The sequence below is a fragment of the Neomonachus schauinslandi genome, chromosome 6, assembly GCF_002201575.2.
Source record: "Neomonachus schauinslandi chromosome 6, ASM220157v2, whole genome shotgun sequence".
NCBI lineage: Eukaryota > Metazoa > Chordata > Mammalia > Carnivora > Phocidae > Neomonachus > Neomonachus schauinslandi.
The window spans coordinates 138,832,682-138,899,533 of record NC_058408.1 but is presented as its reverse complement, the minus strand read 5'-3'; the positions used below and the strand labels follow the sequence as shown (position 1 = coordinate 138,899,533).

Sequence of the window (66,852 nt, the reverse complement as noted above, 5' to 3'; positions counted from 1 at the left end):
GCATTGTGGAAATCGTGAGAGCGTTGGCTGTCTGGGTTCAAGTTCTGGTCTACCTTTCATAAATGTCACCTTCTCCCTCTTGGCCTGTAGCTTTGGAATATTGGTGTTCTGCTCATAGAATGATCCTGAAGAGTAAATGATATAATAAATGCATAAAACATGGCACAAAATATCTGCTCAGTAAAAAGTAGCAAATATTACTGTTATTTAACTTCTCATTTCATACACGTTATGTTTCTTTATTTGGATTTTAAGCTCCTTTGTGCAAAGTCCTTTGATTCCTGCATAGTTCCTATAATAGTTTTTTATGAGCAGAAGCCGAGAGAGTCAAGGAGGAGGGACAGGTTATAGAGGACACCCATGGGCCGCTTGCCCAGGCTCTCCTTTCCTAAGGGTTATCCTGGCGCCACCATCCATCTATAAAGTTTCCTTCCTGGGGTTCCTGGGTGGTTCAGTTGGTTAAGCGTCCAACTCTTGATTTCGGCTCAGGTCATGATCTCAGGATCAGGGGATGGAGTGCCGGCATCGACTCTGTGCTCAGCACAGAGTCCGCTTGAGTTTCTTTCTCCCTCTCCCTCTGCCCCTCCCACCTGCGCTCTCGCTCTCTCTCAAATAAATAAGCCTTAAAAGAAGAAGAAGAAGAAGAAGAAGAAGAAGAAGAAGAAGAAGAAGTGGGCTTCCAGCAGCTCCCATAACAGTGTGATCTTACCCTCACCCCCCTACCCAGGCATAATTGGTTGGACTAAGCAAGGACACCCAATCCAAGCTTGGCCAATGAGTCCCTGTCCTGGGAATTTGTAACTGGGGCCAAGGGATTCCAGCCAGTGTCTCCAGGACTCTGGGGAAGAGAATATGTAAACCTACAAGAGAGTGCAGCTATTTCCTACTAGAAGCATAAAAACAAGGTACGGGTATAAAACAGACACTCTCGTCTCCCACTGTAGCCGCATGGGGATTTGACCCGTATTCATACAGTGTGATTTTAGGCGACTATTCACAATGCTTCTAAAGAATTTTTTTATTTATTTTTATTTGTTAAAGAATGAGAAAATGTTTTTATTATATTACTGAGGTAAAAAGGATAAGACAAAATTATGTAGTCCTCATAGGTTAAAAAAAATAATACATTTGCATAAAATACTGGAAATACATAAAAATGTCAATAGTGAGAGAGGGGTTCTGAATGATTTTATTATTTTTTAATACTTTCTGACTTTTCAGGTTAAGTCTATATAATGGAGGGCAAAAGCCAATGTAAATTTTCTTCCCCCTTTTCTTTAAAAGATTAAGCTCTTCTGGCCTCATTTCTATCAGAATCCTAGCTTTTTTGATATCTGATAAGCTAATTTGCACATAAGTGTTAATAACTTGTTAGCTCTTTAACGGTGTTATTGAAAATGGGCTTCCAGAGGCAAGATGACTTCATACAGCCGTTCTCAACCATTGATTCCTTCCAGAACTAGGCTAATCAGTTCTACCTCCAAAGTCAAATATCTATAGTGATTTCCCAATTTGTAGGAGAAAACATAATAGAATTTTCTAAAATTAAATTTTTCTCCCATAAAGTTTCCCTTGATGTCTGCTACCAATCTCTCAACTAGAATCTTGTAGAGTGAACATTAGAATTACTGAGGAGCTTTACAATATGCAAATACCATTGCTCCATCTTTCAGAGATTCTGATTTAATTGGTCTTTTGTGGGATCCAGATAGCTATAGCTTTAAAACCTTTTAGGTGATGCTAATCTTCAGGCAGGATTGGGAACTGCTAATTGAATACCTAGTTGAATACAAAATTCTATATTCAATTATTTCGTTGTCTAAAGCTTAATATATCCATATTTGTTAGGATTTCAGAAGGAGCTTCATGATTTTCAAATGCCCTACTAATTGAATGAATGGAACCCACCCCCTGAGCCGTGCCTTTCCTGGTGGTGAGAGACTGTTTGGAGACATCGCCCTCCAGTGGCAGTACTTGGTAATTGTTTAGCCAGGCCTGGGTTCACCCTTCTTCCGGTTGATGGTTTCTCGGTGAACAGACCCAAAGGCTTCTCCTGAACCTTTCTTGCTTGGCAGAGCCTCCAATCGGGTCTGCATTCCTTTCAACCAATGACTGGCTGGGCACGGGCCTTCCCTTTGAAAGCTCCCTCGAGTTAGTAATATGTTTGCCCCTTCCTGACAGGTCAGCAACAGACTTGGAACCATAAAACCTGGGACAGTTTCCAGACTGGTCCTTAATTTTAAGGATTAGCAGTTGCAGAGGAAAGTTGCAGGGTTGCTTTCTGCTGAGCTGAGCTAGAATTATTCCTGTAACTTTATAGAAAAAAAAAAAATCACATCAACCGTTGTAGGGTACGGGAAGGAGGAAAAATGTAAATATTTAGCAAACAGAACTCTTAAGAATATTCAGTTTAGTTCTTTCCCTAGTGCAGGCTGGAAATTAGAGGTAGGTGGGGTACACTGCAGGGAGGGGACAGCTGAGGAGAGGAAGTGTCACCAGGATGGACAGGGACAATGGGCCAGACTACACACCTAGGTCCTGGAGCTGACATGTGGGGGAAGACTAATCTGTGTGAAGAAAACTTTATTGCACCTCAGAACCACTTGGGAAGCTTGTCCAGAAGGCTTCTGTGAAGGCCTATTCCACCAGTTATGACTCAATTGGCTTAGGGATCTCAGGGGATTTTGAGACGCAGTAGAGGGTTCCAGACGTGGTGCTAAAATATTACTCCCTCACTGAGTCCTTACAACAATCCTCTGAGCTAGATGGTACCACTCCCATTTTACAGATGAGGACACTGAGGCTCAGGGAGGCGGCATTAGGTGCCTGAAGCTTCATAGCTGGGCAGGGATGAAACCAGGACTGGACTACCAGGTTGGGGGTGGGAGGGACCAGATCACAGGAACAAGTCACAAGAACAAGTCAAAGCCTTAACTACTACACCCAGTGCCTAAAGTCAGAGCAAGACCAACAGTAGGACAGACCTGCACGCCAAGTCTACAGAACTCGGACCTTCTGTTCTCCTTGAGGAAAGGCCCCAGACTCTGGGATGATGCCAAACCTATGCTGGTGGGAAAGGAAAGGCTGGGGGTAAGGTGGAGACGGGGGTAGGGAGGAACAGAAGGTGGAGCTTCAGAAGACAAGGCAGGGCCCAGAAACCAGGCAGTCACTGCAGAAAGCACAGGCCAGGCCGAGCGCTGGTGAGCTGGGAGGATGGGGGACCGGGGTCTCCTCCGTGTCCTCCTGCAGTCCTGTCCCCTTGAGCTCCCTTCTTTCTTCTGGGTCTTTTCATGTTCCTTTCTTCTCCCACATCCTTTCTTCCTGTTTCCTCTCTTCCCCGCACCCCACAGAGGAGGAGTTTTATCTTCCCTCACAGATCCAAGGCATGTCCGCACAGCATGTCACACTCCCTCACAGGATGTAAAGGAGAACAATCAATCGTTTAAGTAAGGAAAAACATCAAAATCAGCTCTGTCTGCAGTCAAAACCCACACCTTTCTTCTTCCCGTGGTACGCACAGCCTCAACCCCAAGCCTCCTCAGCCAGCGCCCTCCCCACAGAGCTGAGATCATCCCCGGGCCGCCAAGAGCGACCTGTAATTCCTGTGACAACAGCACTTATCAGCGTCTCATGTTTAATGCAAGCGAGCTTCTGAGACAGAAAAGCTTTCAATATACAGCTTAAGATACATAAATGCTGCCCTTTACAGAGCAAACACAAATATACAAAGCTGATGTGCGTTTTCCTATTTTACAATAATTGTGTTCTCATCTGCACAGATTGAAACAAACCAGTTTTGTCAGAAGAACGGAAAAATCTATATACACAGGCCTCCATGGCCTAGAGAGGCCGAGGTTGTCTCCCAGAAGTTGTAAAATGAAGAAATGAAGAAATAAAGTCATAAAAGTTTAGTTGATTGTGAATGATTTTCATTAGCAATTTAATATTTTTAACACAAAAGGTATCAGGCAATGTAATTGTTCTAGTTACAAACTTATTACAGGATTTGTAGAAAGTAATAATTCACACCGTCAGTATATGACTCTTTTGGAAACAACGTAAGTCTAAAATTGAAATCTTCTGTGTGGCCATGTTCCAGCTAATAATATTGGTGACCGTGGAGGTCTCTGTGCTGTGAACGTGGACACTCTTAAACTCTGCTGCTCATCCCACTGTGTCACCCATTTGAAACAGTTCTGATAGTATATCAATGTCCTCTAGCCTGTCTTAAGAATTCTCAGGTTGGAAGGGTTTTACAAATACCCTGCATCTAGCCCAATAGCCTTTCTTAGGCTATTTGGACCCAAAGCCCCATGCCGAGTCAATGTATTGCTGCAGAACTCAATTTTTTAAATGGCCTTGGTGCTCCTTGAAGAAACTGTTGATTTCAGGATTGGGGCAGGAAATGGGTGAGATGAGCTTGGAGCATTTTGCAGTGCCAGTAAGTAAGGACATGTTCAAAAACAGACAGAAGCCCTTTCCTGGATAGGGGATGTCAAAGGGGCATAAGAGCCAATTGAAAGAGTTCCCAATGGCCAGACCAGGATAATTTGAGCAAGAAACCAATGAAGCAGTTTTGGATAACCCAAACTATAAAATAAATATCCGTGAGTCAATATTGATATAAATGAACAAATAGGGGTGCCTGGGTGGCTCAGTTGGTTAAGTGTCTGACTCTTGATTTTGGCTCAGGTCATGATCTCAGGGTCCTGAGATTGAGCCCCACTTCGGGCTCCGCACTAGGTGGAGCGTCTGCTTGGGATTCTCTGCCTCCCCCCTCTGCGCCTCCCCCACACTTGTGTGCATGCAGGCACTCTCTCTCTCTCTCAAAAATAAATAAATAAAGTCTTTTCTAAATAAATTGAACAAATGATTGAACAAATAAATGGGAGGGGGGATGCAAATTTTCCTTAGAGAATTCCAAATAATTTATGTAGCCTCTCCAGCCTCAAGAAGATAGAATATAGCTCCCCATTTTTTTAAAAAGATTTATTTATTTATTAGAAAGAATGAGAGAGAGAGCATGAGAGGGTTGAGGGTCAGAGGGAGAAGCAGACTCCCTGCTGAGCAGGGAGCCCGATGCGGGACTCGATCCCGGGACTCCAGGATCATGACCTGAGCCGAAGGCAATCGCTTAACCAACTGAGCCACCCACGTGCCCTACCTCCCCATTTCTTAAGTGTGGGTTATAAGAGCACCTGGCTGGCTCAGTCAGAGGAGCATGTGACTCTTGATCTCAGGGTTGTAGAGTCGGGTGTAGAGTTTACTTAAAAAAAAAGTGTGGGCTATGCACTTGCTTCCGAAGAGGACAGTATGGAAAGAGGTGGGGCATGGCTTTGTTGGGAACAGAGTCAAACAAAGATAAAATAGAACTTTCAGTCAGGTCAAATGTATGGACTTGGATGTACTTACCTGAATTTGGATTGAGTGTGTTAGTTCACCCAGCCACAAGTGGCCCGAAGGGTTTTCTCAGTTGATTCAATGAAATGTATTCTCATTAGTGGCCTACATTCAACGAGTTGAGATGCCATAGTTTCCTGGTGTCATGTAGAAAACTAATCCAAAGACTTAGGGGAGATAGGGATGTGGATTTATGTGGGGCACGAATACCCAACCATAGCTCCTGATGGGGTCCAGGTGGCAAGGTCTTCATTAAACTATTAAGAAAGATTATTAATGAGGGAAGCATCAGGATCCTTGAAAAGCTCTGTGCAGACTATCATCCCTAGGCTGGGGTTGATAATGGAAGATACTGAGATGGGTCCTGTCAGGAAGATAGAAACTATGTCATAAGCATTTCAGTAGAGGGAATTTAATATGGGAATTAGTGGTGGTAAGGTTAGGAGGGCTGAACGAGGAAAAAGCGTTATTCACTGAGTTCACCCATTAATACTAACCCAGGAAACAGGAACCCGGGGCTGAGACAGCAAATGGAAGAGGCAGGGGTTACACACCTGGTAGCGTGGAGGAAGGCTCTGGAAAGAAAGCTGAGAATCGGGCCTCTGAGGGAAGCGCTGCCGTGCTGTCTCCAGGGGAGCTTAAAGAATACAGAGGCTGAACCCAGTGCTGAGGTGACAGGTCAGGAACAGCAAGCAAACTCAAAGTTCTTCCCCCGCTCCTCCTATTTCCCCTTCTTCCTGTAGAAACCCTTATCGACAAAACTGAGTAGAAAGCCAGCTGGTAAAGGAGAAATCTAGTTTGTGGGATCCTAGCACAGCATCATAAAAAGGATTAGAAGAGTAGATTTGGAACTGAGGGACAACAGCTTGATAACCTGCACAGAACTTGCCTTATCAACCTCTACTTTGAAAAGCAAACCTCTCAAAGACAGGCACTTTCTTGAAATTCCTTGTCATAGCCAGGCAGGATTTTAGTAAACACTGGTTGACTCCATGGATGATGTTACTATAGTCCTGGGACAAACAATCTCTTTTGGACCTCAGACCTCAACATTTACAAACATAGCACTTGATTATAGTGTTTTATGTATCTAGCTAGAAAGTTTTTTCCATGCCAAGCAGGATCATTCTGGAAAGTTCTATCAGGAAGGCAGAGCTCTGCCTTTGTCTAGATGGAGTAGCCTCTTGCCGTCAGTGGTCTGATGAATAGAAGTAATGAGGGCAGCTTACCTACCCCTGCGAAATACTTTCTCCTTTTTTAATCATGGTAAGAGGCAGGGATCAGCTTCCGTGGTGATGTGGGGATTTCTGAAGTGTTTGCAGATAAAAAAATATATACATATAATGCAGAGTCTGAGAAACGTGCAAGGTCTTTCCAAATATAATCCGGACACCAGTAGAAAAACTCAGCATTTACATCTGTCCAACATCTTTCTTAACCAAAATAGGCCACTAGTGAGGATCTCTGTTCTAAGGAGTTAACGGCATTAGCTGAATGCGTGATCACATAATTTACTGGAGGAAAGACCAAAATACAATGTGCTCGTATCATAAAGTATAGCAGTGGCATACTGTATGAGGACAAAGAACTTTTCATAATGGCCTCAGAATGGTGTTGATAGTGAAATGCTCAGCCCAGAATTATCTATGTCAAATTAATTACACTTCCCTCGTCTTTTCCTTTCTATTGAAATAAAAATGATAATAAATGAGCAACACTACTTGGCAAGATATATATCAACTTTTTCTTTGAAATACCCAACTCAATGACTATCAATTGTATTATACGCTATGCATGAAAACACTCCAACCATTAAGAATCATGCAAAATTATTTTTATTTCAAGGTCAAATTCCAAAGAAAAACACTCAGAAATTGCTATGCACATTTGCATTTATGGCTCTTATTATTTTTAGGATGTGGTTTTGAACCCAACTTCCAATGAGTCATGTGCTCTTGCCAACAATATTTTCAGGGAAAACTTTACTTGTAGCTGCATCACATTGGATCATTTTAGGGAGAATGCAAGTCTTTATAAAATGGAACCTGTTTATTGTCAAGGAGTCCAAAGGTACATGAACTATTGGGTTAATATTTATATCTTAAAAGTACATGTCTTCTCCTCAATTTCCATTTGTGTGGGAGCCCACCACCAATTCAACTTAAGAAAAAGATGATCTATTGTCTAATAATTTTTTAAAAAATTTTTTATTGTTATGTTAATTCCCATACATTACATCATTAGTTTTAGATGTAGTGTTCCATGATTCATTGTCTGTGAATAACACCCAGTGCTCCATGCAGAACGTGCCCTCCTCAATACCCATCACCAGGCTAACCCATCCTCCCACCCCCCTCCCCTCTAGAACCCTCAGTTTGTTTTTCAGAGTCCATCGTCTCTCATGGTTCGTCTACCCCTCCGATTTCCCCCCATTCATTCTTGCCCTCCTGCTATCTTTTTTTTTTTTTTAACATATATTGCATTATTTGTTTCAGAGGTACAGATCTGAGATTCAACAGTCTTGCACAATTCACAGCGCTTACCAGAGCACATACCCTCCCCAGTGTCTATCACCCAGTCACCCCATCCCTCCCACCCCACCCTCCACTCCAGCAACCCTCAGTTTGTTTCCTGAGATTAAGAATTCCTCATATCAGCGAGGTCGTATGATACATGTCTTCCTCTGATTGACTTATTTCATTCAGCATAACACCCTCCAGTTCCATCCACGTCATTGCAAATGGCAAGATCTCATTCCTTTTGATGGCTGCATAATATTCCATTGTGTATATATACCACATCTTCTTTATCCATTCATCTGTCGATGGACATCTTGGCTCTTTCCACAGTTTGGCTATTGTGGACATTGCTGCTATAAACATCGGGGTGCATGTACCCTTTCGGATCCCTACTTTTGTATCTTTAAATACCCAGTAGTGCAATTGCTGGATCATATGGTAGCTCTATTTTCAACTTTTTGAGGAACCTCCATACTGTTTTGCAGAGTGGCTGCACCAGCTTGCATTCCCACCAACAGCGTAGGAGGGTTCCCCTTTCTCCACATCCCCACCAACATCTGTCATTTCCTGACTTGTTAATTTTAGCCATTCTGACTGGTGTGAGGTGGTATCTCATTGAGTGTCTAATATTTCTAAAACAGAATGGAAATAAAGATTGCAGGACACTAATAATTGAAGCAGACAACAAAGATTTGAGAGCCATCAAATGCTCTGGGACTTGCTACATTGTTGATAAGAGCAACAGGATAAAGAGATTTAAGAAAGAAAGCATGTTTTAAACATGGAAGAATAATGTTTAAGGAATGGCTAATTTGTTTCCCTCTAGAAATCTTCAGTAGTACATGGTTCTCTGGGGAAGTCTAATCAATTAAAACCCAACATGCTATTCCATTTGTGAGTGGCATGAGAAATACATTTCTCGTGTTATTACATAAATGAGTCTCATCCTCAGGGCTTTGAAATATAACTTCATCCAGACTATAGTGAATTTGTATGCCATCTCATCTGTCTGCATTATCGTGAAATTGATTTTATGATTCCTTACTCATAAATGACAGGCCTGAGGCAGTAACAGACTTGGAGATGCCTTTGCTTTGTCTTCCCTACTCTCACAGGCTGGGCGGGTCACCTGCTTTTTTTCTGAACCACATCTAGCTCTTCACGCTTTGCAATTCTGGTTATAGTTCTCAACCTAAAAAATGTGTTTTGAAAAACAGAGGTCTATTAGACCCAGGATGTGTTCTTGGCTTGTTTGGATTCTCTAACCTGAATATTATCCCTGAAGCCCTTGGCACACTATTGGAATTAACATTTTGTTAAGAGTTAATAGAATGATCACCATGCAAATGAATGTACCTAACAACATGAGTACCATTAGGAAACAACTACAAACGTCAATGGATGTCTTCTTTCTTTCCCCGCCCTCACCTCCTCAAATGAGAGCAAAGTAACTATGGTAGTGCTTGAGTTTCTGGCAGTCCTACTGGGTCCTCCTTTCATGTCAGGATTTGGTTAGTCATCAAGAGTCAAGAGAATTTGGGGCGCCTGGGTGGCTCAGTAGGTTGACATCTGATTCTTGAGTTCGGCTCAGGTCATGATCTCAGGGTTGTGGGACTGAGCCCTGCGTCGGGCTCTGCGCTCAGCGTGGAGTCTGCTTGTCCCTCCCCTTCTGCTCCTCCCCCACTCATGCTCGCTCGCTCTCTCTCTCAAATAAATAAAATCTTAAAAAAAAAAGTCAGGAGAATTATTACCTAAATGTCCCCTCCTCTACCCTTCTAAAAAGAAAATTTCTATTGGTTGATATACTGACTAGTCTAATTAGAGCGAAGAGTTAAGACCAAAATATAAAACTGAATTTCCTTCAATTCCTCAGACTCACCCTTGGGAGACCAGCTAATTCCTTGGGGCTACCTCCAGATGACTGAGGGTAGGAAGGGAAACATGTCGGGTCTCTTCATTTTGCTCCCTGGCAGGTATGACCCTTAGGTTGTCCTGCCTTGTAGCCTGACCTCAGCCTTATATTTCAGGAGTGGGAGTTATGAAATGAGAACCAGTGGAGGTTTAGACATTTCATCCATCTCCCGTCTCCAGCCTGTGGCTTCTGAACTCACCTCTCCTGTCTCTGTCAACCCCAGCTGGTTCTCAACCGGATATGCAGCCATCCTGTGCCCCAATAAAGAATGGTGGTCAAGGAAGCATTGAGTTAAAGCAAGGAGAAACATTTGGTTCTACAACTATTTTACTAAACCAAATTTTATGCCTAATGTTCAGGTCATTTTTTAAGCCTACTTAAATCTTTTGGTTTTAAGATTTCAGTTGACTTTTTGCCTTCTCTCTATGTAATAGTTCTAGAAAGAGATCATTTAAATCAGAACAGTTTATTACTATTCACCAACTGAGAAAATATGGGCCCCAAAGCACAATTGTTTGGGCTGGTGCTTTATACCAATCTCAGAATGAAGAAGGTCAAACAAAACAGTTAACTGTGATAAACGTAACAGGACAGAGAACCGTGTTCCATTTCTCGCTGACTTGACTTTATGGTTATGACTTCCCGCAATATCCAGCATATCTCTAGTTCCGAGTAAGAACATAATTTAGTCAAGACTTGAGTTTTAGTTCTGTTTAGGTGATCTCCAACACTAGTAAACCCTTGAACAACACGGGCTTAAACAGCACACATCCACTTACGAATTTTTTGGCTGTAGTACGGTATTGAAAATATACTTTCTCTTCCTTATGATTTTCTTAGTAACATTTCCTTTTCTCTAGCTTACTTTATATACTGAATACAGTATATAATACACATAACATAGAAAATATCTGTTGACAATTTTTGTGACATTATATGCAGATTTTACTTCATGATGGTGGGGAGGAGGGATCAACATCCCTAACACCCTGGCGTTGTTCAAGGGTTAACACTACTTCTTTCCCCCTGTGCTCTCACAACACTTTGGCACAGCATTCACCAATGGGGGCTTGAATTCACCAGAATTCCTTCACCTGTGACTGTGACTTCTTGAGGACAGAAATTGCTTGTGTTTCTAGCACCTTAAAACCTGGCTCATCCCAAGTTCTCAATAAGTTATTTGTTGAATAACCAAATTACTGTTTTGTTTTCGACAGCGTATTTTTGACATGTTTAGAGATGCTATTATAACACAGAAAAACCTCTGAGGCACACAACAAACCGTGAGCAGTGAGTGTACATGAAACAGGCTTTGATGGATCTCCCTGATAGGCAGTCAGGTATAGATCAAGTAAAATTAAAAGCCAGTCTCCTAAGAGCTGGGCCCATGAGCAACAACTTTCCTAACTGGCTTAAGACCAACTGAAACCGATTCCACTTCTTCCATCCATGGATCCTGTGGCATCAAACTGTCATACAGTGCTTCTGCTGGCTCGTTTTTTATTTGCTTTGAGAAAGAGGTGTAACTTTTACTTGAGAGTTACTCTCCCAAAATTCTGACTTTAACAATTTTATGTCAATTCTTTAAATTCCCTTGAGATAACAAGTTTTCCAGATGAAATACTGCAAATTTCTTAATGAATAGCAGCCTGAACTAGGTTTTTGGACTCGGGATCTGATTATACATCCCTAAAATGCAGTTTTCTTTGATAGCAGCTCAAGGCAAGAAGGGTAATTTCAACTCCTCAATGTCTAAACCTACCTCCCTACATCCTTTCAACCTGTTCTCCTCTTTTAAGTCCTTCTAAAACTATTCTGAAAAACAGTGGCTGAAAGATCCTGGGTAGGTGGGATTAATAATTACGCTTTTTCTCTCCCTGGCTATGCTATGTATTACGTATTTCTTTCAGTTTCCAATCAGGGCACTTTGGCAAATACTCAAATGAATGGAATAAGCCTAGAGTCTAATTGTCTTAGGTGTCAGTTAAAGAAAACAGTTTTTATATGCGTTACAAATATATTAAGAAATAATATTTATAATGAATTGTTTTTCTAAGACTTGTATAAACACTCCTTCCTTTAAGGATGTGGTTATTAAGGAATGGGGTGGAGGGTATATAATGAGGCTCACTCAGGGGGATTTTTCAAGCTATACATTCCCCTGCCACAAATATTCTGATTCTGTTCCTTCTTGTTCTCTCCCTGGAATCAGTGCTATAGTGACCCATGAACTGTTTTGTGTCACACTTTTTTTTTTTTTTTTTTTTTTTAAAGTGAGCTGTATACACAATGTGGGGGCTTGAACTCACGACCTTTAGATCAAGAGTCTCATGCTCCACCCACGGAGCCAGCCAGGCGCCCCAATGTGTACCATACCCTGCTGTGCACGATGAATTACTGTTTTAGGCTTATCGGTGAATAAAATGTTTTCAATTAGAATTCTATAAAAATATAAGACACTTTGCTTAAATTACATTATTTATTTTTAGATTATCCCTCTTAGTCCTGCATGCATCATTAGCACAAAAAGTTGAACTTAATCACAACCTCCTTTTGAAGAGATAGTAGGTACACAATCACCATCTGAAGAGTTCTTCTTCACAGATGGCCCAAGAATTCCGGCCTTGGTAATACTGTCAGTAACCTACACAATGTTCAATAGAAAAATTTACCAAATATCCTTTGTTTAATATAAACAAGGCAGGAGGCCAGAGTATTATAGTAACACTATTTTACAGGGCCCAGAAATATGATTATCTATCATGTTTTAACATATCAAGTGTCACAATGACATGCATATTTTGATTAATTATACAACCCAAAATATAACTGCCATATAATTTGTGGTTTTAGCACTTGACTGCAACTTCTGTCAATACCTGTGAACTTCATAATTAAATGGGAATTGTATATTAATGTGATAATTTATGGAAATATGTCACCATGACTTATGAAGTAATTCCATAATCTGTGCCCCATAAAATTAAGTGTAACAATCTTTACACTAGCAACAGTGTAAGCAAGCTAAGGATTTTGGTCCTTTTGTGTGTGGGTGTGTGTGTATATACACACACACCCACACACACAGACACACACATATATATACACATGTACACACACATAATAATGTACAATTAAACCAAAGGGCTATGAATCCTCTCATAGCTTCCATATTGCACAGATAGATACATTATGAGAACATTACATAGTTAGAATGTGAGTACTACAATGATAATTGGCTGAGGACAAATCTGAGTTCTAGCAAGTGAAGAATGTGGCTCATTACTAAAAATAAAGTCAAAGACTATACTGTTAGAAAGTTAAAAAAAATGTGCATACCTATTTATACTGATGTGAAGCAGGGCTAACATTCAGCTTGGAACTTGCTATGGCAATCGGTTGTTAAGGTGCTACTTTCCACCCAACACAGTGCATTTGAGTCACTGTTTTGCAAGTACTGAGTAACAGAAATATTCAGCTTTCACAAGACAGTACGAAACAGACTAGTAGCACATTGTTTCACTGACAAATCCAACTCACTGTGAGAACTTGTGCTGGCTCTTGGTCTGTCTGAACTAAACAGAGAGAAGAAAGAAAGAGAAGCTGAGAAGAGAAACAACTTAGACCTTAAGCTTTAGCTGACTACAGATCAGAATCATTACAATAACTTAGGAAAATTAAGAAGCAGCATACACACACACAAATATAAAAGTTAAAGCTTTTCTGAGCTTGGTGTCATGTATTAGCTATAAGGTCCCACTGCGAAATCAAGGATAAAATAGTATTTGGCTTGAGAGGTAATTGCTAATACACCCATTGAGCACTACGAAAACATTAAGAAGTATCTACTATCTCTTAATGCCTTATTTTAAATAAACCTACATCAAAGTAGACTACAGCTATGTCTAAAAATGGAAATGTTGCAGTGTTTCTTGCCTGGGCTGGTCAATAAATACAGAGCACTGAACAATGCTTTCCCATCATTAAAAATCATTTGAAGAAAATCACGCACAAAGTAACCATCTCCCACTTTTGTTTTTTTCCTTGTTCCGCTTAATAAATGTGCTTAGACTGAGCTAACAAAGATTTGCATTAAATTAGAAACGTAGTCTCAACATTGATAAGCATTCTAGAGCCAAGATTATTCATAATCTTTTGCTATTTTGCTCTTAATAAATAGCCAAAACTAACTATAAATCAGAAAAATACAACAAAATTAGCAGAAGGTGTAAAACGCGCTTCTATGCACATGCCACATGATGTACATAACGCAAACATGCTACATAAAACAACTTCTTACAAGGAGCAGCAACACCTCCTTCCAAGCTGGAAATTTTGATAGTCCGCTCCCGGCAAATTTCAGTAAATGGAGAGGTAAAGCACAAAGCGCTGCTGCTTAACATTTCAACGGGAAGAGGAGGAGGAGAGGAAGAAGAAAGCTTAAAAGCAACATTTGAGTGACAAGCATCACTTAAAGGAGGAGTAGAAAGTGGATCAGCAAACAGCATTCTGTAAATCTAGGAGAAGCACGCCGTGCACAGCGCAGCTCTGCTGAACTACCACACACAGTCCTTCATATAGACCCAATTTACCCAAATTCCTTAACACGTAAACAGGACAGACTGGTTTTCTTTTTAAATCTCCTTAGAATCATTTAAAACAAAAGACTGAACAAAATGGAAAAAAAACAAAAAACAAACAACTGTAAACACTGAGGAGGCCCACTGGCATTTTGATTGCTGCCAAAGGGTTATCCGTTCCCGCCTAGACACTACCATGCATTTCAGTAAGAAATCAAATTATAAAGCAATTTTTATAAAGCAACTTTCAGAGAGGGACAGAAGAAAAAAAAAGGTTCTCAACCCAATATATGTTCATTAGCTTAAAAAAATACTATTTCAGCAAACATTACCAATGGTGAGCACAAATTCAACATTGTTGCAAAAATGACAGTTTAAATATACTGGGACCCATACGTGAAAATCAATCACTAACATGGCTATGTGCACCAAGAGTAAAAGAACGTTTTTTAAAAAATATATATTATATTAATCAAGAACTTCTTTATCATATTAAATTGTTATTCTTAGAAAAGCTGAAGAAAGTTAATGGTGCTCTACACATTTTTATCTCCTGTTAATTCATTTGATGGTTTCTGAATTGTATTTTTTCTCATTTACAGTTTTTTAGTTTTTTACCATATTTTGTTTGATAAGAATTGACCTTAAAAAGTTATAAAATTAGTTTGTTTTTTTCTTTGCTACTTATTAATCCAAAAGAATATAAGCATTTGAGTCCCAGAGAATGTCAAAATGCCTTGCTACCTAAAAGGATATTAAAATAACAGAAATATCATCAAAGTCATGACATCAGAAATTTTGCAGCTTTTCACACAGGCATTAGAAATGCTTCTTTCCTGAAGTTCCTTTGATTGTATCCTGGATTCAAGGACGTGCAATCTTACATATAGAACCATTACGGTAAAGCCAATGAAAACAACATCATACAACATTTTACTGAGAATGTCCGCTCAATGGGTTCTTAATGGTCCTGTCCAGTTTACAGCGGTACTTCATTTAAAAAGGCTTTTTATCCTCTCGGCTGGGTGAAGCGGAGTCTTTTTTGATGAAATGTACACTACAGTTCTGCTCCCTTAGTTCCTTGCAGGACGCTATCACGGTGTGGAGGAAGCGTGGTATTTCACAAACGCGATTGCCGCCAGTTCCTTACAGAACTCTTCCAACACGATCACACCCTCTAGCAAAGTGATGTGGTCAATGCTGGTAAAAGGAAAGCAAGCAGTAAGTCAATTCAAGATACTACCACTTCATCAAGTTTTGGTGACTTGTTTAGATCAAAAACATGTAAAACACTGGCTTACATAGGGCCTTCAGGTTCCAAGCCAAGCAATCGCTTTCTGACTAACAGAAGCTTGGGAGTAAAGTCTGGAATACGCTGGATTCGGACCATCAGGTCTCCGACAACCTGCATCAGAGACAAAAGGAACTGCGTTCCTGAAACCAACTACACAGGGATTTCCAGGATTAAAAAAAGACACTCAACTTCCTATTACTAAATGAAGAATGTCACCCTTCACTATTCACATAACGATCTTTGGCAGAGGACTCACACCTGTTCCTTAAAATATAAACGTTACCATTTAAAAGAATGGATTTTTCTTTTTTTCTCCACATGCTAGAGTAAAATAATGACTTCTTGACAGTATACAAGTAGTATTTCCCATTATGTGGCACTAAGCACATACAATGGTGAGGAATGTTAATGGACATGTGTGTCACAGGTTTCATCAATCCTAGAGAACAGAAACAGAACTAAGAACTCACCCTGACGATGACAGAGAAGAGGGATCTACAGCCAGAAGCAAGGTTCACATAAGGATCCAAAAGGTACTCATGTATGTGTGGATGAGGGAAGAGGGAAAGTCTAGATAACACGGAGGTGACTTGTAAATTTACGTCATATGGCTATGAAGAGGTAAAAAACAAAAAGACATTTGACATTATTTATCATGTATATACCTGAGCACTTCATTTACCATTTCAATGTGTCTTTTCAGAAAGGAAAATATTCCATCTTATTCCTCCCTCCACATGCTCTTCTACAACGAAAACATTGATGACTAAGTTGGCTCCCACCGTCTTAGTCAAAGTACATATATCACAGTGCTAAAACTTAGGAGGAAAAAAAAGCATGCATATAGATATGTGAAAAATACTAATATATAACATAGTCATAATGCTTCTGTTTTACACAGGTTGTTCTAATTAATGAGTGTTCAAGAGGTCATCAAAACTCACTGAAGTGTCATATGTAACATTAATAACAGCAACATAGGACACACTGAATAGAAGACCAAAGACAGAAAGGGAACTATTAAGATCTTTCAAAATATGGTAGTCTAATTTTCGAAATGATATTTTTCATCTTTTAGATTATTCAACTACTGCCAATTACCAAGAGCATGTATACAATAAAATAAAGTCAGATACACCACAGAACCTTCTCGGCAGAAGGAGAGTACCTGGGGATAGAAATGACCACCACATGCCTCACAGTGAATGAAAAGGTTCAAAATGGTGATTACAGACAAGGATCATTTCATTTACACAAGAGCATTAATTCTCCCAAAACACTTATACATCTGGGTACAATTCCTCATACATTTTTTTGTACGCTGTATCACATTTCACTTGAATTCTAGTTTTTTTTATTTTTAATCTGTTTACTCCACATAGAAAACAGCTTGGAGATGCTTTACAGACTATATCAAAATCAAAGCAAAAGGCACACTGTACAAAAACAGTTGCTGTCATCGTGCCTAGAACTTTCCACAGAAATCTCATTCCTTCCAGCTTTCTTCTAAGCAGCCAAAGGAAACCGAGTGGCTGCGACAAAACTGACTTCCATGGGAGGGCTGGGGGCAAGGTAGGAACCCGCGCTGAGGCTGGGGAAGAGAAAAGGGATTCGGGACAAGTGAATGTTAACCACAGACTCTGCCTGCTTCACTCCATTCACTGAGCAGCTGCTAAACCCTTGATATATGGGGGGCCTGGGCAGCTCAGTTGGTTGAGGGTCTGCCTTCGACTCAGGTCATGATCCTGGGGTCCTGGGATGGAGCCCCGAGTCGGGCTCCCTGCTCAGCAGGGAGTCTGCTTCTCCCTCTCCCTCTGCCCCTCTGCCCGGCTCATGCTCTCTCTCTTGCTCTTTCTCAAATAAATGAAGAAAATCGTTAAAAAAATAAAAATAAGCCCTTGATACAATGAACACCAATTAAGAAGTGAACATTGGCATTTGGAAGACAACAAATGCTAGGGCATGTGCCAAAAGATAGCAAAAGTGCTGTTACATGGAGAAACCACAAGTCCTGTGTTAGAAGTCCAAGTGTAGCGGGTTGGTTTGTTTTTTGGGTTTTTTTTACCATGAGATTCGTGAACATGGATTTTCTGAACAAAGAAAAACGATCCCTAAGTCACTCTTATTCACAATCAAGCCTCAAGCAAGACAAATGAAAGGAGATACTATTCCTACGGAAGGATAATTTGAAGAGCGTATTTTCCAACTTGATAATATGTGCAACAGAATATAGCCTCCAGGACTCACTTCATAAACAACAACGAATTCACATGAAGTTGTATTTTAGGCACAGAGGAAACATTTTTAAAAATCTTTAAGAAGAATGCATTTGGTAAAGCATGTGAACAAAATCACTTAAAATACAACTTTAGTACAGTTTTGTATGTGACTTGATTTCTGATAGTTCAGATATTTAGGTCACTAAATTCGCCATTTATAGGAGCTTCAATAAGTCAACAGAATTTGGCTTTCAGCAGGGATATAAGTTGCCCCTTAAACTTTGTATTTTCCTTATAGGGTGTTACTTCGGTTTTTAGCTTTATCTGCAAGAATCTATGGCCTTGGTTGTTTAAGAAGTTTAAGGCTGACTCAGATTATATTTTAATGTGAAAATGAAAACAAATCTCAGCTACGCAGAAATTGTTCTCTCTCTGAAATGGCCTCTACTTCATAATGGTAATAACTTTAAAACAAGTTGGCCTTTTTTCTTTAATATGAATAACCCTTTCTTGGGTTAACAGGAAGTGCTTATATCTATTATTTTGGATTTATTTTCTACTTTTACATACAGTGTTCACCTGAAACAAAACCTAACCAGATTTTTCTGACATATCAAATGGACTTGGCCCATCTTTGAGCTCACACTAAATATAAGGCCTGAATTTCAGGACAATAAACTTTGACTTAAAAGCATACTAATGACCAAAAAAACAAACAAACCCCAAAACAAACAAACAAAAAAACATACATACTGATGTCACCAGCAAACTCAGTCTCAACCCTTCTCCTAAAAGGCTAAATTTACAGAGAGCCAAAGTAATATGATTTAGTGATATTAAGTCAAAATTATGATAGCCTCTGAAATTTCTAAAAACTCCTGTACTTAACAAGATTTTGTATTTTTTAAAGTATTTTAAATCATTTTCTTCATTTAATTCTTACAAGCAAATCTAAGTAGGAGGTTACGGCAAGTAACACCAGCTTCACCTTAACAAGAAGAAAATGTGACAAGGGGCACAGTTGCCCAAGATCATACTCTTCCCTGTTGGGGCAGAGAGAAGCTGGACCTACCTCCCTACATTTTTCATGGTGTTCTTTACATTCTGCCTATGGACCTCAGCACTTTACTGTCTTTATAAAATCATCACAAATACTACTAAATGTTTGTGTTATAAGGTATTTTCAGAAAATTAACATTGTGACAACACAATAGTATTATGAATGATTTCTCATTTATAATAATGCATATAATATATAACACATATATATTATATATAATAATTTCATAATTTCTCAATTATACATGCAGGAGACTAGCTACTTCACTAAATTATCTGCAGTAAATGTTTAATCCCAGGTTGGTTACCCTGACGCTATTTCTATACTAAGAGAACACAGGCAAACATGATCCTCAACAAAACACATTTAGAAAAGAGAGAAAATGAAACTAAACCAAGCACGCTTAGCACACCAGGACTCATGACTGTCTTTGAGATCTGACTACATAATGTTCTTACCAAAAAAGGCTTGGAAAATCAAGGGTTTTAAGACCAAAGGTTTGAGGCTGGGGCCTATAGTGAACCAGCTGTAAGTCACATTAACTGCAACTAGGGATCCTCCCTGACAAAGTATGACCAGAAGTCAGTCTTGCCCAGCACTGAGGGTTACAGAAGAATGGTTGAGACAGCGTGCATGAATCAGCTCTGCAGTGTGACGTGCTAGCTGGTGAAATAAAAAGAACTTTAAAGCATTTCAGGATATTCTGCCTCCAAGGATCCTTTTATGTCAGCACTCCACAAACTAAAGGGAAAAATACCCACGATCCAAATGAAGCTTAGCAAACCAGCACAAAGAACACAGTGAACTGATGAACCCCGCTACCCAGGGGGCTTCCACAGCCAAGATGTGTACGATGTATATACAGCATAATGCCTACAAGAGCTGGATTTACCAACCAACCAACCAAACACGAGAAATACAGCACTTGCTATTAAGAGGTTAAAAGAAAAAAGGACTTACTCTATCTCTTTACTGATTACTACCAGAAACAGCAGTGACTGAAGTCTAACCCTGTGAAATACTTCTTAAATTATAATTTCTTTATTTGGTTTTCTGGGAATTGAAGACAGCCTGCTTAGGGAGTAAATTTCTTTTACAACTCCCTATGCTCACATAAATATTTAACTAAAATGCTAAAAAAGAACAAGTACTTTAATAAACAATTTTAAATTAATTCCGAATTGGTTAAGTCAAATTTCTATGTTGAGGCAAGTATTACCCCAGGTGGTTTTATTTCAAGTGTATATCCCAGGGTGTAAAGCATTTCAAAGCTCTATCCTCACTCTGTTCATCTGTCAAGGAGAGAGGGAGGGAGGGAGGGGTTCTGTAATCCCAAATTCATTTCTCCTGACAGCCACACATACATACACGGCAACATACCAGCTGATGGTGCTTTTTATCTACCTTGGAATAAGTAAGTTTACCTTTTTCATTTCATCTCCCCCTTATGAAAATGAGTATCTTTCATAAGTTCTTTATCTGAAGAAGCAGATTCCTCTAATATTGTTCTGTCATTTTAATGAGACCAGAGTGCTCAGGATTCAATTTGAAATGACATTTAAGGTCATCTGAATTGAACTTTACAAGGTTGACTCGATTTGTATCTGTACTAACTGTACTAATAAAAGAAAAGGCTTTCTACGTCATACAAGGAAAGCATTCTAATCACCTCCAAAATGTGTGAAGGTTATTAAGAGAATGGTCTATAATGAGAAGCAAAATATATGATTATGTAACAGCCATCAGGCCGAATAAAGGTTTCGAACATAACAAACGCATCAGAAACGCACCACTCGCTGGCAATCAAGCTTTACGAAAAAGTCATCTAGTGGAAAAACTAAAAAAACAAAACTATTAAAGATCTAAACTAAAACTTGAGATGAACCCATGGTGAATGGTAACAAAATAATGTGAAAATTAGTATTTTAAAGCTTATTACCTGATCAAGAATTCTTCCCATTCTGTCAAATAAAACTTTCAAAAAATGACCTTCAAAGAAAGTAGCTTCTAAATTGCACTTTTCCAATGCTTTTGGAGACCCAGGCCACTCCCATCTTAAGCAGATAGCACAGTAGTCCCGGAACTAGGGAAAAGCATTTGCATCATTAAAGAACAAACCAGAACAAATTGAGATCAAACAGAAATGATTTCCTCCAACAGGCATATAAGAACGCACATGAGTGCCAAGTGTCTGTTCCATGGGAGGCGCCCGTGGGAGAGGAAGGGCTCAGGGAACAGGCTAAGGAGAGGGACAGGTAAGCTTATGATCACCAGTGCCAATGTATGTTGATGAAAACATAGGCATGTGTTTTCCTTTAGAGGAATTTAACTCTACTCATTTTTATCACAGATTCAGAGAAAACTTAAAAAGCAAAGTAAGCCCTAGCCACATTATCAAATCTATCTGAAAACGTTACATGCAAATAGATGAACAGATGCATGTTGTCGGGAAGGCGGGCTTGGCTCTTCGCCGCCGCACTTCCACCACGGCCCCAGCGCGGGAGAAATTCGTGCTGCGTGGGGCGTGCTCCGCAGAAGGTTTGCTTCCCTCTCAGTGAGAGGAGCGCAAAACTGAGAGTCAGCATTAGAACCCTGACTGCATTTAACTGAGCAAATTTTATGTCTGCTGAATCTAATAAAATAATCAGGGGTGGTATTTTTTTTTCATCTTTCTAGTAATTCATTTTTATTATATTTTACCCAAGTGTAATCTGTCTGGGACAGACTGGAAATAATAAGAAACTGGTCCTTCACTACACAGTTTACCGCTGGGATAAACAACATGGGTTTTGGTAAGTGCAAGACCTCACGTAACAAAAATAAATTTGAAACGTCTTCCCCAACACATAATTTACCTGAGTTTAAACAAAAGAAATTTGGAATACAGTTTTCTTCCCCATTCTTTCCCTTTTCAGATTCCCCTTATTCAATAAAGCGACATTACTCTGACCTTTCTAGTTTGGAAATTACCTGAAATTAAATCATATTCTCACCATGAAGCACTAACTTCAACTTTTAAAAGAAAAACATATTTAAAACAATCAAAAAGCCAGCTTCTTCAGTACTTTGTGAGTTTTAACTAATTTGGCTTTCAGTAGTTTTCTATCCTAAACCACACCCCAATATTTAATAAAGCATTTTCCCATTAACATGTCTGAAATTCTCACCTAGAAACTAAACATTTTTTATCCCTCTTGTCTGTCTTCTAATATTTCTGAAACAATCCATAACAACTGCATTTGTAGAAAATGGAAATGGAACTTTACAGAAAGAATAAACGAAAAATCCAGTTGATACTCCTGAGATCGGTACCACTTGTCTTGCCTTCACTCTCTCGTCCCTGAAGGCGCCAGCTACACAGTTACTCTAGTCACTCGTGCAGTCATCTGGACTTGCGCATTCATGCTACAGGCCCATGCAAATTAATTATACAGAACTGTACACTTCAATCTCAAGGATTTAAATGAAAATTAAATGTGCATTTTTCTGACTTGAGACATTTTAAAATTAGGACTTCTGTAAAATGCTAGGGAGAGGAAAGAAGACCTTGAGAAGGCCATTTAGGTTACTGCTTCGGAGAAGACCTTTCAGAGAGTCCTATCAGGGAGGTAGCAAGCTGCGGGGGAAGGGAGTAGTGAGCGCACGGAGTGAGGGAGCGAGGCACTTGTACGTAACTGTTCAGGTGAGAAAAGAGGTGGAGAAGGGTACAGGGCAATGCCTGTGGACTAGGAGTAAGGGTGGGTGGTGGGTAGAATCATTTAGAAGTTATGTTTTGGATCAGTAGGGAAAAGGATAGGGGGGTAGATAGAATTTAAAGTATAGAAAGAAAGGGAAGAAGGAGACAGAGAGGGACAGAGGGAGACAGAAGAGAAGGGGAGTGGTGGGGAGGGAGACACAGGGGAAGGGGAGAGGTGGGGAGGGAGACATAGGGGAAGGAGACATAGGGGAAGGAGAAAAAGGAAGGGGAGAAGCATAAAGAAATTTTGAGACAGAGAGAGTCAGTAAAAGGCAAAGTAAGGTCACCTGCCTGAAGTTAAAGTAACAAGAGGGAGTTCGGGTCTCGTTGAGGGAAACCTTTGGAGAAATGACTGTGGGCAATGGGACAAAGTGTGTATGTGCACTCATTAGATTTCATTTCCAAAAATTAACTACTGCACTTACCTGCCTATGAGCATCTCGGAGGTAGGTGTCATATCCAGTGCCCTCGACATGGTAGGACGATTTTGCTTCATCGGGTACCAGACAGAGAAAACTTAAATGAGAAAGCCATAGTCAATAACAGAAATACTCCCACAATTCAGTATCTTTATACCTTTAACTATTGAATGATATCTTCAGTTTAGCCAAGTGTTGATGCAAATGGAAACTTGAAAAATGAAATGATACATTCTTAAGTCCTTAATCTTGAATCAGTTTTACTGACTGATTACTCTTTCATATCTTTCAAAGGTTTTATTTAATAACCACTCATTCCACTTAAAGTAGAAGTAAGCCTAAAACGATCTTTTACATTCCAGCACAATGACAGACTGCCATGATATCTGTTAACGTCAGGAAACTGGCTTTTAAGTAATTGAAGATTTTTATGCACCCTAATTTTGCATCTTGAGCCACATGCAATTTCTCTAAAGTCACCTGCCAGAACCAGGCACATCAGTGACAGCGCTGTGAAGGAAGAAAGAGAATATCGCCAGAGAAAGGGCACTTAAAAAAAAGAAAAAGAAAAAAGTAAAACCACAAGTATCAAAAGGGAATGGCCCCATGCTTAGCATACGTGAGTACACAACTAAGAAGTGCAATTTGTCAAACTGGACATTCTCCATGTTGTTCCAACTGAGAATGACTTAAAATTATTTATGTTAAAAAAAGCAGGGCCGGGCGCCTGGGTGGCTCAGTTGGTTAAGCGACTGCCTTCAGCTCAGGTCATGATCCCAGGGTCCTGGGATCGAGTCCCGCATCGGGCTCCCTGCTCTGCGGGGAGCCTGCTTCTCCCTCTCCCACTCCCCCTGCTTGTGTTCCCTCTCTCGCTGTGTCTCTCTCTGTCAAATAAATAAATAAAATCTTTAAAAAAAAAAAAAAAAAAGGCAAGGCCATCTGAAGGTTCATCTAACCACTATGACCCATTTTTGTTTCTATGTTAAGTAGAGCTTTCCCCCTTTGCTATCGATTGTTGCCCCAAGGCTGTCACTTACTATATAAACATGACAAAAAGCAGATATGATTTAGATTAAAGAAGGGAAGATTGAATTTACAATATATCTTTGTAACAATCTAAGGACAGAACTATGATGGGTTATAAAAACAGCAAAAGAAATGTAAGTCAAATTTATATGGCAACTTACCTATTTACAATTTTATGGACTTCAGTTTTCCCATCATTTTTGGGGTGGTCTGGAGTAGCAGGGGGTGAAGAGCTAAGCCACTCCTGATTTGACAGAGTGTTATCTGGCGAAATGTCAGTAAATAATGGGTCTTCTTCCAGATCTCTATGTTTAATTTAATGATGTATAAAAAAAACAACATTTTATTACATTTCTCTAAACCAATGAGATTCTCTGTCATGTTCTTAGAAAACATTACATGGTTTTGCTAATAAAAGAATTAAAGAATTACATTTTATAGGGAAATTAACATTTTATACGAACATCAAACTCCAGAATATATTGATTTTGTTCCGTTTAATGAATACCACTTGTGATTTAAAGGTATGGTGATATCATGGCATCTAAATTTTATTTTCAAAAATCTTGTAAACTGTTAGAGGCATTTTTTTTTTTTTTTATGAATAAGGGACAGAAGTAGGAGGAGAGAGAAGATGACAGTTCTGTAGGAAATGCTAAGCTTGCACGGCTGGGTGGGGACTTACACGGCTCCTGCTATCAATCCATTCTCCACCACATCTTTATCTTCTGGACACACAGGCTTATACTCGGTATAATTTCTTTCTTCGAGATTCCTTAGGACCAAGTTGTAAAGAATGTGCTCGTTGGGTTTTTGTAAAAGATGTTCAAACATTCTTAACGTCATTATGCTTATCTGAAACCAAAATGATAAAGGCTAACTGAAAAACATCTCTGAATAAATGATTCTTCTTGCCATCCTGTAAGTCATGCTTTTGATTTTAAAGCCACATCAAGAAAGAAGCTATATTCAAAACATCACAAGTACATTAAAATTACGCTTCAAAGCCGCATTCTAAATCTGTCATAGCTTACCTCATCAGATATGTGATCACAATGCTCTATTAACCTATGTCTTAAAGGGTGTCTGCTAACGTCTGCCAGAGTTTCCGGTTCCCTCTGTTCTCCAAGGATAAAAAACACCATTTCTTGAAGCAAAACATCAGAGGTTACTTGCCGAACAATGCGATGGAGCAGAGCAGTTGATGTTAGAATACCCATCTCAGAACTGGGCACAACAAACAGGTCATTAGTGGGGAAAATGACATGAAATAGCAACTTTTTGTTTTTTAAAGGAAAAGGCCACTCACGTTTGCATCAACTGAGGTTCCATAACTCCGATAAAAAACCTTTCATGGACAGCTTTGGCAAGAGTAATAGCAGCAGTCTAGAATACGGAAAGAGCATCGCTATCTTTTTCTTTTTTTAACGGAAAAGAGAAATTAATTTGTAACATCAATAAGTCAGTTTGCATTCTCCATTTGAATTAATGTGGAAAAACAAACTTGCCTATTGAGACTGTCGATGGCATATAAACCTAGATTAGATGCCAGCTACTGGGTCCTTTATATTTTATCTACATTTCCAAGAACAAGGTGAACAGGACAAAAACATTATCCCAATCCCATATAGTATTAACATCTCCCCAAAGAGGAGAAATGGAGGGAGGCCAATGTCACCTTATAGAGCTTTCTGTTGTAATATTGTAAATACAACTTTCTATTTCAGAACTTGAACTGTGATTTATTCCAGAGTTGTACTACACACACACACACACGCGCGCGCACGTTTTCTTGTCTTACTTGGTTGTATTTATTTTACTGACTGTGCTATCCTAAGATAATTAAGACATATTCAGGGATATAAACTGAGAAAATTTTACTTAATAGAGATTTACATTTTAAAATTATCAATAAGTAACAAAAAAAAAAATCAAACCTTTTGTGCTTCCTTTATAAGTTGATCACAATAATCAAACCAGGAAAGAAATGAAATTAAGGCTCGTTTTCCTGGAAATGCTGAAGCATCTTCTTTATGACTATATGAGTCCAAGCTGTAGGACGCAGAAGAAATGCTTAGTCCAAAGTAATCCCAAAGCGTTAATCCAATTCAGCGCATATGGAACAATGAAGGCCCGTGAATGAACTTATGCAGTAAGATACATGTGTACAGGCAGTGCTGGATGACCACCAGAAGCAGATTTTATAAGAGTAAGCCAAGGATTAGAGAAAACCTTTCAAATTAAAGCTGTAAATAACTTTCACTCATTAAGTGGGAAGAGGGAGACTAACACAGAATGGAACTGCAGCGGAAAAACCACACAGACAGCTCCTGATGCTCCCGTCGTAAATTTGACCAAGTGGCAGGAATGAAGCGTGGGAGGTTCTCAGCTGCTGGGGTGGAAGAAAGGGTAAAGGAGGGCGTGCAGAAAGAAACAAGTGGCCTGCTTCTCTTCCTGCCTTAAAACATCGGACAGCAGTAAAGTTAACCTGTGGCTCTGCCCTACCGATGTTGGCAGGATATCGGGTGGAAAAAGACTAGTAAAAACCAAGGAAGAGTTAAAAATACACAGAAAAGTTATAACGGGTTATAAAACATTAGGCAGCTTATAGATGATAGGATTTGGGGTACTTTTCCTCATGCTGCTTATAAACTTATAAATGTTCTGCGATAATCACATTTTCCTATGAGAATCAGGGGACCCCCAAAAGATGGGTAGGAGGGGAGAGTCCATACACGCGGGCCACAAAACTGAGACTGCCCAAGAGGCATATTTATAAAAGGATGTTCCTTCTTTCAGGCATCAAAAAAAAAAAAAAATCAAAGTTACTGGTTTTAATGTAATTAAGGTCTTAATTATTCATTACAATGGAAAAACAGCTTAACTATGTAACAGCTGGATTGTTCCCACACCAGTTCACTCCTGACTGGCCACACATTTAAAACAAGCCTCAGAAAAGAATCCCATTTAATGATCACAAGTAATGTCACATTTTCCAAAACTGAAGATTTATATCCCTGCAAAACAGAAGCGAATTTACAGGTATAGGTGTTAAGAAGTCGCTTCTGTGGGAAAACACAAGTAATGGTCCTTACCCCCAGTTAATCGCTTCCACTGTTTCAATATCTAACGGGTCCACGGACTGAGGAAGGGCCTTATACAGGGAGGCGAGTCTGTCTGTCAGCAGTTCGCACAAGCACGTGCTCTGCGTGAGGCACCTGGCAGCCGCGGGCTCCGGCAAACTGACTAACAGCATCAAGCCCTCGCAGGCTTTCACAGCTATCCGGCCATCCTGAGGGAAAACACACGGACCCCTTCAATTCTTGAATTAGATGTATGTCAAGTTTTGTGGAAAAAATGCAACTTAAAAAGATGTGATGTTTTACACTAAAAGAAGAATAGACTTTCTTTTTTTGTTGTTGCTCTATTTCAAATGCACACAACTGTGATCAGGTAAGCGGGGAAGAGTGAGGAAGACTCACAGGACTCCTAGTGAGATTTAACAAGGAATTCACTAAGTTGTAATCCTGGTTTGGACGAACAGCCATGGCCTCAGGCAGCGGGCTGACGGCGAGGTTCTCCAAGCTGGCGGACAGCTCATCCATCTGCTGAGGAGGCTCATCTTCCGTCTCTGCGTGCTCCAGCCCCAGGGCACCAGACAGTTCCTCTGGCTGACAGAACTGGCCCGTGTCCGTGGACAAGGAATGCTGACCTTTCAGTGAGTCTTCTGAAATTACATCTGGTGTGCCTCTGGAAGCCAATGACTTCAACTTATTCTGAAAAAGAACACATGTTCTGTAAGATGCGTATCAAACGGCTTATAAAATAGAAATCATGTTTTTATCGGTTTTCCTATAACTCACGTTCAGTGTCTAGCCAATGTGGCAATAGATAAAAGTGTTAGGACCAATGAAAATACTCAGACGTCAACAAGCTGTGTTTTAGATATTTTAAAATTGCCCAGGCATTTATAACACTCTTTACACTAAGTACAAAACGGTTTACCATGACCAAAAGCAATGAACAATATTAGTGATAACTATATGACTACTGCTAAAAACAACTGATGTTAGTTAGTGGGGAAAAAAGATTCAGGAGGTTTCAATTGGAATTAATCGTCTTCTCATCACTGGGCTACTGAAAATACAGAACCTCGATGTTGATTCTTCTAAGATCAGTTTTCTAAGATGATTTTTGTTTCCCCTGTACCTCTGCTTTATAAAAAGAACTCAATACTCTCAGGACCTCTTTATTAGTGTTCTTGATGAGAAAAGATTTACTTGAAATGTCTGTCCCACCTCCCCAATACACACACACAAACACAAAGAGAATCTTAACCGAAGCAGGGCGCCTGGGTGGCTCAGTTGGTTAAGCGTCTGCCTTCGGCTCAGATCATGATTCCAGGGTCCTGGGATCAAGTCCCACGTCAGGCTCCCTGCTCAGTGGGGAGTCTGCTTCTCCCTCTCCCTCCCCCCGGCTCGTGTGTGCTCTCTCCCTCAAATAAATAAATAAAGTCTTAAAAAAAAAAAAAAAGGAATTGTAACCAAAGCAAATCATTTGTTTCAGGGGAGAAGTGTTTTGCTTTCCATTTGAACCTAAGAGCAAAAATCAAATCACACACACAGGTTAGAAGTCATCATCAACCAGCTTCTCCTCAGGGGCCTCTCACCGTGCTTCACCCACCACAGAGGTGCATTCAGTACTGAATGATTCAGAGTTCTATTTCCAAAGTTATATTATAGTTACTATAAATCACTTTTATTACAGTTAAAGATATAGTTTGGACCAATCTTCTTGAGAAATTGAGGCCACAGCACATGTTAAAAGAAAGCAACTACTCCAAACAACTTCCCAGTTTCCTATAAAATCAGTTGCATATCACAGTCCTTACGAATGTGAACACTCGATTCCATCTAAAATACTAGTAATATTGTTGGAAATGGTACCTCAGATAAGAACGGCAAGGGAAGAATAACCTTGGACTAGCATTCACTTCTCAGACGAGTGTTTCTCAAAGTGTGACTCAAGACAAATGAGTCACGGTTGTCTCTGGATATTGATTTCAGGTGTACAATGTCGTGATGGAATCTGCATTTTTAAAAAGCTCCCAGGTGATGAGGAACTGCTTCCTTGTCTTACACTTTGGTTCTTACCGAAACTGTTCCCTTTCTACTTCAGGGGTTTTAATGATAGCCACAGCACATTTATATACATAACCCCCAAATCTCTTGAACCCAGACTTCCCTCGCAAATCATAGATTTGCAAGATCCATGCCTGCCAATTATCTCCATCAGGATACCAGGAGGACTCAAAACATCCAGAACTGTAACTACCATCTTTCCCTCATTCCCTCAACATAAGCTCCCTCGGGGCTCCCTTCTTTCTGTTAGCGACAACCTTCCTGGTTCAGAAACTCAAGCACTCATCATCCTTTCTCTTACTTCCTGCACAAGACCACACAGAATCTACCTCTGGCCTCTCTGGAATATATTCACTTCGTTCCATCTCACTGCCTCCAACTTATAGTCCTTGCCCCTTCTCGTCGGGGTTACTCCCTCAGCTTCCAAGTTGGTTTCCTCTGCTTTTCTTTTTCCTTTCGAAGGAATCCACTGTACAAGATGCTGCCATCAATCTGACTTAAGGTACAGACATCATCATGTAATAACATCCCTGCTCAAAAACCTTCGGTGGCTCCCCAGTGACTTCAAGTATGTTCAAATTCTTCATCCTGCCATTCAAAGGTTTTGATCCTAGTCCATCTCTCCAGGCCCTTTTCTTATCACATATCCTAATTTTATACTGTTTCATGAACACACCACAAACTTCTGTATCTTCATTCCCTACGTATGTTCACCCATTCTTATCTGAAAATCTGTCAGGGCTCAAATAAAAGATAACCTCTTCTATGAAGCCTTTCCCAATGACCTAGAGCAGATGTAATCCCTTCATCCTAGGAAGACTTAAGGCACATTAACTTTGTACCCTTCTTAGGATACTCACCTTACTCCACCTCAGATTATAGCCTGAATATTAGTCTTACCCTTGTCACCAGACTATGAACTCCTTTAGGGCAAAGACTGTTCCTAACTCACTTATCATAGGCACTTAAACCATAGTAGATGCACAGAGTAGCTGCTTTACATGAAAAGAGAGATTAGATTTCAGGGGATACACGCCTGAGAACTGCAAAGTACTTTTATTACTCTCTGTACTTACAAGTAATATAGCTGCATTTCTCTGAAGATTCATTCAGTAAGTGTTAATTAAGTAGTTATTATACATTATACTGGATACTAGAGAAGTTGCGGAAGCCCAAAGATTCATGAAACAGTCCTTGCCCTCAAGGAGCTTATTGACCAGCAGGAGAAAATAAAATACATTTAAATAACTCTAATGACAGGGAGACTGTAACAACCACATTAAAAGCTTATGAATAGTCTTGAGAAAACGGAGATGCCTACTACCTCAGGCTGTGGAGAAGTATGCGCTTTAAAACTGGGCGTTCTTTGTAGTGAGGTCTAAATGTAACTGTCTCTGTGAAGACAGGGAAACAGAGGACACCTATCTCTCCATCAGCATATGTATGCCCATAAATTTTCTCTGCTTCTGATCGATGGCTGTGTCCTTCTGAACGAGTTTCAGGGATTCTGAGAAAAAGTCCTTAAAGCTCAAGCGTGGGCAAAAATCCATGCATCGAAAGTAACTAGGTATCTAAGAAAACTTTAAGTAACTAACGTGAACTTTGAGAGGAAAAATCTCAGACTTAGCCAGATTGATATATTTGATATATTTATATCAAAACCTAAAAAAACCTGTAATAAACCCTTAAAATCTGAAATCATAAGTGTATTCCAGCCATTTTGAAACAAACCTTCAAAATATGATGCCCATCATGAAAAACTGGCATTCAGCATCTTTATCACTACCTAAAAAGTTAAATGCATGCAATTTTGCAGCTTGGCTGCTCACCTATCTTCAGTAAGAGTGTAGAAGAGGATCTTGGGTGACTTAGTCAATAGAGTGAAACGGAAAACAAACCCACCTACTAGAATGGCTAAAATTTTTAAAAACAAGACCCTGACAACACTCACTGTGACAGGATGGGGAACAACAGGAACTCTCATACGCTGTTGATGGGATGCAAAATGATAAGGGGTAAAACAGTTTGGCAGGTTCTTATGAAAATAAATATATACTTGCCACAGGATCCAGCAATCCTACTCTTAGGTATTTACCCAAGTGAAGTGAAAACCTAAATCCACAGAAAAAAACCACGTGTGAATGTATATAGTGGCTTTATTCATAATTGCCCAAACTGGAAACAACCCCACGTCCCTCAACGGAGGGATGAATAAACAACTGCAATACATCCACGCCACGGGATATTACTCAACAGTATCAGGGACCAAACTCATCTTTGAATCTCAAATGCATTATGCTAAGGAAAAAAAAAAAAGGCAGACCTGAAAGCTGATCCCATTTTTGTGACTTTCTGTAAAAGAGGAAACCTAGGACAGAAGCACATCAGTGACTGCTGGGGACAGGGGTGGAGTGAGAAGGGCTACAAGGAACCCGCCGGAGGGTGGCAGACCTGCTGGGTCGCTTGATGGTGGTGGTGGCTACATGACTGTGGGTTTGTTAAACTCAGAGAACTACAGACCAAAGAGAGCAAATTGCACTGGACCTCACTTGTACCTAATCTAGGGAAAGAAAAACAAAAAGAAAACCAAAAAGATTTTTTTAAAAACCTAGCAAAATTAATTTCTTTTCTTTTTTTTTTTAAAGAATTTATTTATTTGAGAGAGAGAGAGCATAAGTGGGCAAAGGGGAAGAGGGAGAGGGAGAAGCAGACTCCCCGCTGAGCAGGGAGCCCGATGCAGGACTCGATCCCAGGACCCTGGGATCATGACCTGAGCTGAAGGCAGACACTTAACCAACTGAGCCAGCCAGGCGCCCCCACAAACTAATTTTTCTACTATATTCCTAAATGACTTCACTGCAGAAAAAAAAAGAAGTGAATGACAGAAGAAAGTACACAAAGTATTTTCTAATTTAAAACTGGGAGTAAAACCCAAAATATCAATTGATGGAATACGTAAAGTATGATCCAGTGACTATGGCTAAGAAAAGACAGGGCGGAATACTAGAGCGACTGCGATTGCTGTACCAGGCTGGAGAGGTCACTCGGGATTGTGCGCATCCTGTCCCAGTCCGCACACACCATCCCTACGGACCCCAGGCCAGATTACCCGCGCCCCATGCTAGAGCAGACTTGGCTGATAACATGATAGTTTATAAGCTCCTGTGACTCGCTCTCCCTGATTTTCCCCTTCAAGCTGCATCCCTGCTAAGCCTTGACTCTGTTATTTGTCCAGGCCCTGTACTGCCCTGTAGATCGGCTCAAGTACTTTCTCTGAAAACTGGCCTCCTCAAAATATTTCAGGTTAAAACAAAACAGTGATCGTCAATGAAAAATAATTCTGGGGAGTGAAACAAGCTATATGATACCCACAAAATGTAATTCCTTCTAATATTATTTACAGAATTCAATTCTCAAAATAATTTTAATATAAGCATGCTTTGAAGGTTGACAAGAAGTACCATACCTCCAGAAAAAAATTAACCAAGTAGGGATTTTGTTTCAGCTTTGCACATACAATACAGAGAAACTGGATTTCCTCATTTTCCGTTGGTGTTGCAAGTACTTCACCACATAGTCGAATTAATTTCTGTTAAAAAAAAATTTTTTAAATGTTTCAAACTTGGGTTACTTTTTACAGGTATGTAAATAGCCATCTGTTTGCCTTAAGAGTATTTACAATTTTCATATAATGCAAATACCTTGCATTCTGCAGACAGAACACTATTTACCATCACCTCTAACAAAAGAGATTTACTAGTAAGTTTTTCAAATATATTACCCTAGAAAATTCGTAAGCACACAATAAACCCCTTGAGATGTCACAGAGATAAGTTAAAGGAAAAACTAATGTATAAAACTTTAAGAGAAAAATAGAGCATATAATAACCAGAAGCTCAAGTATTTGCTAATTTACACGTTATTTTCGGAGTAATTTCCTTTATTATTTTTCATCTTAGAACAATCACATTAAATTACTTATACACGAAAAGAAACGGAACCCAATGCTGTTTGGAGAAGGAGAAGAAAATACCTGCACTGGCCTGTGGACGTTAATGTGTGGGAGCAGCGGCTGCTGGATCCTCCCCAGGAGTTTAGTGTAGAACACCAGCACCTGCTGCTTCATCCCTGGGGGACACTGGGCGCAAAGAACAGAAAAGCAAACAAGGGAGAACAGATGATACAAACACACTCAAAAAGCTTAAAGAATAGGAATGTGAATGTATTTCACCCTCAAAAGTCAATGCAACCAGCCAATTAATGAGTCTTTCAATATAAAATTCTCCATCAAATGTTAATGACTGGTATTCTAGAAATAAAATTACATCTGGGACTATATAATACAGCCAATGGAACCGCAGGCCGATGTAATGACAGACAGCATGGTAACGACACGCTGTTGAAATCAGAGTTTGGTTTGGGCAACATCAACCTGTTTGTATTCTAAATGCTAGGATAACCCTGAACTATTATGGTTAACTCCATGGCTGTTCTGCATTAGTTGCAAAATTATTTACATTATGATTATTATAAACAATGAATATTCAATAAAGAAGTTTTTATAACATGCCATGCTTTAAATCTTTGCTGAAAACTAGGTAAACCTGATGACTGCTTACACTGTGGGTTAAGAGAGCACAAACTAACAAGGTTATATGTTCTATCACTAACCTGCTTATACTGTTTGCAATTAAAATACAGTCACAAAATGAGCATTTCCACAGCATCCTCATAGACATGCTATCTGGAAATGGTATAAATGATAATCTTATGCACAGTATTTTTTTTAGATAGCAAATACTTTGCATTATTCAGATAAACCCATAATATTTACAGTCACCAATATAAAAATTAATTTGCCGGTGCTACAATTATTGACCTTCACTCAAAAATAATCTGTATTCAACTTAGTGTTGTACCGTCCCTCTCTCCACACGATAGGGGAGCAGATACCCTGCCTCAAAAATATAAATTGCATGAATTTAACTTAAAATGAATTGGGAGTACTACAGACTTAGTTAAAAGGAAACTTTCCGTAATACCACTATTCATAACTCTATTTGGTGTTCAAACGTGGTTTTTTTCCAGGTTGATTTTCACATACATTATAGAAATTCACAGAACAAAAGCACAGATTTTGAGACTTGGGGGAGGCCCTTCATGATCACCTGTTCGATTGTTAAAAAGAGAAGGATTAACCAAAGGGACGTTCAAGGTCACAGTGTGTTAGTGGCAAAACCAGGCCTCCCAACCGCACTCCAAAGTTCTTCCCTTTCCCTCGCACCCCCACCGGCTTTGAAACTTGCCTTTTTATGTAGTTTTAAAGTTTCCTGGTACAGAATATTATTTATATCATAAATACCAGTTTTGCAAAGATTTCTCAGGATTCATGAGGCCTAAAAACTTAACGTGGCCCCACTCATCGGTAGAAGTAACGTCAGAATAATCCGTGACATTTTCTTTCTAGATTATGAAAAATAAGCCCTATTTTCCTAACCCAGTTTACACTGGGTTCCTTCTCACGTCCTCTGATTCTGAGTACATGCCCTTGAGCGTATTTTCATAAATGTTTACACTAATTCTCAGCAGCCTGAGGACCAGTTGTCACCTAGAGCATCTGGGGGCTTTGCTGGCTCTCTGGACAGTCACACTTGTGCAGGCTGCACGTTTTCTGTTTTTCACAGTCCTGACGTGGATCCCACCATGCTTAACACATACCTCTATAATTAAATTTAGTACTTGCAGCTTCTTTACCTCTAAGACATTAATGCATGTATTACATGCCCAAGAACATGTGCATAGGAACTTACATCAGCTTTTCCTAAGGTATATAACGTTTCCAAGATCTTGTGATGAAGCAAATATTCCATACACGGCCCTGTCACTCCGAACTCTCTCTCCCGTTCTTCCTGTAGCAAAATACCTAACATCTGGTCCAGATGAGAGGGAATATTTGTATCTGTCACTGGGGCTTTATCATCTAAATAATAATAAAAAAAAATTCATCAAACATTCAAACAATTTAAAACTGCCTATTTGTACCTAAAATGCCCTTGATATTTCTCTATTCCAATTCAAAATGAGAGAAAAATCTGAACTACACACTAAAGTGGTATATAATTGGTATGTAATTATCTTTGGTATATAATTATCTTTGCCAGGATGTAGGTGATTCTTTTTGCCATGTTCTTATTCAAAAATGGAATCAATATTCTGAAATATATTCTATTAACTAATGTCTATGTATAATTCAAAATAAGAGCCATTTATACAGAAATGGGGACATGATCAAGAAAAATAGACATAACATCAAAATTTTGTATACACTTACAATTAAAAACAATTTTTTTTTCAAACAGCTAGTTCAGAAGTTCTGAACTTTTAGATCTGAATTTTAAGTCTCTTTATATAGAAACAGGTTGGCCTTAAACATCAAGCTGAATTAGGTAGGATACATAGAAAGGGCAGGTTCTGTTTTTGTTTGCTACTGAATCTCACGTCATAACACTGGGAAGTCAGACACTTACAGCCCCTAATTCATCTCCATCTGTGAAAACAGGAGGAGCCCAAAGAACAATTTCTGGCATCTCTCATGAACAGACAACTATTCCCAAAGCCAAAACTTCTTCTCAGGAGAATTCTTATTAAGCACTATTGATTTTTTAAGATAAAAATCCATTGATACTTTTTCGAGTTCACAGTTGGGACTTAAAAATCACATGGTTTTATCAACTTACCCTTACTGTACGAGGGCTAAATTGCTCTTAATAGAATGTTTAAATACAAAATATACTTGGAAATGCCAAGTTCCTATTTATGTCTCTACTATAATTTCCTTAGTACTCCATACTATGTGCAACACAATCCTAGTATGCTATATATTTGATGATGTTGCTTTGCCTGTATGTGTGCACATGTATGTACGTACACACACACACACACACACATGCACAGTGTAAACCGTAACACTAAGCCCTATAGAGAAAACAGTGGAAAGACAGGGGTCACCCTTGTTTCCAAGGATGGCATATGTACCAAATTTGATATACAATGTGGCAGGTACTAAAAGCATGGGGCCTGGAGTTAGACAACTTGCATTCAAATCTTGGCTCTGTCGCTTGTAGCTGGATGACCTTGGCAAACTATTTAAGCCTCCGTCACCACCACCTGTAAAATGGGGGTAATCAACACTAGGAAGTGTTGTCATATGATTTCAATGAAACCATGTGTGTAAAGCTCAATGCCTTCGCACACAGTAAGAATTCAAGAAATGTTAACTTTTGATGTTTCATTTTGTATTCTTCTAAAACGAGTGGCCAGCCACTAACAGAAGATAATTTGTAAATTTATTTGAAATTTGGGGGTTTTTTTATGTTTTTTCCTCTTTAATTGCAGACTTTATATAAACACTCCAGGAAAGAATGAATGTTCAAGTATGGTTTGATTACAGTTATCAATGGAGAAAAATGACCAGAAAGGCTTTGTAAATTGAGAGACAAATGAATTGTAAATGTGACTTGACAGGATTAAAATCCTACCTACCTAGAAGGCAAGACGTAGTTTTTGCCCTCTACCCCCTTCACTCCTAAGCTGCATGTAGGTCTCTGTGCCTCCATATGCTATTCCTTCTACCTGAAATGCCTTTTTCCTCCTCCTGGATCTTGCACCTAATCATCCTTTAAACCCCATGTTATGGACTCTGCCTTCTTCTATTTCTCCCTTCTTTGTTCTCTCTGTGCCTGACACATATACACACATTCGTCCCATACTTTATTATAATGTACATACTTGTTTCTACTAAACTGCAAAAAAAAAATCATTTAAAGCAAGAACTTAAAGCCTTTCCCTTAAAGTATTTCCTTAAAGCTATGGAGGAGGGAAAAATTCACCTGGGCTAAGGAATAGTCATTTGAAAAGGCAGCTCCTCTCAAAAAACTTTCCTACAGATCTGCTGTCTAAATATCCAAATTAAGGTAGAAATTATATTTTATGTGGAAAGGTATACATATATTTTGTGTCTAATTTTTACTTATTATACAACTATAAAGGATTTTTTGTTTTAAGGAATTATCACCTATGACCCCATCAGCTTCCCCAATCAGACTGCCTGAATACTCTTATTTCAGGAGGTGCCAGACTTTGGCCTATGGGGCAAATCCAGCCTTACTACAGGTTTCTGTTGGATTCGAACAAAGAAACACTATTCTTTTACATACTGTGGATGGCGGCTTTTGCACAACAGAACCGAGCAGTTGCAAGAGAGGCCACAGGACCCACAAAGCCTAAAATATTTACTATCTGGCCCTTTACAGAAAGTTTGTCAACCTTTGACCTATGTATTTCACATTCCCCTTACTCTCCACACTTCTTATTCACTGAGAAAGATAGAAGCAACCAGAAAAAGAACTCTTGAAGACTTTGTAGACCACTCCCACCCTCCTTCTTCATCTATACTTATATGCTCTGCTTTCCACACCTTATTTTGACAGATGGACTGTCCACATGCCTATTAAGGCTCAGCCCTCACTAGTGTACTAGACCCCACTCCCCTTGCCTATTTAAGGGTACTGCTCAGAAATGATTGCATCTTACTCTTGTCCACCGCTCCCTCTCTACTAGATCATTCCATCAAAGTACAAACTAAAATATCTTCCATCTTGGGGAAAAAAAAAAAAAGTAAAACCCTCTCTTGAGGGGCACCTGACTGGCTCAGGCATAAGAGCATATGACTCTTGATCTCAGGGTTGTGAATTCAAGCCCCACACTGGGTATAGAGAGTAAATAGATAAATAGATACTTAAAATAAAACCCTCTCTTGAAACCACATCTCCCCTTGGCTAATGCTCCATTTCTCAGCTCCCCTTCCCACTGACCTGAGAGAGCAGTCCATACACATTGTCTATAAAGGTTTTGTGCCCTTTTCTCTTAAACATAATCCAATCAGGTCTCCTCTCTCTTCCTTGCCATTAAAAGGGCTCTTATCAAGTCCACTAATGAGCTCCTTGCGGCTAAGTCCAAAGATCCTTTCTTAGTCTTCATTAACCTGACATCAGCGTCATTTGACACAATTAATCCCTGTCTCCTCTCCTAGCCTCTAGGACACCATTCTCTCTTGGCTGTCTTCTACCCCACTAGCAAAAGTGGTTTTCTTTGCTATTGTTTTCATCATCCCAATGTCTGAGCATTGGGCCCGAGGGCTCCATTTCTGAACATCTTCTCTCTTCCATCTATCCTTACTCCCTACAACATCTCATCCAGTCTCATGGCTTTAAATCCTACTTACATGTGATGACTTCAATGTCAATCTCTGCTTTAGAACTCCACCTTAAGTTCCAGATTCCTATTTCCAACTGTCTACTTGACATATCCAATTGGACATATAGTTGGCATCTCAAATTTAACATGTCCAGAATACTCTTACAAACCTGCTCCTCCTGCAGTCTCCCTGTCCTGGTAAGTGGCCTTTCTATTTTCCAACTGCCTAAGCCCAAAACTTTGGAGTTTCCTTGACTCAGTCTCTCATACCCAACATCCAATCTGTCAACAAAGCTTTCTGCAAAATACACCTAGAATACAATCTCATCTTACCAGCTCCCTGGTTTAAGCCACCATCATTGCTCAGACCACTGCAATAGTCCCCTAACGGTCCATAGCTTCACCTCTGCGTCTTTCCAATCTAATTTTTTCTCACAGAAGCTAAAACAGATTATGTTACATGCCGCCCAAAACCCTCTGATGGCTTCCCACCTTGGAGTAAGAGTGAAAGCCCTTATAATAGCTTACAAGGCCCTTTGTGACTGCATCTGGCTCCCATCTGATGTCACCTCCTCACACTTTTCTCCCTGTTCACATTACTCTAGCCAAACTGGCTTCCTTGCAGTTCCTGGAGTATGCCAAGCATGCTGTATGCTCCAGCCGCAGGGTTTCTACACTAGGTCTTCTTCCTGAAACCAACCCCCCAGGCTTGCTTCCTCTTTCCTTCAGATTCCAACTGAGAAGTCTGCTCAGGCAATGAGGCTTTCTCTAACCTACAAAAGCCAACTGCCCCCCTTCCCCCATGTATACACTTCTATCCCCTCAGCCTGCCTCATTTCGCCCTCAGCCCTTGCCATCTGACACACTATGTGCATTTGTCTATTTTGTGCTCGCGTCTCCGTCGTCAATATATAAGCTCTATTAGGACAGGGATTTTGTCTGTTTGATTTACTGTCCTATTTGCTCAGTGCCTAGAACAATGCCTACACATAGTAGGTGCTCAACAGATACATTTTTAAAGTGAATCTAAAAGAGGAATTAAAAGTAAAATAACTTGTTTATAAATTTAAATATAAAATAACTTTGAAAACTAATCTGAAATATATTTTAGTATTTCATAAATTTTGTTTAATTAACATTAGCTTTATTTCTTACCCGAAGTCTCTATGTAGTAATGGGTAATTGCCTTCCAGTGATAAACAAAATCTTCTTGTAAAGGAAGAGAAGGTGCAAGCTACACAAACACACACACACACAAAAAGACCACAACAATTAAGAAAATGGCATTAAACGTTTCCCATAAAGTACAACTCTGTATTTGTCTACTAATAATACAAAAGCAGCATAAAAATAAGGGATGAGCTTTAATTTGATTCTATATGTCAGAATATCAAAGAAAAACAAAAGGAGTCAAAATCAAGAAAGTAAAAATGATTTATTAAGAAAGAGAAAAAACGTATTTATCAATATTATTATTAAACTACAAGGACTAGGACTTTTTTTTTCCTCCCCAAAACCGGTTAACTACACATGATTTCAAAAGTAATGGTGTTAAGTGAAAAGATGCAAAATCCTATTTAAATTATCAGTAAAATGAAATTATCAGTAACCAGGGATCTTTGTACCTAGGACTTTGAAATGCAAAACAGTAAAAAGCTGCTATGTAATTAGTTACACGTCACCATTACAAAAAACATATACCAAAGTCAACCATGTAATCTGATTAAAACTGTTCCCTACTTTCAGTGACATACAGATGTAAACCTTTTCTTTTTAAGCCTGGATTAGGCAGTGCATATTTTTAGCAAAATACCTACGTGAACAAGACACTACCAATTTAAATTCCACAAGGCCAAAAATGTTTCACTTCAAAGTATTCAAAATTTACTTCAAAAATTTTAAGACCAAAATTATATGCCTTCAGCCATCTCATAGCCAACCTGCCAAGTATTTCAAATGTGTGTTAAACAGATAAATGACCTAGATGCACCTTCCACAACACTGTCTTTTCCTTAAACAGAGAGAGAGAGAGAGAATGCTCTCCCAGTCCTACTCTTCCCATAAATACTGGTCAGAAAGTTCACAGTGGATCCAGCTTACTTAAAAACAACCAGGTTTCTATTCTGGCAACCTAAAGCCTGGCACAGTCATCTTTCATTCCCAGATACTTCATCTAAACTATGACCTCGGGAATCATGTTACTCCTGTCGTTCTACGTGTTCCATTTTGATTTTTTGTGTCCTCAAGCAGAGACCTCAAAGTCTGAAATCCTAATAAACCAATCTCAAAACTATTGGACAAATTATAAACACTGGTCATAGACACATTACGCCCTTCAATCCTAATGAAATGTCCTTAGGGAAGAAGTGGACCTCAACATTTCATGGCAATCGCCAATGTTTTAAGGCTCGCTCTCGTGCTTGCCTGTGTGCACTGCTCTGAATCACACTGGGTTAAGAGATCTAAGTATCCACCTCATTTCCAAATAGAGTGCTAGGAAATTTTCAAAAAGGCTTTAAGATCTTTAAAAGTAGTTAAAGCCTTTGGGATTACTATCCTTCAAGAAGAACATGGCAGAGAAATTATTTGGGAGACACTGAGGAAAAAAATTAAAAAGAAAATTAGAAAGTGTTACCTTGGGAAGATGGATTATCTTCCCAAAACTTTCAGATTAAAAAAATGTTTTAATCCGCTACTTGTTTTTAGGATCGTCTTCAAAATATGTCAAAATTCTCTTGTTTTTTTTGGACCTGTTTTTTTATACACCATCTTTCTATAGTTAAATGTATTAACAATTGGGATAAACTCAAATGAAATTTGGCATTTCAAAAAAAACTACCTAATTTCTTAAGTGTAAATATTGCAATTTGTTAAATTTTTCTGAGGGCATCTCCTTGGTCTGTGAGGAATTACAGCATCCTTGCTCCAGATTATTTTACCTGTGGGACTTAACTCCATTTCCAAGTTAAGTCACTAGATCAGAGGTCGTACAGGATTTGTGTTAGGACCTTTGCTGTTCTAGTCCAACTCAAAGCAGGATGGTGTTGCTTACCTGTGAATACCTCTCTTCCAGGAGTTTGATTTAAGTAAGAAATCTATTTAAGTAGACAGGGAGACAGTTCCAAATTGCTAACAACTTAACAATCTCGTTCAAACATGAGTAAGTTTCCTTATTTATATAAAACTTCCTACTAAAATTGTCTTTCATTACTAATTCTAACATGCAAATTACCTGTTTTATCATTGCATAAAATAAACACTCATGTGATGGGTAAAAATAAAAAAAGGAAGAAGTGTGTGAGTCAGCATGAGGGGATTCTCACTTGAGTTCACTTTTTGCAAAACAGAGATTAAATTTTTGAAAATTCATGCAATCACACTCTCAACCAAAACTGGACCTGAGTGCCTACCTTGGGCATGGCTTTCTCTGAGAAGCCTTGCCAGACTTCCTGCCGAGGATCCAGTCCTTTCCACAAACTCTGTGGCACCCTCTCCCAGCCTGCTCGTTCTCTTAGCCCTTATCCCACATTTGTCATTGCTGATCTCTTCCACTCGATCCCGAACTCAACAAGGGGCTGGGATCGTATCGTCTCTTTCATCACTGACTTCCCGGTTGGTTTTCAACTCAGTCATGGCACAGAGTAAGCATTCGGTGACAGTCACCGAGTGATTAATCCAATGACACAGCAGTTGCTGTCATTTAATGAGTACTTATGTGCCAGGCACAGTGCTGCAAAGTTGACAATTCCTGTATGGTCTTAAATGATCTTACAATAAACTCCGATTTTCCCCAAACTCCTATTAAGAGCCAAAGCCAGTTAACTGCCTCACCCAAGGGGAAACACTGCTTGTAACTAGAAACCCAGACTGTCTTTCTCCAGAAGGCCTACCACACAGAAGAACCTACGAAGCAACTCAGAGGAGAGCCAGACATCTGCCACATAAGCCCCATCTGCTCACTCTCTCATGTGTCTCATGAACAGTCCACACCCTGATCTTCGAATGTGCTTCTTCCTTCCAACTTCCCTAAGCCCCCCCCCATCTCCCCACCCTCTTCCAAGTCCAACTCAAGCCTCCCTTCCTCCAGGGAGCCTGCTCCAAGCCCTCCAATCCTAACTGCTTGCCCCCACAGAACTCACTGGCTGAACAATCATCCAAAAATTAATAGCAATGGTTCACATTAATGAAGCACTTACTATGTACCAGGCACTGCACTAGGTACTTCATATATATTATCTCATTTTAATTTTCACAATAATCCTATAAGATTGGTATAATTATTTCCATTTTACAATGAGGAAACTGAAATGTACAAAGATTAAGTAATTTTCCCGTGTAGAAGGGAGGGACGGCTGCAGGACTGAAACCTTATTCTGGATGGCTCTGGGGGCTAGGGCTCACTCTTGTGCACTGTTTAATTTTTAGCTTGTGTATTTGTTTCGTCTCCCAAATTAGACTGTAAGCATTGTGAGCAAGGACGCAGGTATACCGTTTCCTCTGCGCTGTGCCACGCTTTCATGGCGGGCTCATAAAACATTAGCTGAATGACTAAAGGATGAAAAGTTTGAGATCCCATCAGAAAAGAATACACTCAAGAAGACACTACATATGTATGATTTGAGGTTTTAATTCCCAGGACAGAAGAGCTTTTAAAAAACTGCCGGTCCCAACAATCATCAACTCTTAACTGTAATTTGAAAAGAAAAGATTCAAATTCTGAAGGATGACTTCCACTGAATTAACCCGTTAAAGTAGATAAAACTTTCTTCCTTATCCTCTTGGGATAAATCTGCCCTCAAAGGGTGAAACTGGCGGAAATTTAGGAAGAACCAGCTCCTGGCAGATTACCTAGGACAGACTAGGCCCTCAACAAATATTTAATTGTACTAAATGGAAAGTGTTTTACTCGTACTTTGGAGAAACTGTGCTAACATGATCTAGTCCAACCTAGGAACTAACTACAAGATTTCACTCTTATGACATGTGGCAACAGGCTAACAAAATGGATTCACTGCAAACTTACTGGTCAATCATTTTTATTCTGAGGGAAGACTCACTTCTGAAAAGGGAAGCAAGAGTTACGTTACAGTTTTTGTTTTTGATCAAGGTATGAATTTCTCTTCTAAACTCAAAATGTAATCGGTCAGCTCAACAACACATTTTCAAGTACTAATCTTGAAAATCTTATGTATTTTTTCCTTTTACTAGTTAACAGGAAGTAAGAAGAAACTATTAATTAAACAATAAGGAAAACTCTACATGTAAACCTCATTTAAATGAATATGTTTATCTGGTCAACCCTAAAGAAAACATTTGAAGATTTGAAGGCTGAACCACAATTGTACAAAGAAACCTATAAAGTAATAATATCAAAGTGGCTGAAAACAGTGACACTTCAGGTCATGTCAGCACCTGCACATAGGATAAAGTCCCACCTCTGAAAAATCCAGATAATTATGTTAATTGCAATACTGTATCAGAAAATGCTAATTGGGCATACAAATTAAAAGGAGAGAAAAGCTAATGAAATGAACTGATGAATGATAAAAGTAGTTTACAGAAGAAAATGCAAGGCAAATAAATAGAACTGAAAAAATGGAAACCAGTCTTGGGCTAGGCAAAAACATTTTTCAAATACCACAAGAATGGCTTATTTATCGTTATGTATGAGTTCATTCCCAAGAGAGAATGTAAAAAGGAAAAAGTTTGCCAAATTTTTTCTGATTTAACCTATCAAGGTAAACTGGAAGGTATCACAGCTGAAAACATTAACTCTAATCAAATAAAAACATTAGTTTTCTAAATGCTATTGATCAGTTACTAGGACTAGATGAACATAATCCACTCTTAATTTTTTCTCACCTCAGCAAAGTAAAGAAGCTGGATATTACAGAGCCAGAGTGAGACAATTTACACGGGTAATTTGGTAGATGCTAGCATATACAGTTATAAAAAAATAATGAGGACAGAAAACACAAGCCTCAGGATAAAAATTAGTCTTTACTGGGAGAGTATGAAAGCTATCTTTCTTTTTCTAAGTACTTACACTTTAGTAAAATATCAACCTGATAGGTAAAGGATGTAAATAATGTAATATATTTTTTATTCCCAATTATCTCAGTATTAACCTGTACTCAATGTTAAAATTAAGGGATTTTAAGTTAAAGAATAATATAAAATGTAAATGCCGCTGTTTTTATAAATTTCGATTAAATTCTTTTAACATAAAGTTGCTGTAGATTGTGTATAAGAAGGGAAAATTAAAAATTGTCCTAAAGTCTAAAACTGTCATCTCCATGTGTAGTACTGCTCTTTATTCATGAAAACCCTCTCTTTGATTTGATACACGTTTTCCCAAGAACTTGTGGTAGTGCTTAAATGATTTTTAAGCATTTCCCACGTATCACTTAAAATAACAATTGTACTAAAGTTTTTTCATATTTAATTTTAAAAATCCATTTTATTTTTATCTGACCATAAAAATGGTTCTATTGCAGCTGGCTTTTTTTTTTTTTTTAAGTTGTGTGGATTTCAAGGTGCTATATCACACAGTCTAAACATAGAAAATGACATTTTTTAAATTAGCAAAGTACTGGTTTCTTCCACAGGATCTGTTTTCCAATTTGGGCAACTCTCCCTGAGTAAAGAGAAACAACCAAAGTAAAGCAAACTAGACCTCTTATGAAAACAGAGCAAGGCATTTTCTTTTACTTCTCTTCTGTTAGTCTGTTTGGGTATTTGAACGTCTCTCTGTGCTGGTGTCTAAAACCCTCAAAGGAGAGTGTCCAGAAAGAGAAGACAAGAAAGGAAACAGATGGTCTCGCTGCTCTGCCGGGGGCTTGGAAGGGTCTAGACCATACTCGACCAGACCCCTCCAAACTCCCATTTCACAACAATCAATACAGTGTAGCTGAGTTTGGCCGTGAGGCCTGCGGAGGCAAAGCCAGCAGGATTACGAAACGGGGTCTAGAGGGCTGCCTCCTCCCAGAGTCGCCCCCACCCCCCACCCCCAGCAGGGGCACACCTTCCTGCCCACCCCACCTTCCAAAGTCAACACACCACCAAGCCAAACCCAAGCCCCAGCCAAGTCTGGCCATTTCTTTTGTCCTGCTCCACGCTGACCACCTTTTATCCGGAGCAGCTTAACGGTCCGGGAGTCCGGGGGTGCGCCCTGCGGCCCCGCCAGGTGCTCCCGACCCACCGTCCCCATCCAGGAGTCAGGCGACCCCCGCGCCGGCCCGGAGCGCCTGTCCTGCCGGGGCACCCCCGCCCACCCTCCCGCGGACGCACAGGGACCCGCGCCGGCCCGGGGCAGGACGGCGAGGAGGGGGCCTGCTCCGAGCCAGGCCCGAGGCTCCGGAGGCCCCGCCGCGCCCCGGAGCGCCCGCCCCGGCCTCGCCCCTCCGCGGGAACCGGGCCGCCGAGGCCCAGGCCCAGGCCGCAGGGAACGTAGGCCGCCGCCATCCCCGGCCTGTCGTGAGCCCGCTGCCCGCGGCCTTACCGCCTCCACGGCGTGCTGCAGGATGGAGGTGAACTTGGAGAACATCTTGTCCCGGGACTGCAGCAGCCTCTCCCGGGACGACCTGGAGAGCTCCTCGATCCGCCGCCGCCGCCCCTGCTGCGGCTGCCGGGGCGGCTCCAGAGTGAAGGCCGGTGCGGGGCGGGGAGGACGAGCAGAGGGCCGAGGCGGGCTCGGGCCCGGCCGCTTCGGGGGTGCGCGGGCGGCGCGGCGGGTCCGGCGGGCGCTGGGACGCGGCGGGCGGCGAGGAGGGCGTTCGGCTCGGACTCGGGACCCCGCGACGCTCCGGCGGCGGCTGAGGCTCCGGTTCGGACACGGTGGCAGCCCGGCTCGGGTTCCTTCCGCCCGCTCTGCCCGCCGCGGCCTGCAGGGGGCGCCGCCGCGGCCCGGGGAGGCCCCGACCTGGCCTGCCCAGCGGCGGGGCGGCTGGACGCCGCGGGGGCGGGAGAAGCGGCGCGGAGAGGCCGCAGCCGGCGGGGGGCGGGAACCCGAGGGGTGCGGGCGCCGCCCTCTCCCTGCTCCCGCGCGCCTCGCGCACTGTCGTCTCACGTTTGAAAAATTCAGCCAGCTTCCCAGTTTTGTTTCTGCGGGGGCAGTAACAGGCCGATTTTGTAGGGAAACGTAGCCGTATCTGTACATAATATTCCGAGGTTCGTCTTTTAAGGGCAGATTTGGGAGACTCGTAAGAAACAGTACAGTATTCCTAAGGCAAAAATGGTCCGTGCATTTAAATGCTAAGAATTAGAACAAATCAATTAATGTTGGTGAAATGGCTTTGCTAACTGGAAAATATATTATTAATTGTTAATTATTCACCATTAAAACAGGAAGCCCCAAATGGACAAATAGTAAGATGGTTCAGTCAATAGTTTGTAACTTGTTTGATAGGTGCAGGGCATTCAGTATTGTATTTTCTATTCTGTTTATCAGATGATACTGGAAAACAGTGAGGGAAAGAATCTGGAGGGATTCTGCTAAATGCATACGACAGGTGAGTGGGGCTACATTGTAAGTCCTTGGGCGGAGGCTTCTTAAAAACACTATGCAACAGTATATTCGCCAAACTTTGAAGAAGCACAGGGCACCGTGGTAAATTTTAGGTTGGGTTGATACAAGTTATGAAAATGTTCATATCCTGGAGAACTTTGTGTTTGTTTTTGCTAGTATTGGTATTTTATCAAAAGGACCGTTAAGTTCTTGATAAGGTGAGCGTGGAGTAAGTTTTGCATAACTGGTGATGAAAATACGGATTTGTTGGGGCGCCTGGGTGGCTCAGATGGTTAAGCGTCTGCCTTCGGCTCAGGTCATGATCCCAGCATCCTGGGATCGAGTCCCGCATCGGGTTCCCTGCTAGGCGGGGAGCCTGCTTCTCTCCCTCTCCCTCTGCCTCTGCCTCTCTCTCTCTCTCTGACTTTCATGAATAAATAAATTTAAAAAAAATTTAAAAAAAAAAAGAAAATACGGATTTGTAATTGAGTTTGTTGAACAGAAAAAAAGCAGAAAAGTAGCAGCGGTGTGGAGTGGTAAGAGCTAGTCTCTGGAGGTGGGTAGTCTGAATTTAAATCCCTCTGCCCCTCACCGTGGCAAGTTTTTTAATCTCTTTGTGCTTTAGTTTTTTCATCTGTGAAATTGGGGAGAATAGCACCTACCGTGAGAGGTTGTGTGGAAATGTATTAACATATGTAAAATACTTTAACCATGTCCAGTCCATAGTAAGCAGTACATTGGCATTTGTTATTACCATTATTATTAGTAGTAATACTAGTATTTAACAAAATGGTAGAGCCAGAAGTCAAGGTTTAAGGAGGACACTTAAAAAAAAAAAAAAAGGATTGTATTTATTTATTTATTAGAGAGCAGGAGCAGGGGTAAAAGGAGAGGGAGAAGCAGACTCCCTGCTGAGCAGAGAGCCGGGTGCGGGGCTCCATCCCAGGACCCTGGGTTCAGGACCTGAGCTGAAGGCAGATGCTCAACCAACTGAGCCACCCAGGAGCCCCAAGGAGGACACTTTAACTATAGATCTCCCCTGACCTTCAGTGGGGTTATGTCCCCATACCTCCACCATAAGTTGAAAATATCTTAAGTCGAAATGCATTTAATACACTTAACCTACAGAACATCATAGCTTAGTCTACCTGTCTACCTAAATGTGCTCAGGACAAATGCTTAGCATTAACGTACAGATGGTCAGAATCATCTAACACAAAGCCTGTTACATAGTGGTGCTGAATACCTCATGTACTTTATTGAAAACTGTACTGAAAGTGACAGACAATGAGTTTAAGTGCATCAGTTGTTTACCCTAGCGGCCCACGGGGAGCCGTGGAAGCTGCTGCCGCAGGGCATCGCAAGAGCACCCTTCGGCGTATCACTAGCCTGGGACAGTGTCTACTCAATGCCTGTCGCTCTCACACCAGCATAAAGTCAAAAAAATCTTAAGTCAGACCATTGTAAACTGGGAACTGTCTGTAGTTTTGTCTTCTTTTCTCCTCTGTTTCTGTTGCTTATATCCTCGCAATGCAGGTAAATAAATGTGACTTTAATTTTCTGTGTACTAGTCTCCAGAATGCTGGAGGCACCCTCTGTTGTTTGCTTAAAAATTGAAATGTGCCCTACCAAATTCTGGCTAATTGTGTCTGCTTCAACCAAGAGGACATATTTTTTATCATGCACACAGCTTGAGGTGGTTAGTCATATTATTAACCATAATTATTTTCCTGACCTAATAAATACATTTATGTGGCATTTTGTATTTTCATAATGCCTTACAACCACTAATTGTAAAAGAGGGTCTGTTTAACACAGGCTTATTGAGAGTTGTTTGCATTTGATGATGCCTGTCTTTGTATACTTATTATGAACATCATAAAAAATGTTTTGCTCAAGATTAATATCAATATTTAGAGGAAGATGATTCATCTCCCTGATATCTAGGTTCCAAGACATACAAGTTGGGCTAGAATTATAATTGAGCAGATACTCTTCTCATCCTAGAAAGTTTGTAGTGACACATGGGCAGGGTTGGACCTCCCACAACAAAGTGTGATTTGAGAAAGCATAATACAGGCTTCCCTGGCCTCCAAGCCACTTAGATATGAGAACCTGAAATTCCTCAATTAGCACTTTATTTTTTTATTTTGTTGACTTAAGTCAAATAAGAAATTTAGTCCCCACTAAAAATTAAAATACCCTTGAGAGAGAGAATACATCAAATTCTATCATTCATTACACTTCAGAGTGAATGAGTTTGCTAAATCCTTTACTGAATGAAGTTTAATCAGCAAGGTCACAGAAAAATCCATAAAACTGAAACTCAGTTTGGATGAGGACAGAGAGTTAGATGATACCTACTTCCAAAGTTTGGCAGACTTCTGGTTAAATAGATAAGATTGAATTTAGCAACATTTCCTCCCTAAATGCTACTACAATTACAGTAAAGGGATTTCTCAGAGTATAAGCCCAAAGGACAAACAAATTAAGAGAGGAAATGGCAACAAAATTTTGAGAATTGGAAAGTAGTGGTAAAGGGAATAACTGATATGGTGCCTTAGGAAAGCTGAATCCTAAGGCAACAATTAAGAAAACTAAGATCCAAAGTGATATATTAATACATTTACAGAACCTTCTCAATGACTTTGAAGTCAGTAGCAATAAGTACCTCTGGAAATAGAGGTAAAAGTGGGACTGAAAATAGCAGGATGGATTGAAAGCTTGTTTAGAAGTAGATAGATCATCCCCGAGGTACAAGATTGGCTGACTTCCCCTTCTCCACCCTGGTTTCAGATTAGAGACTAATTCCAGGAAAGATCTGAGGCTTCATATTGTCAGGAAGGAAGAGGAGGATAAAGTTGATGTGGGAATCAAAGGCAAAAGAAAAAATTAAATTTCCTTACTGCCTACAGCCCATTGGCAAGCCCTTGAAACCCATAGAGTGACCTTTCTCTGGGAGCTCAACTGCCTCGATGTTGACACTTTGCTAAGGGCAAAAGGCAACCTTAGCCTGACCTGGAGGATCCTGTAAGTCTTCTTTAAAATACAAAAATTCCTTTGGAGACTTCCTTTATCTCTACCCCCAAGTTACAGCCATCATCCTCCAAGCATGTGGCCCACTGATACACATCTGAAGGGTCTCATGACTGAGGGTTTACTAAACAGTAATAAATGACCTTTTCCTAACAATAGGTAGACCTCCAGGATCCTGTGAGTCTCCTTTAGTATATGAAAGTCCTTTTGGAAACCTCCCTTTGTCTTTACTTCCCCCACCTCCAAAGCCCCACCTCACAACCCCAGTGTAGCTCTTTTCTGCCCACAGGTCCTGTCCCTGTGCTTTAATAAAACCATCTTTTTGCACTGAAGACATCTCAAGAATTCTTTCTTGGCCATTGGCTCTCAATCCCAACCTTCAAATCACATCAAAGTGAAGGTAGATAATTGTGTATACTGAACACATCCCCAACCCTCATCCTCTTCTTGGCCCCCAGAATGAAAGCATCAGGCTGACCACCACCCTCCCTCCCCCCACAAGAAGATAGGTAGGGTCCTCTCTGGAGAATCTGATTAGTCTAAGAGAAAAGACCTAAAGGTACTGAAGAGGGAACCCATACAACACTACAGTGCAGCCTGTAGTTGACAAGCTTGTACGCATGCTTGGAGCGTCCACTGAGTTTTTTCATGCACCTCTCTTAAATGGGATCAGAGAGTCTGGGTCATCAACAATTTGAAAAAAGTTAATGATAGAGACCAAAAGAAAAGTCAGGACAAAAAAGAAAAGAAGGAACAATTAATTGCAGTTGATAGGAAGAGGTGGAGAAGAAAACTTAAAAACAATCATTAATATTCTCAGATAAAAGATATAGCATCTTTTAAAACAAGAATGGTATGCTATTTTAAAAAGCATTTAGGGTACAAAAAGGAAATCTTAGAAATCAAGAATATGATAACAGAAATGAAAAACAACGTAAAAAGGATAGAAAATAAATTTGAAATATTTTCTCTGAGACTAGGACAAAAATGATATAGGGATGAAAAATGGGTAAGTTTTTCAAAAATTAGAGTGCTGATCCAGGATCCAACATCTGAATAATTGGAGTGAACAGAGAGAGGAAATCATTGAACTAAAAATTCAATATAATTTTACAGATCTGAAAGACATGAATTATCAATTAAATGCCAGAACTATGAATGAAAATAGACTCACTCTAGTGGATGTTACTGTGAAATTCAGAACACCGCGTTTAGAGAAGATCCTACACAGTTTCCAACGAGAGAAAAAAAGAAAAGTCCATACAGAGAATTAAGAATTACAACAGCATGGGAACTAAGAAGGCACTGGGGCAATGCCTTTACAATTCTGAAAATAATTTCAATCTAAAATTCTATACTAAGAAATTGTCAAGTATGAGGATAAAATAAATCATTTCAGTTGTGCAGGGTATTGAAAATTTCTCCTACCTTGCACTCTCAAGAAGCTATCAGAAGACATGCTCCATGAAACCTCAGGGAGTAAACCAAAGGGAAAAGGGATAAAGGAATCAGATCAGAGGGCGCATCATCAGAAGGAGGTGAAGGAAATTCCTAGGGTGTTGGTGAAGCAGAATTCCAGGATAACTATGCATCAAGTTGGGACAGCCAACCAACCAGTCCAGAGTGGAACAGGTCAGAAGAGATGTCCCCAAGAAGATAAAACTTACAGATGGATTATCTATGTGTTTGAGGAGATTTACAAGATAGGAGAGTCTGAGGTTGAACTAGTGATAAATACAAAGAAAACTAAGCAAAGAAAAAAATGAGATCATTATGAACACCAAGGAAAATAAAATATTCTGTAGGAACAAGTAATCATAATACATACATGGCTCGACTACAAATATGTCTATATAACTGTAGTAATGTAAACACTGATCTAATTAAAGTTACATTATTGCTACTATATTGGGAAGATGAAAGGATGGATATGTGGTGGAAGTGGGGGCGGGGCGTGTGTGTGTGTGTGTGAGAGAGAGAGAGAGAGAGAAGCTAAATCCTTATCATCTGTCATGAGGAAACATTAGATATTGGTTACAACAGAAATAGCATGAAGTGAAATTACGGGCATATTATTTAAAGAAAGGAAGTTAATAAGAGTTTGCTCAAGGTGTTGAAAGAGATTCTTCTGTGGAGCAGGAAATTGGGAGTTTTGGAGGAAGGATAGGGGCTTTCATAACAAACCATGTAAAACTTCTTGATTAAATTATATACTGGTATAAACACTATGCCTTTTATTTGGCAAGGGGAGAAACTAGAGGCAAGTAACCATTTTTGGTACTTCTTTAAAAACTCAGACAAGGGGCACCTGGGTGGCTCAGTCGTTAAGCGTCTGCCTTCAGCTCAGGTCATGATCCCAGAGTCCTGGGATCCAGCCCCACATCGGGTTCCCTGCTCAGCAGGAAGCCTGCTTCTCCCTCTGCCTCTCCCCCTGCTTGTGTTTCCTCTCTTGCTGTGTCTCTCTCTGTCAAATAAATAAATAAAATCTTTAAAAAAAAAAAAAAACTCAGACAAGATTATAAAGGTTAATTACTATGGGAATAGAAAGGAGAGAGTAGTCTTGAAAGATGTGGTGAGAGCAACCCAACTTTTGTAAATGATTAAATATGAGAAAAGAAGAAAGCAAAGATGTTGTGGAGTTTCTAGCTTGCATGAGGTTAGGTGAAGACTGAGATTGCTTATAACTGAGATATGGAAAGATAAGATCTTTTTATTTTAATATGTTAGATTTGCTGACCTGTATGATGAATCTGTGTGAGCATGTCTAGTATGGGGTGATAAATTTGAATTAGAAATCAGGAGAGAGATCTGGGCTAGAAATAAAGATTGGAAAAGTTATCTCTTATAGGTGGTAAATGAGATGCGGAAATGAGGGAGATGGTTCAGTGAGATAGTATAGTGAAAGAAAAAAGAAAGAATATAAACATGAGGACTCCTTGCATTTAAGGGCCGGAATAGGGAAGAGGAATTCACTGGAAAAAAGCAGTCAAAGAGATAGGAAAACATGTGAAAAAGCTCAGGGAGAAGTGAGTTTCTAAAATTGGGAGTTTGGGTCAAGATAAAATGGTGAATTTGCATAGACTACACACTTCATTTCCGGAACTCAGCTCTACAGCTGCCATAGCAACGAGGAGGAAGCTGATAGATTTCAGAAACTTACATAGCAACTGTGAAAACTCCTCGGCCAGAATAGCAGGTTCCACTGGTGTCCGCTACCACATTCCCTTTGCCCATTTCTGATTGCGGTTGCAGCTGTGGTGGGCAGTTCTGTGCAAGTTCAGACTCACCTCATGGTGACAGCTTCTCATCTCAGTCTCATGCTACTCCCGTTAGAATTTCTGCCCCTGAAAATTCTGTATGGGGAGCCTGCTCCTTCCAAAAGCATGGTGGAGTTGAACCCATGAGGACAACTCTTAGCCAACAGGGTTTGGAATCTAATGGGTAAATACTCCAGTGTCCTGTCTCTGTGGTGGGAAACAATTCTAGGAAGTGTTCTGAGCACTTTTCGGGAGGTCCCAGTAGGATCAAGTACCTACTGACCACAGTAGTGACCTCAGTAGCCCTCTTATGCCTTTGTTCCTTCGTTCTTATTCTCCCTACACCCTCACTTCCCAGGATCTGAAGTAAACTACTTACAGTCACAGTCTTCATCTCAGGCTCTACTTTTGAGGAAACCCACTGTGTGTGGGAATTAGGGTGGAAGAAGTCCAGACAAAAAGGCCAAGTGCCACAAATTAATTGGGTGCATACCAAGGGAGATACACATTCATCGCATAGGCTAAGAGATTAATTACAATAAAAGAAATAATCCCTGGAATTGAGCCATACCATATTAGGTCCAGCAGCTGCACGTGACAAAAAAAATCCCAAATAACAGTGACTTTAAAAAGTTTCTTTCCCTTTCAGGTAAAAGAATTTTGCCTGGTCAGTAGCCAGGACTAGTATTAGGACATTATCATAGAGATACACTCTTAACTTTCTGTATACCATCTATCACTGCCATACTCAAAATCACTCTGTGGTCCCACATAGGTGCTACACGTCCAGTTTCCAATTTTGGGAAAAGTAGCAGGAGGAAGCAAGGGGAAAAGGGTCTGCTTCTTCCCTTTTAACAAATTCTTTTTGAAAGTTCCACACTTCTGCTAACATTTCATCAGCCAGAACTTACATGACCACATCTGGTGGTTGGGAAATGTAGTGTTTAATTCCGAATAGCCACTAGAAAAATAAAAATACAAAGTATACAAAAAATTTTGCTCAATCCAATGGAATATGGTAAAAAATATATTGAAGCACGAGAAATAGAAAACAAAATAGGTTTTTGTATTAATTATAATAAACAGAAATGGACTAAACTCACCAATTAAAAGCCAGAGATGCATAGAATGGATTTTTTAAAATACCTAGTACCATATTTTCTAGAAAAGGCATATTTAAAACAAAAGGGTAAAGATAGGCTCTAATAAAGAATAGAAAAAGATGTACCTTAGAAATATGAAACAAAGAAAAACCAGGTTAACAAGTGTAGACGAAATAGAATGAAGATGAAAAACACCACAAGAGGTAAAAACAGATATAACATATTGGCAAAATAATAGTGGATCAAGAAGACATAATTTTTATGTTCGTAAATATACTTGATATAGACAAAATATATGGTATAGACACAAAATATAGAAAGCAATAGCTGACAGAACTACAGAGATAAAGTGACAATCTATTGTACTTAGAGGGTTTGTTTTTTTTTTTTTAAAGATTTTATTTATTTATTTGACAGAGAGATAGAGAGAGAGCACAAGTAGGCAGAGAGGCAGGCAGAGGGAGAGGGAGAAGCAGACTCTCCACTGAGCAGGGAGCCCGACGTGGGGCTCGATCCCAGGACCCTGGGATCATGACCTGAGCCGAAGGCAGCCGCTTAACCGACTGAGCCACCCAGGTGCCCCTAGAGGGTTTTTTTTTAAGATTTTATTTATTTGACAGAGAGAGAGAACAGGCAGGGGGGGGGGCAGCAGGGGCAGGGGAGAGGGAGAGGCAGGCTCCCTGCTGAGCAGGGAGTCTGACACGGGGCTCGATCCCAGGACCCTGGGATCATGACCTGAGCCAAAGGCAGCCGCTTAGCCGACTGAGGCACCCAGGTGCCCCAAGTACTTGGAGGTTTTAATTCACCCCTAACGTGAACAGATACATCAAGCTCTGAAAATAAGAAAAGATACAGGGCATTTGAATAACATGATTAACAAGCTTGAACTAAAAGTTATGTAGAAATTTATACCAATCAAAGATACCACATTTTCAAGCATAGATGGAACATTCACAAAATTTGATTATGTACCAAGGCACAAAGGAAGCCTAAGGAAATTCCAAAGACTCAATATTCATTCTGTAATAAAATCTTTATTGAGCAACACACACACACACACACACACACACGTTACATCCTAGGGAAAGACCAAAGGCCCACTATATAAAGAGTAAACTAGAGTAAGGGGAGAGAAGATGATTTGGGGAAGTCTTATTTTAAATCAAGTGGACAAAGAAGTCCTTTCTGAGGAGGTGCCACATAATACAGCAAGGAAATTAGCTTTGCGCCGAGGAGAGAGAACACTTCTGGCAGTGACAACAGCAAGTGCGTATACCTTCTGATGGGAAAGACGTTGGCGTATGTGAGGAAGGCAGCGTGGCTGGAGTAGGTAGGTGATTGAGGAAAGCAGTTGAATGCATATGCAGTTAGGGAGGTGGCCAGGAGTCAGATCATGGAAAGCAGTAATTTTCAATGCTATGAAACCCAAAGGTTTCCCCCTTTCTTCATGTAAAAATGTTAATAGAAGTATAATAAACACAGAAAACTCGTATGTGTAAAGCGTAGTGAATTATCACAAAGTGAATGGCAGGGACAGTGGGCACTCACATCAAGAAAGAGCATTCTGAAGGAGCCTCTTAATGCCCATTCCCAGTCCCCAACCCTTGCCATGGGCTCTTGCTGTTCTGACTTCTAACATCATACATTAGTTTTGCCTCATTTTGAACTTCATATTCGTGGAATGATGTACTATGTATTCTGTCATCTTCAGATGCAGTGTTCTAAAAGTCAAGTTCGTGGTTCTGATCTTCTATACCCCTAGTGATGATTGGCTTGTTCTGTCAGCTTTTGAGAGATGTGATGAAGTCATCTGCTATGATTATGGCTTTTTTTTCCCCTTACTGTTAATTATGCCAATTTTTGTTCTGTTTTGAAGCTATGTTATGTGTATATTCAGATTTTGACTTTTGGTAACTTACTGATGGATTGACTCCTTTATCTTTATGCATGTCCCTGTTATGAGAATAATGCTTCTTGCCTTAAATTCTACTGTGTCTCCTGTAATATAGCTGGTTGCTGTTTGCACAGTACATTTTTTCATCTTTTTACTTTTCAACTTTATGTGCTTAAAAAATAAGACATGTCTGTTAACAACATATGGGGTTTTTTTGTTTTTTGGTTTTTTTTCTGCCCAGTCTGACAGTCTTAGTTCTCTTTTTGGAATATTTAATCCTTTTAATGTAATTGCTGATATATTTGGATTTTTGTTTACCATCTAATTATTTGTTTTCTATTTTATGTTTTTTGTTTCCTTTTCATTCATATCGTACCTTCCTTGGATTAATCAAGATTTTTTTATTTCCATTTTTTCTATTTGTTAATTCATTATTATTATTTAATATTGTTATATTTATTATATATTATTATATATTTATTAAAAATTGATAACTGTACATTATTTTCTTTTTAACAGTTAGCTTAGAGAGTATAACATATATCCTTGACATAGTTTAATACAAATTATTACCTTTATCACTTCTCTGATAATGCTAGGACCTTAAAATATCTTAATTTCATTAATTGCCTTTTGCTCTTTGGATTGTTATCAGATGCTTTATATAAATGGAATATATATATAGTTTAAACCCCACAAGACATTACTATTATTATTATGAGCAGCAAGTTTCCATTTATATTTATTACATATTTACTTCCTCTGTTCTTCATTCCTCCCTTCAATTCCTGATTTCTTTCTAGGTTATTTTCCTTCTGCCCTAAAGAACTCCCCGGAGTTTTTGGTTTTTTTTTTTAAAGATTTTATTTATTTGAGAGACAGAGAGAGCCCAAGTGGGAGGAGGGGCAAAGGGAGAGGGAGAGGGACAAGCAGACTCCCCGCTGAGCAGGGAGCTCCACACGAGGCTCAATCCCAGGACCCTGGGATCATTACCTGAGCCAAAGTCAGACACTTAACTGACTGAGCCACACAGGTGCCTCTTGAGTTTTGTTTTTTTGGTTTTAGGGTTTGTTTTTTTTGCCTGAAAACATCCTTATTTCACCTTTATTTTGAAAGATATTGTTACCTTTATGTATTATTTTATCTTTATCTCTTTATTCAGTTATTTCACTTTCAATGTTGAATAATATTTCACTGGAACTTTTGGTTGGTATGTATTTTTCTTTCAGTACCCTAAAGATGTTATTCCATTTTGCTGGCTTTCATTTTTTTTTGAGAAGTCAGCTATCAGTTTTAGTATTGCTTTCTTAAAGGTAATGTGTCCCCCAGCATGATTTTGCCCATTTATAAGGAAACTTAGAGAATATGTTTGGGAATAGATCTTAAGGATGCAAGATCAGGATGGAAGGAATATAAAGTTGGATTGGGCCAAATATTGGCTCACTAATCAGAGATTCCAGATTCAGTGTGTTGAATGAGCAGGGAATAGATTTAATGGTTTGTTTGATTGGTTGACCCAAAATCTGGACCCAAAGGCACCTCTCATTACATGAAGTAGAAATGCCAAACTTCTTTCATATATTATAGAGGAAGCTATTCAGGAAATTGGAATATTTGTGGATTAATCATATAAGACCTGCTCACCCAGCCTCGCACTATATTCAGGAGGACCCACGGGATACACTCTTTACCAAAGCAGTGAGAAATAGAGTCACGAGGGAAGTCCCAGCATCCCTGAAGAGTTCTGTGGTGGCTCTTCTCTAGGCAAGTAATTGCAGTTGGGAACTGCTACCATTGAACTGGGATCCTTAAATGGGGATGGGGATGATGGGATCATAGGATGGCAGGGGCCAAGCGGCAGCATTTAATTACCAAAGTCAAGGTAGATTTAGTTACCATAATGGGCAACAGAGGCAAAGCAGTAATTAGAGTAGCCTAACCTGCAGAGATCTTCGGCATTAGCTAGTTAATCATAGTGTCCCTACAGTTAAAGCAGATGGGTGTCACCACTAATGTTTTACTTGATCTGATGAACAGAAAAGTCCGACTTGAATCACCAAAGTAGACAGCCTCAGTTACTCAGTCATTTCCCAGACTTGAGTCATTTCACAGACCTGGGGTCACTTGAATAAAGGGGAAGCCAGGTACTCTTGAGAAAGGACCATGCCATACTGCCAAATATTTATACTGTTGGTCTTCCTTTTAGCCTTCCTCCAAAGGATTTGTTGTTATTTACCAGGATGACTCTGTGCTGGGGAAAGAGAAAGAGTCAGACTTTTTAAGGGATTCCTAGATACTAGCTCTGAACTGAACTAATTCTTAGAGACCCAGAATGTCACTGTAACCCAACAGTCAGAGTAGGGCCTTAAAAAAATCGCTGTCAGGAGATCAATGGAGTTTTGGCTCAGGTTCTTTTCATAGTGGTCCCAGTGGGTACCTGAATCTAGCCTGTGGGTGTGTGCCCAGTTTTATAATGCGTAACTGGAGTAGACACACTCAGCAACTGGCAGAATCCACATTGATTCTCTGACTCATAGAGTGAAGGCTAGTATGGCAGAAAAGACCAAGTGGAAGCTACTAGAACTGCACCTATTTATGAAAACAGTAAAGTAATGTCATATTAATGGAAGGATTCCCGAGATTCGTGCCACTATTAAGGACTGAAAGGATGCAGTCATGGTGAATCCTACCACATCTCCATTCAGCTTGCTTATTTACCTTACAGAGAACAGATGAAACTTGTATAACCACAGTGGATTTTTGTAAACCTAATTAGGTGGTAACTCTGATTGCAGCCATTGTTCCAGATGTGCTTTCATTGCTGAAGCAAATCAACATATCCTCTTGCACCTGGCTCATAGCTATTAATAAGGCAAATGTATTTTCCTCATTATCAGAGATCAGCAACTTTTCTGTAAATGGCCAGATGGTAAATATTTTAGGATTTGTGGGCCATAGATCTCTGTCACAACAACTCAAATCTGCATTGTAGTGCAAAAGCATCTATAGACAATATGTAAATGAATGAAAAGGGTTGCGTTCCAATAAAACTTTATTTATAAAAACAGGTGGTGGGCCAGATTTTTATTTTGGGCCATGGTTTGCTGATCTTTTGAAAAGATTATCAAGCGCAGTCTGTTTTCAGCAGGCAGAGCCAGCAATATGCCTTCACTGTTTTAGCTGAAAGATCTATCTCTCTACCTCTCTGTCATAATCTGGTTGCAGAAATCTTGATTACCCTTCCATTCCATAGCACATCATGCTAGTCTAATACCTTAATGATATTCTGCTGATTGCTGAGCGGGAAGTATTAACATCTTTATGCACGTTATTAAGAGACATATGGGCCAGGAGGGGTAAAGAAGGCCCACAAAAATGTAGAAGCTTGCCATCTTGGAGACACTTCTAGGCATTCAGAGGTCTGGGGCACGTCAAGATATCTTTTCCATGTGAAGAACAAGTTGTGACATCTGGCCCCATGCTACCACCAATAAAGGGTAGAAGACCTAGTAGACCCCTTTGGAATTTGGAAGCAATATATACCTCATTTTTGTCCACTAGTCTGACCCATTTACTAAATGACCCAAAAAGCTGCCAATTTTGAGTGGGTCTCCAAACAATAGAAGGTTTTGTAGCAGGTTCAGGCTGTGGTATACGCTGGTCTGCCACTTGGGCCCTATGACCCAGCAGACTCAACGGTGTATGACGTGTTGAGGGGAAGATAGCGTTACTGTCTGGAGCACCTGGAAACCTCTTAAACAAGAGCTGCAGTACAGACTCTCAGGATTTTGGAGCAAAGCCATATAAAATTCTATATATAAAACTATGCTTTTTTTTTTTTTTTTAAAGCAGCTTCTTACTTACCATGTGGCCTTAGTGTACACTGAATGCTTGACAGTGGACCACCACATTACCATGAGACCTAAGCTGTGCTTAATGACCTGGTGTTGTGTGACGCATGAAGTCATCCATTAAGTCGGGCATGCCCAGCCGCACTTCATATATACGAGACTGGGCTCAAGAAGATTCTGGAGATGCAAGTAAGTTGCATAAGGAAGTGGTCCAGATGACCATGGCCCTACTTATACAGCAATTTTTCCCCTGGTTATCACTTGTGGCCTCATGAAGAATTCTCTGACCAGTTTGCTAAGGAAAAAAAAATTCTGGTTTGGTTTCCAGATGGTTTTGCATGATCTACTGGTAGCACCTGGATGTGGACAGCACTATGGCCCCATTCCAAGATGACCCTGCAAAACAGGGAAGAGAAGCCTCCGGGGAGCAGAATGTGCAACAGTGCACCAGGTTGTTTGCTTTTCCTGAAAGTGGAGGTAGCCAGAGATATGGGTATCCACTGATTCCTGAGATATGGTTAATGGTTTGGCTGTATGGTCAGGAACTTGGAAAGACGTGACTGGAAGATTGGTGACAAGGAGGTCTGAAGAGGAAGTATGTGGATAGAGCCCTCTGAGTGGGAACAGAGTATAAATATATTTGCATCCCATGTAAATGCTCTTCAGAGGGCAACCTACGTACAGAATTTTAATCAGCTGGATAAGATGACCCATTTTGTGGATGTCTATCAGCCTCCTTCCCCGACCACTCTTATCATTGCCCAGTGGGCTCACAAGATGGCCACCTCAGCAAGGATGGGAGGTTAAGCATGGGATAAGAAACATGGACTTCCACTCACCAAGACGAATACAACAAAGCCACTGTTGAGTGTCCTACCTGCCAACTGCAGAGACCAACTGAGCACCCGATGTGGAACCATTCCCTAAGGGCATAAGTCAGCTTCCTGTGGCAGCTTGATTCCACTGCACTGTTTTCACCATGGAGGGAACATCAAGGAGAGTTGGATTGCTACTACTCAGTGGGAGCAAGGAGGAGTATGTCTAGAATGCAGGATGTCCCCTGGGCTGCTTCTTAGTCTTGCTTCCAGGTCCTATGATCACAGTGAATGGAAAACTACAACAACCCAATTTAGGCTGTATTGCTAATGTCCCAGACTCTCCTGGAACAAACATTTGAGTCACCAAAGAAACCACCCAGCTGAGGCACTGGCTGAGGGTAAGGGGAATATGAAACTAGTAGTAGAAGGTGGTATATATACAAGTTATGACCATATGACCAGTTGCAGAAATAAGGGCTAAAGCCGTTATGAGTAATTCTTATTTTATATGAATATGTTTATATTTATGTTTTTTTATATATATACCAAAAACCTGTTTTCTTCCCCTTCTTATTCCCCTATCATCTCAGTAGTTAAATTATAGGGTACAAAAGAGAGAGTATAAATTAGCTCAAAGAGGAATGAACATCACCCAAAGATGAGAAAGAGATTTCATAGCCTCTTTTGGGAATATGATTAATGTGGTTTTAGTTATATATGGGATAATTGTACGTATTAGGTGGAAACTTGACCTTTTAATTGCCTTCATTTGGAAATTAAGTGTAATTTAAAGAGATGTGTATGTGTGCCAAGTTGACAGGGAATCCATCGACTGCAGAGGCTTTGTAGTGTGTCGAATAGGTTGGGCTGAACTACATCTCCCATAATTCCCTCCCCTATATGTTTCCAGCGAGGGTGTGCCACAAGAGACATTTTTGTGTGAGATGTGCAGCGCAAACATGCAGCAGCAGACATGTAATCTTTTTACGCTCAGAAGATTGGGTAAGGGTCTCTGGGTGCTTCTGCAGCTCATGCACATTGTTGTTTGTCTGCTGACTCACCTCCTTGGTGTGGTGTGGGCAGGCAGCCCACAGCTGCTTCACCTTCCCCTGGATCTTCCCTCAGCTCTCTGACTCCTCCTGCAGATGTGCACTTATCTCTGGGACACAGGGCGTCAGCTTCTCCTGCATGATACCCACATCATTAAAGCTGGAGACAGTGAGACTGACACAGACTCCAGTCACCATTTGACAACCCCTCTTCTCAACTGCCAGCCTGCAGATTTCAAGGTCTAGCATCAGATACAAAGCCTTACACAGACTGTTTTTATCAGCTCCCACCACAGCATAAGGTCTAATCCTTGTAACAAATCTGTGTGTGTGTGTGTGTGTGTGTGTGTGTGTGTGAGAGAGAGAGAGAGAGAGAGAGAGAGAGAGAGAGATCCTAATGGTTCTGGATCTCTGACTGAATCCTGACTGATATAGACCTATATAAAATGGTATTTAAAGGAGTGTTATTTTTCCTTCCCTTATCATCCTCCTATTTCCCCCCACTCATGCTCTATAAAACCAATTTCATAGGTTTTTGCAATTTCATTAAAGTTTCTAAGATGCAACTTGAGAGGGTCTAGAGTGCTTCATTTCATTACCCGGAAATGCATCAAGGCTAGATTATATTTCTTTTACATGGTATTATAGTGGTCATCATCTTGTTTTCTCTTCAAATGAGTCTGGCTCATTCATTGCATGCTGTCATGAAACCATGTTGGTGGTGATGAGAATGTTTTGGGTCCCCATACATTGTGGATTAATCCATTTGTGGATTAATCAGAACTGCAGTTGTAGGAACTGACTTGACAAGTGTGAACTGAAAAAGTGGGATCTACACTATGAACCGTTGGCTCGGTGCTGACACTGTGGAAGGCGCCGTGGTACAGGTAATAGAAGTAGTAGGTCTGCTACTAACAACGCTGACTTTAACTGTGAAACAAGTCTTCCTAAGAAAAGTCCCTTTTAAAGTAAGGACCTCAGGGACACCTGGGTGGCTCAGTCGGCTAAGCATCTGCCTTCGGCTCAGGTCATGACCCCGGGGTCCTGGGATCGAGTCCCGCATTGGACTCCCTGCTCCTTGGGAGCCTGCTTCTCCCTCTGCCTCTGTCTCTCTCTCTGTCTCTCATGAATAAATAAATAAAATCTTAAAAAAAAAAAAAAAAAAGTAAGGCCCTCAGCCTGAAGTTTGGAGCTGTTAAACAGCATCTGTCCTGCATTTGGCTTCAACAGTAATAAAGGGTTTTGATTTTTCTGCCTGGAAATCATCAGGCCATCAAGCAGTTCCGGCAGTGTGGTGGGAAGCTGGTAAGTTTGCTAGTTTACACATTATCTCCAGAATCTCTTTCAAGGGCATTTATATCAGTACCTTTGCCCTGATCCTATTTTGTATTCTTTCCTCCTTGGAGTAATACTCTTCAATCCATTTCCAACATTTTAGTCTTTATATGTAAGTTTTTATCTTTCTGTTTGTTAGAAAAATCTGGAAATTCTTTGAGAGTATAGCTATGTCGTCCTAGGCCAAACTTTGTGTTCATCTCCTTGGAGTGTGCCAAGTGGACTCTACTTTTGAGTTTAGAGTCATTCAGGGATGGTCAGGGTGCGTTTTGAGAATGATTGGCATGTCTTTGCAAGGCGACTTCCCTAAAGTGAGGTTACAGGAGATCTTTAAGTGAATCTAGTCTCCTCAGACACAGGAGAGCAGGCTATGCTGGCAAGAGGGGGCTCAGAGAGACCTGGGAGTTCAAATTCTCATCTTTGTTCAATTCCATCAGAGGTCCCATTCAAGCCTACTCCTTCTTAATGCCATAAGTTTAACATAAGAGACATGCATAGTCTGTGAATTCAACTTAAATTATTACTTTACAACTCAGACAACTAAATTTTGGATATGATTTTCAGTAAGTTTGACCCTGCCGCTCTGAGAAATAGTAGATTATCTTAGGGCTGCCATAGATTCTCTAGTCCCTTGGCTGTGACCTGAGATGAAAGTTTAAAACCCTGATCTTGTTCTTCCCTTTCCATAAGCTCTCCAGCATGGTCAGAAGCAGCCATTGACCCCACAGTTCTTGTAGTCATCATTATTACCATAACTCATCACCAAGTGCAGCCACCACTTGGTCCCCCAGACCACTTGTTTCAGTAGGCACAATCAACTACAGGTGACACTTTAGGTAATCATGATGCCTTATATGGCCACAGATAACCAGATAACAATTTTCTATTAGCAAAGAGCTCAGGTGATTGCAAAGTTAAGGATATAACCAAACAATCCCAAATCCCATCTTCAAGGGTCTGTTTCCCAGAACCACTCTGGCACCAAGTACTCGTTAGAATGAAGTCAGGAAAACAGAAACCACACCAGTCATCTCAGCAGAGGAATTTTTTAAAATTTATTTGAGAGAGAGAGAGCAAGCAAGCATGTGTGCGGGGGGGCAGGGGCAGGGCGCAGAGGGAGAGGGAGAGAGAATCTCAAGCAGACTCCTCCCCAGCATGGAGCCTGACACAGAGCTCGATCTCACGACTCCGAGATCATGACCAGAGCTGATATCAGGAGTGGGAGGCTTGGGGCGCCTGGGTGGCTCAGTCGCTTAAGTGGCTACCTTCGGCTCACGTCATGATCCCAGGGTCCTGGGATCGAGCCCCGCATCGGGCTCCCTGACTGGTAGAAAGCCTGCTTCTCCCTCTCCCACTCCCCCTGCTTGTGTTCCCTCTCTCGCTGTCTCTCTCTGTCAAATAAATAAAATAAAAGCTTAAAAAAATAATATAAGAAATGTGTTGCAGTGGAGCTTGAAGGACTAAAAAAGCAAACATTGAGGCCCATATATAATAACCTGCCAGAGGAACAAAGAGCAGAGGTTGGTGTTTTCAGAAACTAGAGGCTTGGAAGAGGGACCACATAGACCTAAGGCTTAGTCCCCTGAGAAGGAGGTGCTGTCCTGCTCATACCAGTACTGCAAGGGGGGCACCTTAAGGCTCATTTGGAAGTGCCAAAGAAGCTAAAGACTGGAGCCAATTGCCATTAGCAGAGGAAAGTAGTGTTGTTGAAGTCACAATGGCAGGAACCACACAGGGCAGAAGAGGCTCTTTTCTTCTTCTGCCTCATACCCTCCCTCTAGCACCCCCTGCTGGCACAAGTGAGCACAGCGTTACCTGGTAAAGGGAAATAACAGTTTCCCTTTTCTAGACCTACACCAGAAAGTGGAGTTAAGGAGGGTGGATTTGGACCAAATTTAATAGAATTATGTGTGTTTTAACATATAAATGCAGAGACTCACTTACAATAGAGGAGGATAAAAGATGTTTATATCTACATGTGGAATCAGCATGAAGATGATAGCTATAAATTTCTTCAGGTGTGTTATACAAATAATGCAAATAGCCAATGGTGTTGCCAAGAATAATGTGATTTCAAAGTGGTGAGCAGTTGTTGGTAATGTTCCAAACAAAATAGTGTGCCACTTCCCCTTAATTTACAGAGTAGTGCTTTCCTGGACATTGTGTTACATATTAAATTCTCAACTAATAGTAAATGGCTTTTTCACCTACGTCAATATCCAGCCAGAAACTCAAAAATCCTCTAGAGCAAGAGACAATTCTTTCTTTTATGGGAATATCCCGTGTATTGCAGGATGTCTAGTACTGTTCCCTGCTATAGTCCTCCATGAATTTCCAAAACACCTGCTAGGTTATGGTTGTCTCAATTAGACCAAGTGCCAGAGGATCTCACCAGGGGGGCAAAGGCATAGGGATTTGGGATTTTATTTTGAGTGAAACTGGAAACTATTTGATGGTTTTGAACAGAAATGTTCAATTTACATTTTTAAAAAGATCACTCTGACTGTAGCTATGTGGAAAATAAAGGGAAAGCAAGAATAGAAGCAGGGAGTCCAGATGGGAGACTCATGTTATTCCAGTAGGAGGCAATGGTGGCTTGTTGGTGGAGGAAATGTTGAGAAGTAGTTGGACTCTAGATACATTTCACAGGTAAAGCAGACAAGATTTGCTGAAAAATTGGATATGAATGAGGGAAGAGCAAGATCAAGGAGGACACCAAGGTTTTGGCCTGAATGACTGTAATGATGGTGTCATTTTTAAATATGAAAAATACTCAGGGAGAAGTGAACTTTCAGAGGGGGGAATCAAGAGTTCTGCTTTCAATCTATAAGATGTCTAGTAGACATCCAAGTGGAGATGCTGAATAGGCAATTGGATATACCAGTGTAGAGCTCAGTGGGGGAGGTCAAGGCTTACATGAAAATTTAAGAACATGAATCTGGTTGCAATCACCAATGGGATGAATGTAGATAGGGTAGAGAAGAGGTTGAAGAAATAAGCCCAGTGCTCATCAAGATACAGAGTCTGGGAAGAGGCAGAGGTACCTGCAAAGATGTTAACATCAATCATCCTGGCCTGTGTTTGTGTGTTTGTTTGTTTACCATAATGCACTACTATGATATAATAATATTTATACTAGCTAAGACCAAGCACTATTCTTTTATTTTTAAAGATTTATTTATTTATTTTAGAGAGAGAGAGAGAGCACATGGGGGAAGGGGCAGAGGGAGAGAGTCTTAAGCAGACTCTGCACCGAGCATGGAGCCCAATGTGGGGCTCAATCTCACGACCCTGAGATCATGGCTTGAGCCAAAACCAACAGTCGGGCCGCTTAACCAACTGCACCACCCAGGTGCTCCTACCAACCACTATTCTAAGGACTTAATATATACTGTTTTAAAAAAATATTAATAACCACTCTGAGTTACGTTACGTTGTTGTC

At 40.3% G+C, this 66,852-nt stretch overlaps 1 protein-coding gene across 1 annotated transcript; it reads right to left on the bottom strand.

The window, feature by feature from the left end:
* Positions 1 to 12,296: 12,296 nt before the first annotated feature.
* Positions 12,297 to 46,165, bottom strand: FHIP2A (FHF complex subunit HOOK interacting protein 2A). The gene is made up of 17 exons (XM_021699860.1): positions 46,063 to 46,165; positions 39,717 to 39,795; positions 35,117 to 35,286; positions 33,340 to 33,444; positions 32,773 to 32,895; positions 27,648 to 27,941; positions 27,261 to 27,457; positions 26,103 to 26,217; positions 25,475 to 25,551; positions 25,200 to 25,392; positions 24,851 to 25,020; positions 24,327 to 24,470; positions 23,146 to 23,236; positions 20,924 to 21,067; positions 16,176 to 16,316; positions 15,713 to 15,816; positions 12,297 to 15,611 (listed from the first exon to the last, which is right to left on the bottom strand). Exons 1-17 carry the CDS (start codon positions 46,105 to 46,107, stop codon positions 15,506 to 15,508), a joined length of 2,298 nt encoding a protein of 765 aa, XP_021555535.1. The 5' UTR covers positions 46,108 to 46,165; the 3' UTR covers positions 12,297 to 15,505.
* Between the last annotated feature and the right edge of the window lie 20,687 nt (positions 46,166 to 66,852).

What these genes read in the sequence shown, in the direction of transcription:
- FHIP2A (XM_021699860.1), bottom strand. Translation starts at nt 46,107, where the DNA reads ATGTTCTCCAAGTTCACCTCCATCCTGCAGCACGCCGTGGAGGCG. An exon ending in TTATAAAGGAAGCACAAAAG is followed by an intron (nt 25,552 to 26,102) that starts GTTTGATTTTTT and finishes TCCGTATTCTAG; the next exon opens with ACTGCTGCTATTACTCTTGC. An exon ending in TCTTCTCTGTCATCGTCAGG is followed by an intron (nt 15,817 to 16,175) that starts GTGAGTTCTTAG and finishes TCTCTGATGCAG; the next exon opens with GTTGTCGGAGACCTGATGGT.